This window comes from Oncorhynchus mykiss, chromosome 1 (assembly GCF_013265735.2).
Source record: "Oncorhynchus mykiss isolate Arlee chromosome 1, USDA_OmykA_1.1, whole genome shotgun sequence".
Classification (NCBI taxonomy): Eukaryota; Metazoa; Chordata; class Actinopteri; order Salmoniformes; family Salmonidae; genus Oncorhynchus; species Oncorhynchus mykiss.
This window is the reverse complement of record NC_048565.1, coordinates 84,856,117-84,928,205: the sequence shown is the minus strand read 5'-3', so window position 1 is coordinate 84,928,205 and position 72,089 is coordinate 84,856,117. Positions and strand designations below refer to the sequence as shown.

The window sequence follows — 72,089 nt, the reverse complement described above, 5'->3', positions numbered from 1 at the left end:
GTTATCTGCACGAACCCTGGCTAACAATTTGAATCAGCCATACAAAATTGGGTTTAATTATTTATTTACTAAATACCTAACTTATCAAACAGAATTACATATACACATTATTAAATCATAACTTGATTACAAATTACGTCATAAAGGAAAATGTCCCTGGCGGGTGGAACAGATATGACAGCTTGTTACACAAAGGAAAAGGGCTGGGTTTGAGTGAAAGAGCGGGAAGACTGAGGAACAAAGGGCGAAGCTGTGCTATCGTAAATACAGTATCTTATGCATTCTAAATTACCGCCCATTTGGAAAAGGAAAATGCAATAAATATTTACTCTGAGCTGCGCTTCGGTAGGTTGGTGGTAGATGGAAGGCCGTGTTGCCAAACCGAGTCCTTTGAAGAATGTCTCTGGTGGTCAATTGGATACGTTGTAGTAATGTCGTTGGGTGATAGACGGGATACTCTGTCTGCTCCTTCCTAACCCTCGTTCCATCTGCTGTTGCTAACTCAATGGCTAGGAGGTATCACTTCTGTAGTGAATAAGAGTTCAAAGTTCATACTAGAGGTCGACCGATTATGATTTTTCAACGCTGATACCAATACCGATTATTGGAAGACCAAAAAAATATTTTTTAAATATTTTTTATAGGTAATAATGACAATTACAACAATACTGAATTAACACTTATTTTAACTTAATATAAAACATCATTAAAATCAATTTAGCCTCAAATAATTAATGAAACATGTTCAATTTGGTTTAAATAATGCAAAAACAAAGTGTTGGAGACGAAAGTAATATGTGCCATGTAAAAATGTGTGCCGTGTAGAATATGTGCCATGTAAAAAAGCTAACGTTTAAGTTCCTTGCTCAGAACATGAGAACATATGAAAGTTGGTGGTTCCTTTTAACATGACACTTCAATATTCCAAGGTAAGAGGTTTTAGGTTGTAGTTAATATAGTATTTATAGGACTATTTCTCTCTATACCATTTGTATTTCATATACCTTTGACTATTGGATGTTCTTATAGGCACTATAGTATTGCCAGTGTAACAGTATAGCTTCCATCCCCCTCCTTGCCTCTACCTGGGCTCAAACCAGGAACACATAGACAACAGCCACACTCGAAGCATCGTGATGCATCGCTCCACAAAAGCCGCAGCCCTTGCAGCGCAAGGGGAATAACTACTCCAAATCTAAAAGTGAATGACGTTTGAAACAGTATTAGCGCACACCCAGCTAACTAGCTAGCCATTTCACATTGGTTACACCAGCCATTAGGCTGATAGGCTTGAAGTCATAAACATCGCTGTGCTTGCGAAGAGCTGCTGGCAAAACGCACGAAAGTGCTGTTTGAATGAATGATTACGGGCCTGCTAATGCTCAGTCAGACTGCTCTATCAAATCAGACTTAATTATAACATAATAACACACAGAAATACGAGCCTTTGGTCATTAATATGATCGAATCCGGAAACTATCATTTCGAAAACAAAACGTTTATTATTTCAGTGAAATACGGAACCGTTCGGTATTTTATCTAGCAGGTGGCATCCATAACTCACACCAGGGTCCCGTTCAGGACAGGAGAGGGCAACGTATTGAAAGTAAAGCTGACATGATTCCTATTTACTTTACATCTCTTTAGCCATCTCCAAGATCGCATAGCAGTTCAGACGTCTTTTGTCCTCGTCTTGTCGTGTCCTGTATATATATATATTTACAACTTTTTTCACATACATTTTATTTTTATTTTCCATCAACTCATCTTCTAAACACTCTCCTGCAACCAGCCTCACCAATTTATATTTATAAAAAAGTATTATTTACCTCAGATCTGCAATCCTTCAGGAAGCTAGCCAGAAACTCCAGGAGGCTGGCCAGAAACTAGCCAGAAGCTAGCCAGGAGCTAGCCCAGAAGCTAATCAGAAGCTAACCACGGTTTGTGGTCATCGGCTGTCCTTTAGTTCGAAAATCTATCGAAAATCTATCACCAGTTTTGTACGGCGCAGCGCGGCTCGGAACGGAACATACCGGACCAATTTTTCTCTCCATGTCCCTGGATTTCAACTGCTCTCTGGACATTCATACCCGGATCTCACAGCTAGCTAGCTGCTATCCGTGTGACAGTCGGCTTTCGTCGATTCCGGAGCAAACATCGATTGTTCCGGTGCTAGCCAGCTCCGTCAATCACGCCTGAGTTCCATCATTCACTCCTGGGCTGCAGTCACCTATCCGGACCCGTTTCACTGCCTACGCGGAGCCCCACCGGGCCTTCACAACCGGACTGCCGACGTTATCTACCTGAAGGAGATCCGGCTGGCTCCTCTGTCGCGACGTTACCGGAACGCCCATCTGCGGCCCGCTAACCGTTAGCTGTCTTTCCGGCTGCTATCTGAATAGACAATCGGACAATTTATTTATTTGAATTATTATGTTTTCTTCTCGGGCCTCTATAACTATATCTATTGTTCTTATTTTTGTTGTTGTTGTGTGATTTGGATTAATCCCCTCTACCACACGGAACCCCACTAATCTACTGACCGAACGCAAGAGGTGGCTAACAACAGACTCCATCCTATGCTAGCTTGCTACCGGTTGGCTTGGCTAGCTGTCTAAATCGCCGTGACCCTAAACCAACCTCTCCACTCACTGGACCCTTTTGATCACTCGACTAAGCATGCCTCTCCTTAATGTCAATATGTCTTGTCCATTGCTGTTCTGGTTAGTGTTTATTGGCTTATTTCACTGTAGAGCCTCTAGTCCTGCTCACTATACCTTATCCAACCTATTAGTTCCACCACCCACACATGCAATGACATCTCCTGGTTTCAATGATGTTTCTAGAGACAATATCTCTCTCTTCATCACTCAATACCTAGGTTTACCTCCACTGTATTCACATCCTACCTTACCTTTGTCTGTACATTATACCTTGATGCTATTTTATCGCCCCCAGAAACCTCCTTTTACTCTCTGTTCCAGACGTTCTAGACGACCAATTCTTATTGCTTTTAGTCGCACCCTTATTCTACTCCTCCTATGTTCCTCTGGCGATGTAGAGGTGAATCCAGGCCCTGCAGTGCCTAGCTCCACTCCTATTCCCCAGGCGCTCTCTTTTGACGACTTCTGTAACCGTAATAGCCTTGGTTTCATGCATGTTAACATTAGAAGCCTCCTCCCTAAGTTTGTTCTATTCACTGCTTTAGCACACTCTGCCAACCCGGATGTTCTAGCTGTGTCTGAATCCTGGCTTAGGAAGACCACCAAAAATTCAGACATTTTAATTCCAAACTACAACATTTTCAGACAAGATAGAACTGCCAAAGGGGGCGGTGTTGCAATTTACTGCAAAGATAGCCTGCAGAGTTCTGTCCTACTATCCAGGTCTGTACCCAAACAATTTGAACTTCTACTTTTAAAAATCCACCTTTCTAAAAACAAGTCTCTCACCGTTGCCGCCTGCTATAGACCACCCTCTGCCCCCAGCTGTGCTCTGGACACCATATGTGAACTGATTGCCCCCCATCTATCTTCAGAGCTCGTGCTGCTAGGCGACCTAAACTGGAACATGCTTAACACCCCAGCCATCCTACAATCTAAACTTGATGCCCTCAATCTCACACAAATTATCAATGAACCTACCAGGTACCTCCCCAAAGCCTTAAACACGGGCACCCTCATAGATATCATCCTAACCAACTTCCCCTCTAAATACACCTCTGCTGTCTTCAACCAAGATCTCAGCGATCACTGCCTCATTGCCTGCATCCGTAATGGGTCAGCGGTCAAACGACCTCCTCTCATCACTGTAAAACGCTCCCTGAAACACTTCAGCGAGCAGGCCTTTCTAATCGACCTGGCCGGGGTATCCTGGAAGGATATTGACCTCATCCCGTCAGTAGAGGATGCCTGGATATTTTTAAAAAAAATGCCTTCCTAACCATCTTAAATAAACATGCCCCATTCAAGAAATTTAGAACCAGGAACAGATATAGCCCTTGGTTCTCCCCAGACCTGACTGCCCTTAATCAACACAAAAACGTCCTATGGCGTTCTGCATTAGCATCGAACAGCCCCCGTGATATGCAGCTGTTCAGGGAAGCTAGAAACCATTATACACAGGCAGTTAGAAAAGCCAAGGCTAGCTTTTTCAAGCAGAAATTTGCTTCTTGCAACACTAACTCAAAAAAGTTCTGGGACACTGTAAAGTCCATGGAGAATAAGAACACCTCCTCCCAGCTGCCCACTGCACTGAAGATAGGAAACACTGTCACCACTGATAAATCCACCATAATTGAAAATTTCAATAAGCATTTTTCTACTGCTGGCCATGCTTTCCACCTGGCTACTCCTACCCCTGTCAACAGCACTGCACCCCCAACAGCAACTCGCCCAAGCCTTCCCCATTTCTCCTTCTCCCAAATCCATTCAGCTGATGTTCTGAAAGAGCTGCAAAATCTGGACCCCTACAAATCAGCCGGGCTAGACAATCTGGACCCTTTCTTTCTAAAATTATCTGCCGAAATTGTTGCCACCCCTATTACTAGCCTGTTCAACCTCTCTTTCGTGTCGTCTGAGATTCCCAAAGATTGGAAAGCAGCTGCGGTCATCCCCCTCTTCAAAGGGGGGGACACTCTTGACCCAAACTGCTACAGACCTATATCTATCCTACCATGCCTTTCTAAGGTCTTCGAAAGCCAAGTCAACAAACAGATTACCGACCATTTTGAATCTCACCATACCTTCTCTGCTATGCAATCTGGTTTCAGAGCTGGTCATGGGTGCACCTCAGCCACGCTCAAGGTCCTAAACGATATCTTAACCGCCATCGATAAGAAACATTACTGTGCAGCCGTATTCATTGATTTGGCCAAGGCTTTCGACTCTGTCAATCACCACATCCTCATCGGCAGACTCAACAGCCTTGGTTTCTCAAATGATTGCCTCGCCTGGTTCACCAACTACTTCTCTGATAGAGTTCAGTGTGTCAAATCGGAGGGTCTGTTGTCCGGACCTCTGGCAGTCTCTATGGGGGTGCCACAGGGTTCAATTCTTGGACCGACTCTCTTCTCTGTATACATCAATGAGGTCGCTCTTGCTGCTGGTGAGTCTCTGATCCACCTCTACGCAGACGACACCATTCTGTATACTTCCGGCCCTTCTTTGGACACTGTGTTAACAACCCTCCAGGCAAGCTTCAATGCCATACAACTCTCCTTCCGTGGCCTCCAACTGCTCTTAAATACAAGTAAAACTAAATGCATGCTCTTCAACCGATCACTACCTGCACCTACCCGCCTGTCCAACATCACTACTCTGGACGGCTCTGACTTAGAATACGTGGACAACTACAAATACTTAGGTGTCTGGTTAGACTGTAAACTCTCCTTCCAGACCCATATCAAACATCTCCAATCCAAAGTTAAATCTAGAATTGGCTTCCTATTTCGCAACAAAGCATCCTTCACTCATGCTGCCAAACATACCCTTGTAAAACTGACCATCCTACCAATCCTCGACTTTGGCGATGTAATTTACAAAATAGCCTCCAATACCCTACTCAACAAACTGGATGCAGTCTATCACAGTGCAATCCGTTTTGTCACCAAAGCCCCATATACTACCCACCATTGCGACCTGTACGCTCTCGTTGGCTGGCCCTCGCTTCATACTCGTCGCCAAACCCACTGGCTCCATGTCATCTACAAGACCCTGCTAGGTAAAGTCCCCCCTTATCTCAGCTCGCTGGTCACCATAGCATCTCCCACCTGTAGCACACGCTCCAGCAGGTATATCTCTCTTGTCACCCCCAAAACCAATTCTTTCTTTGGCCGCCTCTCTTTCCAGTTCTCTGCTGCCAATGACTGGAACGAACTACAAAAATCTCTGAAACTGGAAACACTTATCTCCCTCACTAGCTTTAAGCACCAACTGTCAGAGCAGCTCACAGATTACTGCACCTGTACATAGCCCACATATAATTTAGCCCTATCAACTACCTCTTTCCCAACTGTATTTAATTTATTTATTTATTTTGCTCCTTTGCACCCCATTATTTTTATTTCTACTTTGCACATTCTTCCATTGCAAAACTATCATTCCAGTGTTTTACTTGCTATATTGTATTTACCTTGCCACCAAGGCCTTTTTTTTGCCTTTACCTCCCTTCTCACCTCATTTGCTCACATTGTATATAGACTTGTTTATACTTTATTATTGACTGTATGTTTGTTTTACTCCATGTGTAACTCTGTGTTGTTGTATCTGTCGAACTGCTTTGCTTTATCTTGGCCAGGTCGCAATTGTAAATGAGAACTTGTTCTCAACTTGCCTACCTGGTTAAATAAAGGTAAAATTAAAATAAATAAATAAATAAATAAGTCTAAATATTCTTGTTACATTGCACAACCTTCAATGTATGTCAAAATTACGTACAATTCTGGCAAATTAGTTCGCAATGAGCCAGGCAGCCCAAACTGTTGCATATACCCTGACTCTGCGTGCAATGAACGCAAGAGAAATGACACAATTTCTCCTGGTTAATATTGCCTGCTAAACTGGATCAGTAGTTATAACTAGTGATTATGATTGATTGTTTTTTATAAGATAAGTTTAATGCTAGCTAGCAATTTACCTTGGCTTCTACTACATTCGCATAACAAGCAGACTACTCGTGGAGTGCAATGGTTAGAGCTTTGGACTAGTTAACTGTGCGTTTGCAAGATTGGAACCCCTGGGCTGACACAATGAAAATTTGTCGTTCTGCCCCTGAACAAGGCACTTAACCCACAGTTCCTAGGCAGTCATTGAAAATAAGAATGTGTTCTTAACTGACTAGTTAAATAAAAAAAATAAAAAAATAAAAAATGTAAATAAAAAAATAATCGGACATCGGCGCCCAAAAATACCTATTTCCGATTGTTATGAAAACTTGAAATCAGCCTTAATCAGCCATTCCGATTAATCGGTCGACCTCTAGTTCATACCATTCGCAACCCAAAGGTCACGCTGATGTTGGCTTCGTTCTGTAGTTATTATCTGAACCATTCTGACATAGAACCGTCGTCCTCACATCCTCGGAACAGGAGGTTATATTGTCGACAAGGCTTATATAGGAAGGGAGAGGAGGGCGTGTTTGAAAAGTTTTATAGCTCATGTGCCTTCGCAGGGGCGGGCCACTGATTGAGCAGAGCCCTGTCTTATGAAAGCGCAAATCTCACATTTTAGAAGATAAAATCACATTTCATCCCATCACAAATAATTTCATATTCAAACATTTAAATTGAACAACAATTCCATGTGAATCCGATAACTCTGATGTGTAGACTTTCCACTGTAGAGTTTATGTCATCTTATCATTGATGAGAATGTCTCAGATGACAACCGAACTGACATCATATTCATTAAGTACCATCGCATATGTTCAATTGGTCGGATTACCAGAATATAGTTCATTTCCCCCTACCTTCTGATGTTCCCAGAATCTCTATGTTAACCAAGGGGTTTGCAAATGTAACCTCAGTAGGGTAGAGAGAGGCAAAAGGGGGGAAGAGGTATTTATGACTGTCATAAACCTATCCCCCCAGGCCAACGTCATGACAACTGCCTGAGACAGAGACAGTACAAAGTCTTCAGCTCCTAGACAGGACTGTAGTACTCAATGAGACAGAGACAGTAGAAAGTCTTCAGCTCCTAGACAGGACTGTAGTACTCAAGGAGACAGAGACAGTAGAAAGTCTTCAGGTCCTATACAGGACTGTAGTACTCAAGGAAACAGCGACAGTAGAACGTCTTCAGGTCCTAGACAGGACTGTAGTACTCAAGGAGACAGAGACAGTAGAAAGTATTCAGCTCCTAGACAGGACTGTAGTACTCAAGGAGACAGAGACAGTAGAAAGTCTTCAGCTCCTAGACAGGACTGTAGTACTCAATGAGACAGTAGAAAGTCTTCAGGTCCTAGACAGGACTGTAGTACTCAAGGAGACAGAGACAGTAGAAAGTATTCAGCTCCTAGACAGGACTGTAGTACTCAATGAGACAGAGACAGTAGAAAGTCTTCAGCTCCTAGACAGGACTGTAGTACTCAAGGAGACAGAGACAGTAGAAAGTCTTCAGCTCCTAGACAGGACTGTAGTACTCAAGGAAACAGCGACAGTAGAAAGTCTTCAGCTCCTAGACAGGACTGTAGTACTCAAGGAGACAGAGACAGTAGAAAGTCTTCAGCTCCTAGACAGGACTGTAGTACTCAATGAGACAGAGACAGTAGAAAGTCTTCAGCTCCTAGACAGGACTGTAGTACTCAATGAGACAGAGACAGTAGAAAGTCTTCAGCTCCTAGACAGGACTGGTGTACTCCCCTGTAGCCTGGGGAACCACTGAGTCTTTCTATCCAACAATCCCCATGTTACCCTCCCTCAGGGCACAGGATCTCCAAAGCCACACACACACACACGCACGCACGCACGCACGCACGCACGCACGCACGCACGCACGCACACACACACACACACACACACACACACACACACACACACACACACACACACACACACACACACACACACACACACACGTAGGCTTGCAGGGAGAGAGATGGAGAAGGAGAAGGGACATTTCTGAGTAAAGGAGGGAGGAGAGGAAAAGGGAAAGATGGAGAGATGGTGAGATAGAGAGAGAGAGGAGAGAGGAGAGAGAGAGAGAGATGAGCGGGAGGAATGTTAATCTCAATGATGTGTCTGAGCTCCAGTTTGATTAAACTAGTTTAATATCAGCCGTGACCAGCCACACAGGTCACATTTGAATAAATGAGTTTAATTAGTGCCATGACCAGCCACACAGGTCACACTGCAGGGGGAACGAGAGGATGGAGAGCAGAGATCACGCCTGTGTTATTTAACTACCACATCTCTTTAACCTGTGTTTTTCTGACAGGGGCCTGATCTGTATATGTGCCAAATATTTGAATCATACTGGAGCTGGGGTTTCATGTGGTCAAAGCTTAGTGCTCTTGAATGCAATACAAACACCTGTAAAATAATAAATAAATGAAGAATTGAACTAAACCCCATTCCTCTGCTTCATAGCAGACCAAGTGACACGGCTGTTTATTGAAAAACATATCTATGTGTCTTTAATTTAAATGACCATCTTCATTGAGATCCTTCACCGATGTGTGGCCACCTTGATGTTGCCTATAAAAGATATGGCTTTGACACCGCTGGCCTAAGACACCAGGCTCGGACCATCCTGAGGTCAGCTGAGGTTCCTGAGGTCAGCTGAGGTTCCTGAGGTCAGAATGCTGACTGATCTCTCAGAGCGTGTCGTTGTTGTGTAAATTAGTTTATATTTATTCTGCCGGGGAGAGAAGTCTGTAAATGTATTTTTCTAGATGTTTAAATTGAACTGCCAAGAAGGAGCTGGCTGTGAAGTGATGGACAGTTAGGTGTTAGTTTGACAGTGTGAGGCTGTCTGTTCTTGATCCTGACGGTTATATGCGAGGCAGTCTGGTACGTGTTGAGTGGTGTGAAATTAGTTTGTCAAAGGAAGCAGGTAGATTTGTTGACACGTCCCTGTACTCACAAGCCTGCTAGAGGCTTCAGAGGTTATGTTGGTCTGGATCGTAGAGGCGCCAGGACACAGGACCAACTCCACACATCAGGACTCTGCCTAGCCAAATTATAGCCCAATCACATATTCTCTGTTACTTGTTAAATTCCAATGGATAAACAGCAGAAAGGATGTTGACGAGCAGATTTAGAAAGGCTTGGATAAACAGCAGGAAGGATGTTGAAGAGCAGATTTAGAAAGGCTTGGATAAACAGCAGGAAGGATGTTGAAGAGCAGATTTAGAAAGGCTTGGATAAACAGCAGGAAGGATGTTGAAGAGCAGATTTAGAAAGGCTTGGATAAACAGCAGGAAGGATGTTGAAGAGCAGATTTAGAAAGGCTTGGATAAACAGCAGGAAGGATGTTGAAGAGCAGATTTAGAAAGGCTTGGATAAACAGCAGGAAGGATGTTGAAGAGCAGATTTAGAAAGGCTTGGATAAACAGCAGGAAGGATGTTGAAGAGCAGATTTAGAAAGGCTTGGATAAACAGCAGGAAGGATGTTGAAGAGCAGATTTAGAAAGGCTTGGATAAACAGCAGAATGGATGTTGAAGAGCAGATTTAGAAAGGCTTGGATAAACAGCAGGAAGGATGTTGAAGAGCAGATTTAGAAAGGCTTGGATAAACAGCAGGAAGGATGTTGAAGAGCAGATTTAGAAAGGCTTGGATAAACAGCAGGAAGGATGTTGAAGAGCAGATTTAGAAAGGCTTGGATAAACAGCAGGAAGGATGTTGAAGAGCAGATTTAGAAAGGCTTGGATAAACAGCAGGAAGGATGTTGAAGAGCAGATTTAGAAAGGCTTGGTTGTAGTCGACTGAACAAATGCAAATACTGCAAAAGGAAACCACAAAAATGTTCTGCTAGAAAGGCTGGTGAATCCATCGTATTAAAGCATGTGCAGATGTTTGTTTGTAGTTTAGATCTTAGATCCTATTCAACAGAGACAGTATGACAATATGTCAGACGTGATGCAATGCAAACATCACTGGGCTACTCTGTAGTCCATCTCGTACAGATGTAGGATCTTCATTTGAGCCAGTTTGCTGCAGCAGGAAAATAATCCTGCAGCGATAGCAAATGTGAAATGTTTTGTGGATTGTAATTAATGAACATTTTTGTAGGGGTTGATACATTTTTCGTAAGGGAAAATCAAGTGTGACATTTCTAAGTGGAAATTACAAACTGCAGAAGCCTTTTTAAACATCGAATGCACTACAAGATGAACATTTATCCTGTAACAGAGTGATACAATTAAGATCCTTCATCTGCATCTCTCCTCTGATGTTCTTAGTTTATTGATATCCTGTTATATCACACAATGAACCCTTACAAAAAAACACCAGGAAAAAGGGTGTGAAGAAAACATGTGCTTTTCATACATGTGTGAACAAATCACAGGATTATTGTTATTATTTTATTCACACAAGTCAGATGTGGTTTTTGGACAAAATGTGTTGCCAAGTTTCACATGTACCTTTTTCACGTGTTTTCCCCTCGAGAATTCTTTCCCCTTGGCATTTTTTTCACATGTTTATTTTTCACCACTCATGCTACATCTGGTCTCCCATTAAGGGACTGACCAGGACCGGCCCGAGCTTCAGAGACAAACCAGCAATGGGATGCAGGGTGCCATGTTGCTGGAAGGAATGTACCAAAACTTGCAAATGGAAAAAAGGCAGCGACAGCAAAGGCCAGGGTAACATAACCAAAGAACCAGGGTAACATAACCAAAGGCCAGGGTAACACAACTAAAGGCCAGGGTAACACAACTAAAGGCCAGGGTAACATAACCAAAGGACCAGGGTAACATAAAGGACCAGGGTAACATAACCAAAGGCCAGGGTAACACAACCAAAGGCCAGGGTAACACAACCAAAGGACCAGGGTAACACAACCAAAGGCTAGGGTAACATAACCAAAGAACCAGGGTAACACAACCAAAGGCCAGGGTAACACAACCAAAGGCCAGGGTAACACAACCAAAGGACCAGGGTAACATAACCAAAGGCCAGGGTAACATAACCAAAGAACCAGGGTAACATAACCAAAGGTCCAGGGTAACATAATCAAAGAACCAGGGTAACATAACCAAAGAACCAGGGTAACATAACCAAAGGACCAGGGTAACATAACCAAAGAACCAGGGTAACATAACCAAACGACATAACCAAAGGCCAGGGTAACATAACCAAAGGACCAGGGTAACATAACCAAGGACCAGGGTAACATAACCAAGAACCCGGGTAACATAACCAAGGACCAGGGTAGCATAACCAAAGGACCAGGGTAACATAACCAACGGACCAGTGTAACATAACCAAAGGACCAGGGTAACATAACCAAAGGACCAGGGTAACACAACTAAAGGCCAGGGTAACATAACCAAAGGACCAGGGTAACATATAGGACCAGGGTAACATAACCAAAGGCCAGGGTAACACAACTAAAGGCCAGGGTAACATAACCAAAGGACCAGGGAAACATAACCAAAGGCCAGGGTAACACAACCAACGGCCAGGGTAACATAACCAAAGGCCAGGGTATAGTAATTTATTTGTAATTTATAGTAATTGATTTGAATTTGGCGCTCTGCATTTTCGGACGCTAGCGTCCCACATATCCCAAAGAGGATTTATTAACGTCATAGTACCCTCCAAACTCGTCATTAGGCTTGAGAACCTGGGTTTTGACCCTGCCCTGTGCAACTGGGTCCTGGACTTTCTGACGGGCCGCCCCCAGATGGTAAAGGTAGGAAACAACATCTCCACCCTGCTGATCCTCAACACTGGGGACCCACAAGGTTGCGTTCTCAGCCCTCTCCTGTACTCCCTGTTCACACATGACTGCGTGGCCATGCACACCTCCATCTCAATCATGAAGTTTGCACACGACACTACAGTAGTAGGCTTGATTACCAACAATGATGAGACGGCCTACAGGGAGGAGGTGAGGGCCCTCGGAGTGTGGTGTCAGGAAAATAACCTCTCACTCAACATCAACAAAACAAAGGAGATGATCTTGGACTTCAGGAAACAGCAGAGGGAGCAGCCCCCTATCCACATCGACGGGACAGTAGTGGAGAAGGTGGAACGTTTTAAGTTCCTCAGTGGACACATCACGGACAAGCTGAAATGGTCCACCCACACAAACAGTGTGGTGAAGAGGGTGCAACAGCACCTCTTCAACCTCAGGAGACTGAAGAAATTTGGCTTGTCACCTAAAAAACTCACAAACTTTTACAGATGCACACTTGAGAGCATCCTATCAGCTGTATCACCACCTGGTACGGCAAATGCACCTCCCTCAATCACAAGGCTCTCCAGAGTGTAGTGCAGCCTGCGCAATGCATCACCGGGGGCAAATTACCTGCCCTCCAGGACACCTACAGAACGCAATGCCACAGGAAGGCCAAAAAGATCATCAAGGACAACAACCACCCGAGCCACTGCCTGTTCACCCCGCTATCATCCAGAAGGCGAGGTCAGTACAGGTGCATCAAAGCAGGGACCGAGAGACTGAAAAGCAGCTTCTATCTCAAGGCCATCAGACTGTTAAACAGCCATCATTTTTCTTTTTACAAACATTCAGTGGTTTAGTGGTGGCTGGAGAAGTGGGTATAATCTAATTTAGAAAAAATTATAAAATCAAAACAGCCCGACCGGTGAAGGAAAGAGGCCCTGTGAACATCTATGAGAAACAGTGACATACATTCTGAATGACCTACAATTGTAAATCCCATATTGGTCTTTCACAGTCAGGCCAACCCAAGCTGTTCTGTGCAAGAAGGCCTACTGAAGGCCCATTGAAACAGATAAATGAGTCTGTAAACTGAGTCAGGAATTCACAGATTCTTTTCCATTTGTTTTTGGTTTTCGCTCTCAATGTCAGACATTTTTTTAAATAGACAAACAACTCAATTGGATGTTCTAAGTCCATAACAATTCTTAAACCACATCAGGAGACCACTTTTGAGGTCTGGGAAAAATCTAAGAAATGTATTTTTTTTGTGTGTAGTTATCCTTTAGTTATCCTTGAACCACTGTTGTTAGCAATGGATTCTTTAGCACATGAGATTGATTTTGCTAAACAAATGGACACTGGATTGATTCAAATAATCATGATATCATTCGCCAGTGGTGGAAAAAGTACCCAATTTTCGTACTTGAGTGGAAGTATAGATTCCTTAATAGAAAGTTACTCAAGTAAAAGTGAAAGTCACCCAGTAAACTACTTGAGTAAAAGTCTAAAAGTATTTGGTTCTAAATATACTTAAGTATCAAAAGTAAAAGTATAAATCATTTGAAATTCCTTATTTAAGCAAAGCAGATGGCACCATTTTCTTGTTTTTAAAATGTATAGATATCCTGGGGCAAGCTCCAACATCCAGCAATAATTTACAAAAGATGCATTTGTGTTTAGTGAGTGATCAGAGACAGAAGGGATGACCATGTGTGGTCTTGATAAGTGTGTGAATTGGACCATTTTCCTGCCCTGCTAAGAATTCAAAATGTAAGGAGTACTTTGGGTGTCAGGGAAAATGTTTGGAGTAAAAAGTACATTATTTTCTTTAGGAATGTAGTGAAGTAAAAGTAAAGGTTGTCAAGAATATAAATAGTAAAGTAATGTACAGATACCCCAAAAAACTACTGAAGTAGTAGTTTAAAGTATTTTTGCATTCTGACTGGTAGTCATGGGCTACTTGTAGCTAATTAACATTTAATAGAGTTTTATGGAAACGCCTTTCCGTCTATCAGAAGATGAGGTCTATCATTAGCATTGCTATATTTTTCCTGTTCCTTAATTGTTTGAAACCTGGGTAATTTAACTTCATCTTGTGAGGCATGTCTTACATTGCTTCAAAGTAGCCTATAGCCAAAATCCCACCATAATAAAGCATGGAGGCATGGAGGCAATTATTACGACTTCCTCAAATGCATTTTCTCTTCAATTGATTTTCTTTTCAACTTAATTGTATTGGCTAGCAGCCAAAGGCATTATCCTAGTTATATTAGCATCCCATGATAGTTGTACATCTCCCCTCTTTCTAAGTTTGGATATGTCCATCTCTGTCCTTAGAACAGTGTTTTCCCATAAATTGCATTTTGAAACTGTGATGGAAAATGTTATGTTGGTGCTTTTCTATTTACTATGAAAATAAAGAAAGTCACACACTCCATATACTAACTCCCAGTAATGTATTAGGTAAATCACCAACGTTTCAGCATCACTGTGCCTTCTTCTCTTTATTTTTATAGTTTATATTTGATTTGCTGTTAGTCACACAAAATCATTCTCCTGGGTGTGCTCCAGCTCATGGTTTTTTTATGGTGCTTTTCTATTCACCAATTTCTATGTTCTATGTTTGTCTGTAATTCTAAAGGTTATAACGCTCGTCTGAAGAAGAGGACCAAAGCCCAGCGTGGTACGTGTTCATGATTATTTATTCAAACTGAACACCCAAACAAAATAACAAAGTGGAACAAAACGAAACAGTTCTGTCTGGTACAAACACGAAAACAACTACCCACAAAACACAGGTGGGAAAAAGCTGCCTACGTATGATGCTCAATCAGAAACAACGAAAGACAGCTGCCTCTGATTGAGAACTACATCCGGCCAAACACAAAGAAATAGAGAACATAGAAATAAATAAACTAGAATGTCCACCCTAGTCACACCCTGGCCTAACCAAAATAGAGAATAAAAACCTCTCTATGGCCAGGGCGTGACAGTACACCCCCCCCCTCCAAAGGTGCGGACTCCGGCCGCAAAACCTGACTCTAAAGGGGAAAGTCCGGGTGGGCCTCCTTTACGGTGGCGGCTCTGGTGCGGGACATAGACCCCCCCTCTGCCTCTGGTGCAGGGACCCTCATAGCGGGCCCCGGACTGGGGACCTTTGTTGCTGGAGGCTCCGGACTGGGGACCCTCGTTGCTGGAGGCTCCGGACTGGGGACCCTCGTTGCTGGAGGCTCCGGACTGGGGACCCTCGTTGCTGGAGGCTCCGGACTGGAGACCCTCGTTGCTGGAGGCTCCGGACTGGAGACCCTCGTTGCTGGAGGCTCCGGACTGGAGACCCTCGTTGCTGGAGGCTCCGGACTGGAGACCGTCGCTGGAGGCTCCGGACTGGAGACCCTCGTTGCTGGAGGCTCCGGACTGGAGACCGTCGCTGGAGGCTCCGGACTGGAGACCGTCGCTGGAGGCTCCGGACTGGAGACCGTCGCTGGAGGCTCCGGACTGGAGACCGTCGCTGGAGGCTCCGGACTGGAGACCGTCGCTGGAGGCTCCGGACTGGAGACCGTCGCTGGAGGCTCCGGACTGGAGACCGTCGCTGGAGGCTCCGGATTGGAGTCCGTCGTTGGAGGCTTCGTGCCATGACTACTCACTGGAGGCTTCTTGCCATGGATCATCACTGGAGGCTTCTTGCCATGGATCATCACTGGAGGCTTCATGCCATAGATCATCACTGGAGGCTTCTTGCCATGGATCATCACTGGAGGCTTCGTGCCATGGATCATCACTGGAGGCTTCTTGCCATGGATCATCACTTGAGGCTTCTTGCGATGGATCATCACTGAAGCGAGGAGACGTATGGGCAGTCAGGTACGTGGAGCTGCTACAGGGCTACCAGGCTGGGGAGACATGCAAGAGGATTAGTTCTGGGCGCAGGCCTCACCAGGCTGGAGAGACATACAGGAGGCCCTGTCCTTGGCAGAGACACCGGATACACTGGGCCGTGGAGGTGCACTGGAGGTCTCGAGCTAAGAGCCTGCACAACCTGTCCTGGCTGGATGGTGACTTTGGCCCGGCACGTGATCTTTTCCTGCTAGGATATCCTCCCACGTGTAGGATCCTTTGCCATCCAGGATGTCCTCCCATGTCCAGTCCTCCTTACCACGCTGCTTGGTCCTTTGGTGGTGGGTAGTTCTGTAACGCTCGTCTGAAGAAGAGGACCAAAGCCCAGCGTGATACGTGTTCATGATTATTTATTCAAACTGAACACCGAAACAAAATAACAAAGTGGAACAAAACGAAACAGTTCTGTCTGGTGCAAACACGAAAACAGAAAAAAACTACCCACAAAACACAGGTGGGAAAAAGCTGCCTACGTATGATGCTCAATTAGAAACAACGATAGACAGCTGCCTCTGATTGAGAACCACACCTGGCCAAACACAAAGAAATAGAGAACATAGAAATAAATAAACTAGAATGCCCACCCTAGTCACACCCTGGCCTAACCAAAATAGAAAATAAAACCTCTCTATGGCCAGGGTGTGACAAATGTGTTTTGGATACACTGTTAAGAGAGCCAATAGAATGTAGCTTGGGCTAACCTTGCTCCAATCTCATTCTTATCAAGGTTGGTATGAAACTGTTAACATGTGTTCTCTCTTTTCCCTGTGAAAGTCAATATGGTTTCTAGGTGGTATGGAACATGAGAATTTAAGGTCGTTTTTTGTTTGTTTGACAAGTTAAACAACATGTTTTGTGTTTTGACGAGTCTCAGGGACAGTCCCTGCAACCCAAATGTGGTTAGAGGTACAATGGTTGAACATTTAGAGATTTAGTCACCTCTGAGTCTATAGATCCCTTGTACAGTAGATGTGTGTTTTAGATTGTAAAACCCAGAATGAAGGGTTGAAATGATGAAATGTCTGGTTTTATGTGTTATTTTATCCTTACTTTAATAGAAGCTAAATCTAAATGTTTACAGTAAAAATGTATTTGTATTATCACACAAGGGATAAGAGGATGGAATGTGATGCAATTGTTATACTTGTGCTTTTCTAATGACTAATTTATGTGTTCTATTTATGTGGTGTTCGAATAACCAATTTACGTGTTCATGCAAGTGACTGATTGAACAAATCCTCACTTATCAGTAACTGCAATTTGGCAGTACACGCAGACCTTGTTTTGAGAATGAAAGATCTCTCAGTTTCAAGGTCTCAGCTTAGCGAGAAGAAGCCTTGTGATGTATTGGTCACATGTGTGACCCAGTATTGGTCGGTCACATGAATGAAGCAAACGTTAATGATTAATCAATTATGAATAAGCTAAATCATGCAAACATGACTTGCCAGTATATAAGGGAACTAACGGGACTGCCCCGTTAGAGCTCCTGACAGACGTTCAATCTGGTGCATCAAGTTTGTTGGAACCTCACCAGCACGCTGACAATAAACAATGATTCCTTTATGATTGATTTTGAGTGTCCTCAGTGGTAATTTCCACAACATGGTGCAGAATTTCCACGACAGAACATTCTCCGTGTGCACATTGCTGCGCCTAAAATGTGAAGAAATAATAGTTTGTCAACATTTTTAGGTAAACATTTTGATCTGTTCCATCAGCCTTATTAATTGATATGACTATACTACTTTGATACATATCAGTGGGGATTAAGAAGTACGTGATGCCCACAAAATATGTGATGCCCACAAAAAAAGTGGGTATATGGTGTATGCCCTCCACTACACCACTGCAAACATTGTATAATCATCTGCATGACTGGACAGTTTTTGTTTAATGAGAACATTTGCCGCAACCTAACAAATGTTCTAGGAACATTCACAGAAGCAATTAAGGTTTGCTGCGTTGGCTTTGGAACATTCTCAGGACATTTAAAACACTTTTGAAAAAAATATATTTTGTTGGTATTTCATTACTTTAACAAAAAGGTTCCTAAAAGTTCAAACATGGTTACATTTCATTTCAATGTTGGTAATATTCTAGGAATATTCTCCAACTCGTTTGACATTGGGAATGTTCTCAAATAGTTCCAAGAACGTTAATAAGAAACAACATTCTTCTGTGGGAACTTCAGTACTTCAGCTAATGTTTCCTAAAGGTTTCCTCATGCTTCAATTTAAAGTAATGTTCTCAAATTGTTCAGTGAACAATAAGAAGCAACGTTCTTCTGTGTTCATTTCAGTGCTTCCACAAAACATTCCACACAAGTTCCTGTGTTCTATTTAATGGCATATGTGTGAATTAAGCATGGTTCTCGTTTATGTCAGTTCTTTGCAATATTCTTGGAATGTTCAAAAAATTACAATTAGACACATTAACATAAATTTGCTATAAATTCCCTTCTCAGAACATGAAGAAAAATGTCCATAAAAATAACAAGAAATCTTTAGTAACCTTCAGAAACGTAAGAATGTAATTTAAAAGCATATACATTCCATTCTCAGCATCATCAAAACTCTCTCTATCCTGTATCTTGTTAAGTGTGTTCAAGTGTGCTGGCTGCACCCACTAATTGGCCACACCTGAGGATAATGAGCGATTGATTCCTTTGAAATTAGTTCTGTAGGGACTGAAATTAACAGCTTTGTAGGTGTAAAAATATATGGCCTGCTAGCTCCATCCTTCTGGCGCAGTGGACTAATTCTAGGGATAGAGAACAGAAGATCATCGGTTAGAATCTCACTGATGTCACAATAATAATAATAATAAGAAAAATGTAATGCCTAAGCAAATTAATTTGTCCTAATGTATCTGTGCTTGGCGATCAAAAACATTAACCCCAAATAAGATAGCAGTGTTATTAAAAGTCTCAAGGAAGTGAATCATAAACCTCCAAATAACCTTTACATTTTGTTTCGATTGTTAAGAAAATGTTCAATAGTTTCAAAACATTTAGAGAATGTTCTCAGAATGTTATTTAATTACCTTCAAGTGACCTATAATTTCCGTTCTCAGAACGTTAATAAAACCTCCCAGGAAAACTTTCAAGGAACCAGAGTAAAACGTTCTCAGAATCTTCTTGCATCCTAAAAATGTACGTTACCAGAACAGGTGAAAAATTTACTTCGGTTTTCAGAATGTTTAACAACATTTAGTTGTACCGGTCAGGAAATGTATGGTTTCGGTCCCAAAAACAAAGTGAATCCAAAAACATACATTCTCACAACTTCCAATGAACGAAATGTACTAGCTGGGGGAATTTTCAGTCGACGGTTATGTCTTCTGATCATGCACACACACATTGCACACACACACAAATCCTCCCCACCGACACACACACCACCACCAAACCCCAGGGACGTTGGGGAACACACCCAGTGGCCACAGAGTAATCAGCAGTGGAACATTAATACATAACGTGTAGAGTGGAAGGCCCCATGTCTTCAGAGGCCAGGGAGCATCTGTTGAGTCAATCAGTCCTGCTGGTCCTCTACAGAACAAACACATCAGACAGGAGATTTACACCGGCATGGAGACACACACACACAGACACACACAAACACAGATGGCCTGAAAACACACTAACATGGAGACGGATGCACACAGACACAAACCAGGGAGATTGCTCAAGAGTGACTTCTAAATTGGATGTCTATCCATGTCCTGGAGATATCGGGAAATACCTTCAAAACCGGCCACTAGTGGCAACAGCAAGCGCTATTATCATGAAGTCGACTTGGCTTTTGCTAGGGTGATGTGGATAGGGATGGATAGGATAATCCCATGACTCTAAGGATGTGTGTTCATTTTATATTTATTTTTCCTGTCCCAAACCTTAACCATTAACAATGAGTGCCTAAAGTTAATCTTTTAAACCTACCAAACGCTTAACTCTTCACCTTTTAAATTTGGATGTCTGGAGCAACATTGAAATTGAACGTTTTGAGAAACGGAATGAAACTGAGCAGGAGGAGTCAACCCAGTGTGTCAAAAACACTTTGACGTTTTCCATTTGGAGCAATGTGGATGAACGTTTAATTATGCAGGGAGACTGTGCGAGATTGTTGCAGCTTGTTACACACCCCACACACAAGAACATTGACACATGCCCTCTCTCTCTCTCTTTCTCTCAATTAAATTCAAGTGACTTTATTAGGAAACATATGTTTACATTGCCAAAGCAAGTGAACAGTAAACATTATACTCACAAAAGTTTCAAAAGAATAAAGACATATAAATGTTACGTTATGGCTATGTGAGTGTTGTGACAATGTGCAAAAGCTGAAGTACAAAGGGGAAAATAAATAAACATAAAAATGGGTTGTATTTACAATGGTATTTGTTCTTCACTGGTGCCTTTTTCTTGTGGCAACAGGTCACACGTTTTGCTGCTGTGATGGCACACTGTGGTTTTTCACCCAATAGATATGGGAGTTAATCAAAATGTGATTTGTCTCACATTTTTTGTGAGTCTGTGTAATCTGAGGGAAATATGTGTCTCTAAAATGGTCATACATTTGGCAGGAGATTAGGAAGTGCTGCTCAGTTGCCACCTAATGTTGTGGGCAGTGTGCACATAGCCCTAACCCTAACCCTTTCTCAATAGCAAGGCTATGCTCACTGAGTCTGTTTATAGTCAAAGCTTCCTTAATTTTGGTTAATTCACAGCGGTCAGGCGTTCTGTCATCGTTCTGTCATGTCACTCTCTGTTTAGGGCCAAATAACATTCCAGTTTGCTCTGTTTTTTGGTTGATTCTTTTCAATGTGTCAAATAGTTACTAATTTATTAATTAGACAACAATACATCACACAAAACAGCCACAACTGTCAGTAAGAGTGTCCATGATTTAGTCTTTGAATTAAGAGATTGAGATGAAACTGTCCAGTTTGAGTGTTTGTTGCAGCTCGTTCCAGTCACTAGCTGCAGCGAACTGAAAAGAGGAGCGACCCAGGGATGTGTGCTTAGGGGGCCTTTAACAGAATGTGACTGGCAGAACGGGTGTTGTATGTGGAGGATGAGAGTTGCAGTAGATATCTCAGATAGGGGGGAGTGAGGCCTAAGAGGGTTTTATAAATAAGCATCAACCAGTGGGCCTTGTGATGGGTTTACAGAGAGGACCAGTTTACAGAGGAGTGTAGTGATGTGTCCTATAAGGAGCATTGGTGGCAAATCTGATGTCCGAATGGTAAAGAACATTTAGCCGCTCGAGAGCACTCTTACCTGCCAATCTATAAATTATGTCTCCATAATCTAGCATGGGTAGGATGTTCATCTGAATCAGGGTTAGTTTGGCAGCTGGGGTGAAAGAGGAGCGATTACAATAGAGGAAACCAAGTCTAGATTTAACTTTAGCCTGCAGTTTTGATATGTGCTGAGAGAAGGACAGTGTACCGTCTAGCCATTGCTCCCAAGTACTTGTATAAGGTGACTACCTCAAGCTCTAAACCCTTAGGAAGTAATCACACCTGTGGGGAGAGGGGCAATCTTCTTACCAAACCACATGACCTTTGTTTTGGAGGTGTTCAGAACAAGGTTAAGGGTAGAGAAAAGTTGTTGGACACTAAGAAAGCTTTAATGGAGAGCATTTAACACAAAATCTGGGGAGTGGCCAGCTGAGTATACGACTGTATCATCTGCATATAAATGGATGAGAAGGCTTTCTACTGCCAGAGCTACGTTGATGTACGTTGAGAAGAGCGTGGGGCCTAGGATTCGAGCCTTGGGGTACTCCCTTGGTGACAGACAGACAGACAGCAGATTTTCTGACTTTATACACTGCACTCTTTGTGAGAGGTAGTTAGCAAACTAGGCCAAAGACCCCTCAGAGACACCAATACTCCTTAGCCGGCCCACAAGAAATAGAATGGTCTACCATATCAAAAGCTTTGGCCAAGTCAATAAAAATAGCAGCACAACATTGCTTAGAATCAAGAGTAATGGTGACATCACTGAGGACCTTTAAGGTTGCAGTGACACATCCATAACCTGAGCAGAAACCAGATTGCACACCCAAGAGAATACTATAGACATCAAGAAAGCCAGTCAGTTGATTATTGACAAGTTTTTCCAACACTTTTGATAAACATGGCAGAATAGAAATAGGCCTATAACAGTTAGGATCAGCTTGATCTCCCCCTTTAAACCGTGGCTGCCTTCCAAGCAATGGGAACCTCCCCAGAATGGAGAGACAGGTTAAAAAGTTTGGAGATAGGATTGACGATGATAGGGGCAGCAACCTTAAAGAAGAAAGGGTCTCAACCATCTGACCCAGATGTTTTTTGGGGGTCAAGTTTAAGGAGCTCCTTTAGCACCTCAAACTCAGGGACAGCCTGCAGGGAGAAACTTTGTAGAGGGAGAAGCATCGGGGTAGTTGCAGTAGAAGGGGTGGGCGATGAGGAAATGTTGGATGGGCAAGGAGGCATGGCTGAGTCAAATAGGAATCCTGACTTAATAAAGTGGTGATTAAAACCTCTTAAAGATCTGCACTTTATATAAATATTCGCCTAAAATGACTTACCCAAATCGAACTGCCTGTAGCTCAGGCCCTGAAGCAAGGATATGTGTATTCTTCGTACCATTTGAAAGGAAACACTTTTAAGTTTATGGAAATGTGAAAGGAATGTAGTAGAATGTAACACAATAGATCTGGTCAAAGATAATACAAAGAAAAAACCATCCATTCGTTTGTATTTTTTTGTAAAATCATCTTTGAAATGCAAGAGAAAATCTGTAACGTATTATTCCAGCCCAGGTGCAATTGAGATTTTGGCCACTGTATGGCAGCAGTGCATGTGCAAAGTTTTAGGCTGATCCAATGAACCATTCCATTTCTGTTGTATGAAGGCTGCCCAAACGTGCCTAATTTCTTTATTAATAACTTTTCATGTTCAAAACTGTGCACTCTCCTCAAACAATATTATGGTATTCTTTGAAAAAAATAGGTTTATTTTAGCTTTATTCAACTAGGCATGTCAGTTAAGAACAACTTCTTATTTTCAATGCTGGCCAAGAAACAGTCGGTTTACTGTGTTGTTCAGGGGCAGAAGAACAGATTTTTACCTTGCCAGCTCAGGGATTCGATTTTGCAACCTTTTGGTTACAAGTCCAATGCTCTATCCACTAGGCTACCTGCCGCCCCCTTCACAGTAATAGCTACTGTAAATTGGACAGTGCAGTTAAATTAACAAGAATTGAAGTTTTCTGCCAATTTCAGATATGTCTCTCTACTGGGACATTTTCCTGTTACTTATAAACTCATGCTAATTGCATTCGCCTACGTTAGCTCAACCATCCCGTGGAAGGGAAACCGATTCCGAATAAGTTTTAAAGAGCTCAGCCATGTGCTTCTTGTCAGTAATTACCACATCATCAACATTAAAGGACATGGGCAGCTGAGGATGATGATAATGAGTTTAAGTATAGCCAATTGGAATATGTGGTCTGTATATTTTATCATTTCATTGAGGATACCATCAACACCAACGGCCTTTTGGGTTGGAGGGATTGTATGTTGTCCTATTCTCTCTCTCTCTCTCTCTCCGTCTCTCTCTCTCTCTCTCTCTCTCTCTCTCTCTCTCTCTCTGTCTCTGTCTCTGTCTCTCTCTCTCTCTCTCCTGTCTCTCTCTCTCTGTCTCTCTCTCTCTCTCTCTGTCTCTCTCTCTCTCTGTCTCTCTCTCTCTCTCTCTCTGTCTCTGTCTCTCTCTCTCTCTGTCTCTGTCTCTCTCTCTCTCCTGTCTCTCTCTCTGTCTCTCTCTCTCTGTCTCTCTCTCTCTCTCTGTCTCTCTCTCATGTCTCTCTCTCTTTGTCTCTCTCTCTCTCTCTCTCTCTCTCTCTCTCTCTCTCTCTCTCTCTCTCTCCATCCCCATTGACTAGGGACTGAAAGGACCTGACAGGACAGAGTATATCCCTCTAGTAATTTAATAGGGTCTCTATGGGAGAGTACAGGGATTACCTCAATTAGTGTTGTCACAGTGACAAAACCCCCCCTTTGCTCGCTTGGGCTCAAAGGTCAAAGTTGACGACAGACATGGAGGCTTAACCACCGGTGTCACTCTTAATGACCTCCCACTGTCTATCTGTCTGTCTATCTGTTTGTATCTCTCTTCGTCTCTGGAGACCTTTCCATCTCCTCTCCCTCTCTCTCTCCCTACCTACCTTTACATATGTGTGTGTGTGATCATGTGTTTGTTTGCATCTTGCAGAGAGAGAGAGAGAGAGAGAGAGAGAGAGAGAGAGAGAGAGAGAGAGAGAGAGAGAGAGAGAGAGAGAGAGAGAGAGAGAGAGAGAGAGAGAGAGAGACAGTACCAGTCAAACGTTTGGACACACCTACTCATTCAAGGGTTTTTCTTAATGTTTTATATGTTGTACATTGTACAATAATAGTGAAGAAATACAAAATGAAATATTTTAGATTTTAGATTCTTCAAATTAGCCTCCCTTTACCTTGACATCAGCTTTGCACACTCTTGGCATTCTCTCAACCAGCTTCACCTGGAATGCTTTTCCAACAGTCTTGAAGGTGTTCTCACATTAGCTGAGCACTTGTTGACTGCTTTACTTTCACACTGCAGTCCAACTCATCCCAAACCATCTCAATTGGGTTGAGTTTGGGTGATTGTGGAGGCGACGACATCTGATGCAGCACTTCATCACTCTCCTTCTTGGTCAAATAGCCCTTACAGAGCCTGGAGGTGTGTTGGGTCATTGTCCTGTTGAAAAACAAATAGTCCCACAGCTCAAACTAGATGGGATGGCATATCGCTGTAGAATGCTTGAATTGTGGCTTGAATTCTAAATAAATCACAGACAGTGTCACCAGCAAAGCACCCCCACACCATCACTCCTCCATGCTTCACGATGGGAACCACACATGCGGAGATCATCCGTTCACCTACTCTTCGTCACACAAAGGCACAGTGGTTTAAACCAAAAATCTCAAATTTGGACTCATAAGACCAAAGGACACATTTCCACCGGTCTAATGTCCATTGCTCGTGTTTCTTGGCCCAAGCAAGTATCTTCTTCTTATTGGTGTCCTTTAGTAGTGGTTTCTTTGCAGCAATTTAACCATGAAGGCCTGATTCAAATAGTAAGTAAAGTACAGATACCCCAAAAACTATTTAAGTACTTTACACCGCTAGTCGTACAATACCTTAGCTTTTCTTCACTTTGACATACACACTGAGCCGGTCTCGTTTATCTTGGTTCTACATGGTCTGCAGGACGAAATACAAATACTGTCATCTCTCTGTAGTTGTTAAACAACTGTGTTCTTCGTGTTCTGTGTGTGTGTGTGTTTGTGCATGCATGCGTGTGTGTGTGTGTGTGTTTTTGTGTGCATGCATGTGTGCGTGCATGTGTGTGTGTGTGTGTGTACGTTTGTGTGTGTATGTGTTTGTAGACAGAGGTGACAAGCAGACAGACAGGCTCTAATCAACTGTGAAAAAGGTTCCCCTTATCACCGCACAGCAATAAAGGCACACAAAGGACCCATTCTAATGCAGTGTGTGTGTGTGCAGGGGGAAAGCAGGGGGGGAAACAGGGTGAGAACAGGGGGAGAGCATGGGAGAACAGGGGGAGAGCAGGGGGAGAACAGGGGGAAAGCAGAGGGAGAACAGGGGGAGAGCAGGGGGAGAACAGGGGGAGAACAGGGGGAGAGCAGGGGAGAACAGTGGGAGAGCAGGGGAGAACACGGGGAGAGCAGGGGAGAACAGGGGGAGAGCAGAGGGAGAACAGGGGGAGAGCAGGGGGAGAGCAGGGGGAGAACAGGGGGAGAGCAGGGGAGAACAGGAGGAGAGCAGAGGGAGAACAGGGGGAGAGCAGGGGGAGAGCAGGGGGAGAACAGGGGGAGAACAGGGGGAGAGCAGGGGAGAACAGGGGGAGAGCAGGGGAGAACAGGGGGAGAGCAGGGGAGAACAGGGGGAGAGCAGGGGAGAACAGGGGGAGAGCAGGGGAGAACAGGGGGAGAGCAGGGGGAGAACAGGGGGAGAGCAGGGGGAGAACAGGGGGAGAGCAGGGGAGAACATGGGGAGAGCAGAGGGAGAACAGGGGGAGAGCAGGGGGAGTACAGGGGGAGAACAGGAGGAGAGCAGGGGGAGAACAGGGGGAGAGCAGGGGAGAACAGGGGGAGAGCAGGGGGAGAGCAGGGGGAGAGCAGGGGGGAACAGGGGGAGAGCAGGGGGAGAGCAGGGGGAGAACAGGGGGAGAACAGGGGGAGAGCAGGGGAGAACAGGGGGAGAGCAGGGGGAGAACAGGGGGAGAGCAGGGGGAGAGCAGGGGGAGAACAGGGGGAGAACAGGGGGAGAGCAGGGGAGAACAAGGGGAGAGCAGGGGGAGAACAGGGGGAGAGCAGGGGGAGAACATGGGGAGAACAGGGGGAGAGCAGGGGAGAACAGGGGGAGAACAGGGGGAGAGCAGGGGAGAACAGGGGGAGAGCAGGGGGAGAACAGGGGGAGAGCAGGGGAGAACAGGGGGAGAGCAGGGGGAGAACAGGGGGAGAGCATGGGAGAACAGGTGGAGAGCAGGGGGAGAGCAGGGGGAGATCGATGGATACAGAGGGAGAGCAGAGGTAGAACAGGGAGAGAGCACGGGGTGAGCAGGTGGAGATTGATGGAAACAGTGGAAGGACAATAGCCAGACTCAACAGTGTGTGTGTGTGTGTGGTGTGTGCGTGCGTGCGTGTATGTGTGTAAGTGTGTGTGGATTTGCATCCTTGTGTGTGTGTGTGTGTGTGTGCGTGTGTGTGTGTGTGTGTGTGTGTGTGTGTGTGTGTGTGTGTGTTTGTAAAGGGGACCAGAGGACAGAGCTGGCTCCTGTCTGTATCCAGGGTCCCTCCTCAGAACCTCATTAGTCACACTAAGTGACCTTTGAGGAGGTGAAGATAGACGGGGGATGGGACACAGCCAGAAAGCATATCTCACTTTCCATCTCCCTCTTTTCCCTCTCGCTCTTTTCTCTGTCCTGTCATTTTTCTGCTGTCTCTCTCTCTATCTCTCGCCCCTTTTCTCTCTCCTCCATCACTCTCTCACCCTCCTGGGTGGTTCAGTGGTTGAAGAGTTGAGTGAGCCCATACTGTTCAACAGGTTTTTATATATCATACACTACAGTACAGCATTGTCTAAGAATATATTTAGAGAAAGTGTGTGCACTATATCAGAACTGTCAATGTATTTTGCTTCCTTTTAACAGGTTTTGGCAACCCTGTTATATAAATCCCAGATCCCACAGTAGAGTGTGTGTTATTGAATGGGTGTGTGTGTCCCTTTCAGTGTGTCAGATATGCAGACGTTGTCTGTTTAAATCATCTCTCAACCACTCTCTCTCTCTCTCCCTCTCCCCTCTCTCTCTCTCTCCCTCTCTCCTCTCTCTCTCCCTCTCTCTCTCTCTCTCCTCTCTCTCTCTCTCTCTCTCTGTCTCTCTCTCTCTCTCTCTCTTTCTCTCTCTCTCTCTCTCTTTCTCTCTCTCTCTCTCGCTCTCTCACACACTTTCTCTCCCTCTCTCTTTCACTTTTTATCTCTCTTTCTCTCTCCCTTTTCCCTGGGTAGTAGCTTCAGCCCAGGGAGACTGGTCTTTGTGTGTAGCCTGATTAGAGGCAGTGTGGGCTGGGGAGAGCTGTCTGCTGTGTTGGACTGTCTGGAACTCCTCCAGACATACAGTCAGACGTGCTACTGAAGAGACAGGCTGGAATGTGGGAGGAAACACACACACACACACAATTACCGGAGAAGGAAGGAGGACACACACACACGCTAATGCTGCCTGGAGGGAAGGCACAAGGTGACTTAGCCCTCTGAGACAGATGCTTGTGTGCGTGTGTGAATTTGTGTGTGTGGTTGTCTGTATGTGTGTGTCTTGTTTTGCTACCTTATCCCATAGATTTGAGTTAGTATTACAAATGTGTAAAGTGGAGAAGCTGTGTTTGTATTAATGTATATACGGTGGGGAGAACAAGTATTTGATACACTGCCGATTTTGCAGGTTTTCCTACTTACAAAACAAAAATCCAGAAAATCACATTGTATGATTTTTTTGTAATTAATTTGCATTTTATTGCATGACATAAGTATTTGATCACCTACCAACCAGTAAGAATTCCGGGCTCTCACAGACCTGTTCGTTTTTCTTTAAGAATCCCTCCTGTTCTCCACTCATTACCTGTATTAACTGCACCTGTTTGAACTTGTTACCTGTATAAAAGACACCTGTCCACACACTCAATCAAACAGACTCCAACCTCTCCACAATGGCCAAGACCTGAGAGCTGTGTAAGGACATCAGGTATAAGATTGTAGATCTGCACAAGGCTGGGATGGGCTACAGGACATAACTGTTGGCGCAAATATTAGAAAATGAAAGAAGTTCAAGATGACGATCAATCACCCTCGGTCTGGGGCTCCATGCAAGATCTCACCTCGTGGGGCATCAATGATCATGAGGAAGGTGAGGGATCAGCCCAGAACTACTCGGCAGGACCTGGTCAATGACCTGAAGAGAGCTGGGACCACAGTCTCAAAGAAAACCATTAGTAACACACTACGCCGTCATGGATTAAAATCCTTGCAGCGAACGCAAGGTCCCCCTGCTCAAGCCAGCGCATGTCCAGGCTCATCTGAAGTTTGCCAATGACCATCTGGATGATCCAGATGAGGAATGGGAGAAGGTCATGTGGTCTGATGAGACAAAAATATAGCTTTTTGGTCTAAACTCCACTTACCGTGTTTGGAGGAAGAAGAAGGATGAGTACAACCCTAAGAATACCATCCCAACTGTGAAGCATGGAGGTGGAAACATCATTCTTTGGGGATGCTTTTCTGCAAAGGGGACAGGACGACTGCACCGTATTGAGGGGAGGATGAATGGGGCCATGTATCGCGAGATCTTGACCAACAACCTCCTTCCCTCAGTAAGAGCATTGAAGACGGGTCATGGCTGGGTCCTTCAGCATGACAACGACCCGAAACACACAGCCAGGCAACTAAGAAGTGGCTCCGTGAGAAGCATCTCAAGGTCTCAAGGTCAAGGTCCTAGCCAGTCTCCAGACCTGAACCCAATGGAAAATCTTTGGAGGGAGCTGAAAGTCCGTATTGCCCAGCGACAGCCCCGAAACCTGAAGGATCTGGAGAAGGTCTGTATGGAGGAGTGGGCCAAAATCCCTGCTGCAGTGTGTGCAAACCTTGTCAATAACTACAGGAAACGTATGATCTCTGTAATTGCAAACAAAGGTTTCTGTACCAAATATTAAGTTCTGCTTTTCTGATGTATCAAATACTTATGTCATGCAATAAAATGCAAATGAATTACTCAAAAATCATACAATGTGATTTTCTGGATTTTTGTTTTAGATTCCGTCTCTCACAGTTGAAGTGTACCTCTAATAAAAATTACAGACCTCTGCATGCTTTGTAAGTAGGAAAACCTGCAAAATCGGCAGTGTATCAAATACAAAAATCTCCCCACTGTACATGTTGTACAGTATCTTATCATGTCAGTAAGTGTTTTACAAAGAGAAACAAACAAAAATGCCTTGGAGTTCCATAGAGTAAACAATCTTAGATAGTGAATGCCAAAATCCCATATGTATTTTGGTTTGAAAATACAGTGCCTTGCGAAAGTATTCGGCCCCCTTGAATTTTGCGACCTTTTGCCACATTTCAGGCTTCAATCATGAAGATATAAAACTGTATTTTTTTGTGAAGAATCAACAACAAGTGGGACACAATCATGAAGTGGAACGACATTTATTGGATATTTCAAACTGTTTTAACAAATCAAAAACTGAAAAATTGGGCGTGCAAAATTATTCAGCCCCTTTACTTTCAGTGCAGCCAACTCTCTCCAGAAGTTCAGTGAGGATCTCTGAATGATCCAATGTTGACCTAAATGACTAATGATGATAAATACAATCCACCTGTGTGTAATCAAGTCTCCGTATAAATGCACCTGCACTGTGATAGTCTCAGAGGTCTGCTAAAAGCGCAGAGAGCATCATGAAGAACAAGGAACACACCAGGCAGGTCCGAGATACTGTTGTGAAGAAGTTTAAAGCCGGATTTGGATACAAAAAGATTTCCCAAGCTTTAAACATCCCAAGGAGCACTGTGCAAGCGATAATATTGAAGTGGAAGGAGTATCAGACCACTGCAAATCTACCAAGACCTGGCCGTCCCTCTAAACTTTCAGCTCATACAAGGAGAAGACTGATCAGAGATGCAGCCAAGAGGCCCATGATCACTCTGGATGAACTGCAGAGATCTACAGCTGAGGTGGGAGACTCTGTCCATAGGACAACAATCAGTCGTATATTGCACAAATCTGGCCTTTATGGAAGAGTGGCAAGAAGAAAGCTATTTCTTAAAGATATCCATAAAAAGTGTCGTTTAAAGTTTGCCACAAGCCACCTGGGAGACACACCAAACATGTGGAAGAAGGTGCTCTGGTCAGATGAAACCAAAATTGAACTTTGTGGCAACAATGCAAAACGTTATGTTTGGCGTATAAGCAACACCCTGAACACACCATCCCCACTGTCAAACATGGTGGTGGCAGCATCATGGTTTGGGCATGCTTTTCTTCAGCAGGGACAGGGAAGATGGTTAAAATTGATGGGAAGATGGATGGAGCCAAATACAGGACCATTCTGGAAGAAAACCTGATGGAGTCTGCAAAAGACCTGAGACTGGGACGGAGATTTGTCTTCCAACAAGACAATGATCCAAAACATAAAGAAAAATCTACAATGGAATGGTTCAAAAATAAACATATCCAGGTGTTAGAATGGCCAAGTCAAAGTCCAGACCTGAATCCAATCGAGAATCTGTGGAAAGAACTGAAAACTGCTGTTCACAAATGCTCTCCATCCAACCTCACTGAGCTCGAGCTGTTTAGCAAGGAGGAATGGGAAAAAATGTCAGTCTCTCGATGTGCAAAACTGATATAGACATACCCCAATCGCAGCAAAAGGTGGCGCTACAAAGTATTAACTTAAGGGGGCTGAATAATTTTGCACGGCCAATTTTTCAGTTTTTGATTTGTTAAAAAAGTTTTAAATATCCAATAAATGTCGTTCCACTTCATGATTGTGTCCCACTTGTTGTTGATTCTTCACAAAAAAATACAGTTTTATATCTTTATGTTTGAAGCCTGAAATGTGGCAAAAGGTCGCAAAATTCAAGGGGGCCGAATACTTTCGCAAGGCACTGTAAATGGCACCAATAAGATACTTATTTTAATATACATTTCTAGTATATTTTATTTATTTATTTTTTGCAAAACAATAAAAACAGAACTACTTATAGTTGTATTGGTTAAAAACATAACTGCAGAAGTAAAAAAAATGAATGTTTTTCTGATTAAAGGAAAAGTGAGTTAATGTGCTCTGTCTGCATGTACGATTCTTGGTGTATCATATCATACCATAAAGTATAATTGAAGCAAATTATAACAAATAAAACCTTTTCCTTTTTAAAATGGAACATTTTTTCACTACAGCCATTTTACCACCATTATTTTGTTAAATTATGTTAGATTTGAATACATAAGTAAATACCTGGTAACTAGGGAACCGTACTAAAAAGAGACATATTTCTAAGTGATAGTGAGAACCAGAGATTTTACCACCCGACGGGTAGTTTAGTCCATAGTGTGAGTCTCTCTCTCTGGCTGTTGTTGCGTCCTCGAAGTCCTTTTCCTTCTTGCTTTTCTAAGATGTAGTTTCCTTCTCTCTCTGTTTCTGGTTTTGAGCAGTAGGCTTATTGTCCCAATGCAGGCTGCGCTGTACCACAGTCAGTGGCAGCATCAATCCATCCATAAACATCTTCTTTCAATTCATCCATGTCTTCTTTTTTTATATATTTTTCATATCAACAACCTATTTTTTTCCACAATGATTAACAAATGTCCCCTTTAATCTACACAAAATAAGACGCATGAAAAGGCCATGGTAAAGACCATGAAAAGACCATGGTAAAGACCATGAAAAGACCATGGTAAAGACCATGGTAAAGACCATGGTAAAGACCATGAAAAGACCATGGTAAAGACCATGAAAAGACCATGGTAAAGACCATGAAAAGACCAGCGTCAGGTGTCTTTTGAATATTCCATAACGTTCCTGTGTAGGCTTGCAAAATTCTAGTAGGGCGATTCCATGCCAAGATTTTTGTTATCTCAGATTCTTCTGCCAATTCTCACATAGAAACATCAATTCTCACATAGAAACATCATTTCTCACATAGAAACATCATTTCTCACATAGAAACATCATTGGGAAAATGGATGCTTCACAAGCTTTTCACATTTGTATCACCATTTATTTTTAGGCCATTAAAAAAAATATACCTGCCTGTAATCTGTGAACCTTACATGGTCTTTGTGTCATTATACTCCTTGTGTCTAAAACATAAAAATATACCTGCCTGTAATCTGTGAACCTTACATGGTCTTTGTGTCATTATACTCCTTGTGTCTAAAACATAAAAATATACCTGCCTGTAATCTGTGAACCTTACATGGTCTTTGTGTCATTATACTCCTTGTGTCTAAAACATAAAAATATACCTGCCTGTAATCTGTGAACCTTACATGGTCTTTGTGTCATTATACTCCTTGTGTCTAAAACATAAAAATATACCTGCCTGTAATCTGTGAACCTTACATGGTCTTTGTGTCATTATACTCCTTGTGTCTAAAACATAAAAATATACCTGCCTGTAATCTGTGAACCTTACATGGTCTTTGTGTCGTTATACTCCTTGTGTCTAAAACATAAAAATATACCTGCCTGTAATCTGTGAACCTTACATGGTCTTTGTGTCGTTATACTCCTTGTGTCTAAAACATAAAAATATACCTGCCTGTAATCTGTGAACCTTACATGGTCTTTGTGTCATTATACTCCTTGTGTGCTCTAAAACATAAAAATATACATGTTCATATCTCAAAAGTTCATATATTTTTATTTAAATTATTTTTTGCCATATAGTTTGGAACAATATACTTTTCAAACACGTGACATTTCCAGAGTGGCTCTCTGGTACTTTTGAAGATATGACCCATTTTATATATAGAATTTGACATCATAGGTCATTAACCAATCACAGCCCTTCTTTAGGATTGCACATTCAGCAAATCACCAGAATACATTTTCCCATTCACTGTGTTGTTGATGCTCATAAAATATAGCAGAACTTAAACATTTGCAGAGAGCCCACTCTGGAAATGTGATGTACTTGTAGAGTATATTGTTCCAAACAATATGTCTTAAAATAAACAAAATCTAAAAGGATATTCATATGTTTAATGTTGAATAAATGAATGTGACAAATTGTATTTCAGAATCTAGACAACCTCTATATGCTACAGCACACTATGAGGAGTATGATGACACCAAGGTGTTGTCTGCATCGAGTGCGTTTCACAGGTCACAGGTCACAGGTCATAGGGTCTTACAGGAGGCATGAAGGTCTAAAAAGTTATTCAAATTATAAAAGCATGTCAAACATCCTCCCTCCAATTAAGTTTTTATTTGAGAATTGCAAGAACAATCTGAGAAGCCCAAAATATTTTTGGTCTATCCTGGCGTGAAATCTCCCAGTAACTCCCTAAATTCCCAGCATTTCTGGAAATCCTGGTAGGAAGATTCCTGGGATCAGAAGAAATTTGTGAATCCTCCGCTCAGTATTTCTAGAAAACCTGAGATTATTGGGAAAGTTACAATTATTTTGCAACCTCTGTGTTTTCAGAAAATACCTGATCTAGCTCAGTCATGATTATGAGCAGAATGACAAACTGTTTTCTATATACACTCTGGACAGACAGAGTTTTCGATTTCAGTGTCTCCTGAACTTACAACCTTTTTTACACATGCTGTGTGGAAAATTTTATCTTACCCCCTTTTCTCACAATCATTCATTTATCACATCTTGAAGCTTGCTCTACTCTAATGGCCGCATTCTCTCGAAGATTTACAAAACTATTCAAACCACCACACTGCAAGCACTACTGCCATCTGTACGAAGTCATGCCATCACTTTTACTATGTTCCTCTGCTATCGTCATAATGATAAATTGATTGCTGTAAAATATACATGTGATTGTTTTATTTATAGGATATAAGAATTGAATAGTGTCTTGGAGGATCCTGTCGCATCGTGTGTGATACACGCTGAGCACAATATGGCAGGGCAGTAACATCAGCACCCCTGTATCCAAAATCTGTAGTAACCATCTCAAAAACAGGAAAGAAAATTAATAGAAAAATGTCAGCGAGTTATCTGTTATAAATTCTGAGATTCTTTGGGGCTCTCAGGGCAGGTATAACAGACAGAGAAGGTGCTACTGTAGGGTAGGGTTAGCTAGTGAGTTAGTGAGTTAACAGAATAGGCTACAGGGGGGTGGGGTGGGGGTTAGCAGGAAAGATATTGGGCCAAAGAAAGGTTCAATGTTTGTGCTAGGAAGCAAGCTGAGAGGTCTGGAGGGTGTTTGCTAGAACATGGTGGGATATGTGGAAAACTGGGGTAGGACTGGGGGAGACTTGGGAGAGAGACTGGGGGAGACTTGGGAGAGAGACTGGGGGAGACTTGGGAGAGAGACTGGGGAAAACTTGGGAGAGAGACTGGGGGAGACTTGGGAGAGAGACTGGGGAAAACTTGGGAGAGAGACTGGGGGAGACTTGGGAGAGAGACTGGGGGAGACTTGGGAGAGAGACTGGGGGAGACTTGGGAGAGAGACTGGGGGAGACTTGGGAGAGAGACTGGGGGAGACTTGGGAGAGAGACTGGGGAAGACTTGGGAGAGAGACTAGGGAAAACTTGGGAGAGAGACTGGGGGAGACTTGGGAGAGAGACTGGGGGAGACTTGGGAGAGAGACTGGGGGAGACTTGGGAGAGAGACTGGGGGAGACTTGGGAGAGAGACTGGGGAAGACTTGGGAGAGACACTGGGGAAAACTTGGGAGAGAGACTGGGGGAGACTTGGTAGAGAGACTGGGGAAGACTTGGGAGAGAGACTGGGGGAGACTTGGGAGAGAGACTGGGGGAGACTTGGGAGAGAGACTGGGGGAGACTTGGGAGAGAGACTGGGGAAGACTTGGGAGAGAGACTGGGGGAGACTTGGGTGAGACTGGGATAGATAGACAGGTGGGAAGTAGCCTGACTGCCAGTCTGTTTGTGTTATCATGCCCAGCTCCCTGTGTGGCTTGAACAGCAATGGAGCACAGACATATCTGGGAGCAGGCTAGATGGGAAGGCCAATCTGATACAAATAGGATACAAGTGACATTTGTGAGATATGAAGGATACATCTCCACAATGTCACTGGAAAACAGTATGATAGGTAGGAAACTGGAAGGACATCTGGGAGAGGGGGAAGCATCTGGGGAAGACAGGGAGGATAGAGGGGAGAGGGGGAAGCATCTTTCTGGAAGGATAGAGGGGAGAGGGGGAGACAACTGACTGGAGGGATAGAGGGGAGAGGGGGAAGCATCTGGGGAAGACAGGAAGGATAGACGGGAGAGAGGGAAGCATCTGGGGAAGACAGGAAGGATAGACGGGAGAGGGGGAAGCATCTGGGGAAGACAGGAAGGATAGACGGGAGAGGGGGAAGCATCTGGGGAAGACAGGAAGGATAGACGGGAGAGGGGGAAGCATCTGGGGAAGACAGGAAGGAGAGACAACTGAGGGATAGAGGGGAGAGGGAGAGACAACTGACTGGAGGGATAGAGGGGAGACAACTGACTGGAGGGATAGAGGAGAGGGAGAGACAACTGACTGGAGGGATAGAGGGGAGACAACTGACTGGAGGGATAGAGGGGAGGGGGAGAGACAACTGACTGGAAGGATAGAGGGGAGAGGGAGAGACAACTGACTGGAGGGATAGAGGGGAGACAACTGACTGGAGGGATAGAGGGGAGGGAGAGACAACTGACTGGAGGGATAGAGGGGAGAGGGAGAGACATCTTTCTGGAGGGATAGACGGGAGAGGGAGAGACAACTGACTGGAGGGATAGAGGGGAGAGGGAGAGACAAATGACTGGAGGGATAGAGGGGAGACAACTGACTGGAGGGATAGAGGGGAGACAACTGACTGGAGGGATAGAGGGGAGGGAGAGACAACTGACTGGAGGGATAGAGGGGAGACAACTGACTGGAGGGATAGAGGGGAGGGAGAGACAACTGACTGGAGGGATAGAGGGGAGAGGGAGAGACAACTGACTGGAAGGATAGAGGGGAGAGGGAGAGACAACTGACTGGAGGGATAGAGGGGAGACAACTGACTGGAGGGATAAAGGGGAGAGGGAGAGACAACTGACTGGAGGGATAGAGGGGAGACAACTGACTGGAGGGATAGAGGGGAGGGAGAGACAACTGACTGGAGGGATAGAGGGGAGAGGGAGAGACAACTGACTGGAGGGATAGAGGGGAGAGGGAGAGACAACTGACTGGAAGGATAGAGGGGAGAGGGAGAGACAACTGACTGGAGGGATAGAGGGGAGAGGGAGAGACAACTGACTGGAGGGATAGAGGGGAGGGGGGGAGACATTTGGGGAAGACTGGGGTTGTGATAGTTGTATCAGTAAGGTCACTGGAAGACGGTATGATAGGTGGGACACTGCTGACTCTTCATGTACTTGATGGCGAACTTCAACTCTGTACTCTTCTTCTCCCATTTGTGGATGGACATAAGCAGCAGCTGCTGGTCCACTTTCCGGCCCATGATGAGGAAGTTACTGCCAAGGTTGTCCAGCTGAGCACAGGGGCAGTTGGCTCCATTCTTTATGTACAGCGTCAGCTTCTTCAAGTCCTTTTTACGCAGGACACCCATCTTGAGCACCTTCTTCTTCTTCTGAGCGGCGATGAGTTTACGGTCGCCATTCTCTTTCTTCACTTCTTTGATCTTCATCTTGATAGCTATGGGAGAAGGGAGAGAGAGAGGAAGGAGAGAGTGAGAAAGGAGAGAGGAGGAGAGAGTGGGAGGAGAAAGTGATTGAGAGAGCGAGATGGAGAGACAGATTGAGATAAACATTTGGATCAGTGACTTGCATTTTAATCTCAAATAAACCTCCTATGGCAGTTTTGCCTTTAAGATGGAATCTATGGCAGAGTAAACAAACATAACTTAAATCCATGCCCTAAACAACAACAAAACTCAGAAAAACATGCAACCCATCCCTTTAGCAAATGGAATCAGCCACAACATTGGACAAAAACATTCAAAAACTATATGAAAGCTACTCATGTGTTTTGTGTTGGGACCTGGACATGCCTCGATGGCACACGCACACATACACACACGCACACACGTACACACAAACACGCAAGCACGCAAGCACGCATTCACACACACACACACACACACACACACGCACACACACACGCACACACAAACATGCATGCACGCATTCACACACACACACACACACAAACATGCATGCATGCACACACACACACACACACACACACACACACACACACACACACACACACACACACACACACACACACACACACACACACACACACACACACACATTTTTTATTTCACCTTTATTTAACCTGGTAGGCCAGTTGAGAACAAGTTCTCATTTACAACTGCGACCTGGCCAAGATAAAGCAAAGCAGTGGTACACAAACAACAACACAGCGTTACACACAAACAAACGTACAGTCAATAACACAATAGAAAAATCTGTATTCATTGTGTGCAAATGAAGTAAGGAGGTAAGGCAATAAATAGGCCGTAGTGGCAAAGTAATGACAATTTATCAATTAACACGGGAGTGATAGATGTGCAGATGAGGATGTGCAAGTAGAAATACTGGTGTGCAAAAGAGCAGAAAAACAAAACAAATATGGGGATGAGGTAGGTAGTTGGTTGGGTGGGCTATTTACAGATGGGCTGTGTACAGCTGCAGCGATCGGTAAGCTGCTCTGACAGCTGATGCTTAAAGTTAGTGAGGGAGATATAAGTCTCCAACTTCAGTGATTTTTGCAATTTGTTCCAGTCACTGGAAGGAAAGGTGGCCAAAAGAAGTGTTGGCTTTGGGGATGACCAGTGAGATATACCTGCTGGAGCACGTGCTACTGGTGGGTGTTGCCATGGTGACCAGTAGGCTGAGATAAGGCGGAGCTTTACCTAGCAAAGACATATAGATGACCTGGAGCGAGTGGGTTTGGCGACGAATATGTAGCGAGGACCAGCCAACGAGAGAGCATACAGGACGCAGTGGTGGGTAGTATATGGGGCTTTGTTGACAAAACGGGTGGCACTGTGATAGACTACATCCAATTTGCTTAGAGTGTTGGAGGCCATTTTGTAAATGACATCGCCGCAGTCAAGGATCGGTAGGATAGTCAGTTTTATGAGGGTAAGTTTGGCAGCATGAGTGAAGGAGGATTTGTTGCGAAAAAGGAAGCCTATTCTAGGTTTGATTTTGGATTGGAGATATGAGTCTGGAGGGAAGGTTTACAGTCTAACCAGACACCTAGGTATTTATAGTTGTGGATCAGAGCATCACCAGCAGCTAGAGCGACATCATTGATATATACAGAGAAAAGAGTCGGCCCGAGAATTGAACCCTGTGGCACCCCCAGAGAGACTGCCACACACACATACACACACGCACACACTCACTCACGCACGCACACACACACATACACAAACACGGGTAGACCCCGCCCCAAGCACAGGGGTACTTTACACCTCTCCAGAGGGTCATCATTTACCCTTACACAACTAATCACTATTACCTTGGGACTGCCACAAGACCACGTCCTCTGTGTCTGTGTGTTTATGTGTGTCTGTGTTTGTTTCAGAGAGGAATTCTCCATGTAAGCACACCCTGACAGACCAAAAAGAATCATGTTGAGGATGAAGGACCAACGTTGGTATCAAACATAGTTATGTTCCCAACCACCTGGAACATTGACATGTTACTTCTGGCCTCCTTTCCTCCTGTTTTCTAATGTTTCTTACACACAGACACACACGGGGTCTTAATATGTTCAGGGGGGTATTTGTGTGGTGTGTGTGGGTCCCACCAGCCAGTATTTGACCTGAGACATTGTACAAAATAATGCAAGTAACAGAAAATAAAATTGGAATTGAAAGAGTTGTCTGACAGTTTTCAGAAAGGAAACAGCAGTTTGGATGACTTGGTGGACCTAGTACACGCACACACACACACGCACACACGCACGCACGCACGCACGCACGCACGCACGCACGCACGCACGCACACACACACACACACACACACACACACACACACACACACACACACACACACAAAACCTCAGCTGTAGGTAAAAGTATTTGCCCTTGCCCTGTGTGCCCCCAGGGCACCATTGAGGAAGATAAGTTACTGAGTACCAGAGAGCCTAGAGATGCCTTTCTATCCAAGGTGAAACCCTTCCCATATTGGTCAAATATGTCTCCTCCTTACAGTGACAGGAAAGGAATTGAGTAAGAAACAGTAACAGAGACCCAGTCAATAACAGAGACCCAGTCAGTAACAGAGACCCAGTGATATTCAGGGAGTGGATGGAAGTGAAAGGAGAGGAAAAGAGGAGGACACACAGACAGACAGAGGCCAATAAAGAGAGAGAGAGAGAGAGAGAGAGAGAGAGAGAGAGAGAGAGAGAGAGAGCCTGTCATTTTGAGCAGAAACAGCCCTTCCTGGGGTGAGCGCTTGTCAGCCTCACTAACATGCAGGTGTTGGGTATATAGATTTACACCCAGCAGGTTTACAGCCAGGCCTCTGCAAACAAGTCTCAGGCAAGGATAAGGATATTCATCTCATTTATGTTCAGATGATATTTTCAAGCCAAGTCATTTATAAATAGGTACAAATTAATTTAAATGTTGAGGCGTTACCAGAAGTTGACACCAAGTGTGAAAATCTTGTATAATAATGCTGTCATTGCTGCTGAATATTTGCGTCATTCTTGGCTCAATCAAACAATCCAAGTCTCTAAAATCTTTACCTCTGTAATCATCTCTGGATTTCACTCAACTAACTACTAGACACTCAGCTAAAAGAGTTCATGCTTTGAAGTGAACAATGCTCTCCTATGCTTGTCGGTGTGTGTGTGTGCTTTGATTGGCTATCTGCCTTCATACGCAGTCAAATTGCATTCTGAGATAGTTATTGTGTCATGTTATTTCATGCTGTTTTCCACAACTATCCTATTTTATTCTCCTTGGACTATACAGCAGACTATTATTCAATCTCCCAATTAAACAGATGGATAAAAATCTAGATTACTATTGTCTTACCTCATGTTAGATGAAAAGGGAGTGTGTGTGTGTGTGTGTGTGTGTGTGTGTATGACCAAGAACTGTGTGGCTGGCTGTTAGTCAGTGTTGGCTGCTTCTCTGAGTGTGAAACAGAATAAAGACACTAGATGTGTCCCAAATGTCACCCTATTAACAATTTGAAACACTCGTTTTGACCAGGACCTATAGGGTAGTGCACCTATGGGTGACGTAGTGCACTGTGCAGGGAATAGGGTTCCATTTGGGTCACGTGGCTTGTATTGTATTGCTCTTGGATTTGAATAATGCCAGTTCCATCATTTTTCAAGCAGAAGTACATTCTCAGTAATATCAGTTCTGGCTGGTATCATGTTAACGTAATATCAGTTCTGGCTGGTATCATGTTCACTTCTCAGTAATATCAGTTCTGGCTGCTATCATGTTCACTTCTCAGTAATATCAGTTATGGCTGGTATCATGTTCACTTCTCAGTAATATCAGTTCTGGCTGGTATCATGTTCACTTCTCAGTAATATCAGTTCTGGCTGGTATCATGTTCACTTCTCAGTAATATCAGTTCTGGCTGGTATCATGTTCACTTCTCAGTATTATCAGTTATGGCTGCTCTCATGTTCACTGGTGATAAAAGGTCATCAAATATATATTGGATATATACAGTATTGGATAATATCTTACATTTGGGGCGGCAGGATAGCCTAGTGGTTAGAGCGTTGGACTAGTAACCGGAAGGTTGCAAGTTCAAACACCCGAGCTGACAAGGTACAAATCTGGCGTTCTGCCCCTGAACAGGCAGTTAACCCACTGTTCCTAGGCCGTCATTGAAAATAAGAATTTGTTCTTAACTGACTTGCCTAGTTAAATAAAGGTAAAAAAAAAAAAAGAAGTTTGACTGTGTTTGAACCTCTATTCTATGTGATCAAATGTACCAAAAAAGGAAAGACTGGTTGAATTGTGTTGCTACACTATGCTATTTTGAAAAATGTTTGCCACTAGGGATGTGGACAGCCTGGTCAGTATCCATGATTATCATAATAATTCAATGGAGAGTTTTACTCAATCCTCCAAAGACTGGCTGAGGCTTTTCTCTAAACTTACACCCACACAACAGGATTTCTACACACTACAGCCAATCCAGAACATGATCAACTCTGAAGACTCTGGCAACGTTCGAGGGAGTGTTAAATGTAGACGCTTTTCAGAGTTATAGTCTTACAGGGACCAGCTAAAAGACTTGGCGAACAGAGGACATTCAACTCAGTGTGTCCTGCTGGGACCATAATTACATTCAGGGAACGAGAGACGGAGACGTTACCTCAATGTTGTATGGACCTTATCATTGGGACATTGCCTGAACTGTAACATTCAAAACACGACATGGCACAAAATGAGTAAATAATTACATTGAATTGTTCCAAAATGCACTTAAACTGAGCTTGAACACAGCCTGCTAACTGGACTTCCTAACACAGGACATACTGTTGTCATTCTATCAGAGTTATTGTATGTATCCCACATTGTAATGGATTCATTATCATGGTTCTCCTCACCAGTTACATGTGGTGGTGATGTGGCGGTTAGCTGATGTAGTCCTTAACAATTTCTGCTTGTCTATGCGTGAGGGAGTTTGCATATCTGTGTGTGTTTGTGTCGTCTCTGTGCATGCTTGCATGCATGCGTGTGAGAGTTTGTGTGTGTGTCTGAGAGAGTGTGTGATGGAAAGTTTGTGTGTGTGTGTGAGGAGTACTGTTGTATTGTGGCTGTGAGCCCTCAACATTGTGTTTCTCATTACTGTCATCGTCTCTGGAGTGAGATTTGTGTGTGTGTGTGTGTGTCTGTTTGTGTGTGTGTGTGTGTGTGTGTGTGTGTGTGTGTGTGTGTGTGTGTGTGTGTGTGTGTGTGTGTGTGTGTGTGTGTGTGTGTGTGTGTGTGTGTGTGTGTGTGTGTGTGCGTGTGTGTGTGCGTGTGTGTTAGTGTGTGAGAAGACAATCTACTGTACGGAGTCAAACTAGAACCATGGTCTCATTTAACTACACACATCACAAGGCTGCTCCTAGAAACTGACTAGCTCTGTCACATGTTTGAGTGTGTGTGTGTGTGTGTGTGTGTGTGTGTGTGTGTGTGTGTATAGCTCTTACCAAAGTCGCTGGCACAGTAATGCTCCATGATGTTGTCAGCTTTCAGTTGGTTATCACATGGAGGACAGACTTTAGATGCTGGGGAGAAAAGAGAGAGAGAGGAGAATGATTGATATTGTAGCAAAGTCAGAGTGCAGTACCACCTGGGGTTTGAGCCTTGGACCTTCGGACCGTCAACCCAACACCTCAGCTGTTACACCAAGAGATCCGAAGCTCTTGACAATGACGGTAGGTGTTGGGTTTAGGAGCCTACAATACATGTCATAATTGTAGCTAGGTTAGACTACAGGTACAGTAGAGGATAATTAGATGGTTCATATAATCAGCAGCAAGAAGGGAGTAGAGTAGAGTAGAGTAGTGTATAGAGCAGAGTATAGTAGAGTATAGAGCAGAGAAAAGTAACATATAGAGAGTAGAGCATAGAACAGACTAGAGCAGAGTATAGAGTAGAGTAGAGCATAGAGCTGAGTATAGTAGAGTATAGGGCATAGAATTGTTGTGTTTTGAGTGGGGTAGAGCACAGAACAGTGTAGTAGAGTACAGTGCAGAGTATAGTAGAGTAGAAAGCAGAGTATAGTAGAGTATAGAGCAGAGTATAGGGCATGTAATTGTAGTGTATCGGGCGGAGTAGAGCATAGAACAGAGTAGAGCAGAGTATAGAGTAGAGTAGAGCATAGAGCTGAGTATAGTAGAGTACAGAGCAGAGTAGAGTATAGAGAATAGCAGAGTTTAGAGCGGAACAGAGTAGAGTAAAGTACAGTATAGAGTAGAGCAGAGTATAGAAAAGAGTACAGCATAGTATAGAGCAGAGTAGAGTCAAGTAGAGCAGAGTATAGAGCAGAGCAGAGCAGAGTAGAGCTGAGTATAGAGCAGAGTAGAGCAGAGCAGAGTAGAGTGGAATAGAGCATAGAAAAAGAGTACAGCGGAGTATAAAGTAGAGTAGAGCAGAGTAGAATATAGAGCAGAGTAGAGTAGAGCTGAGTACAGAGTAGAGTATTTTGCCGAGTATAGAGCTGAGTAGAGCAGAGTAGAGTCGAGAAGTGCAGATTAGAACAGAGTAGAGTATAGAGCAGAGTAGAAGCAGAGTAGAGTCGAGTACAGCAGAGTAGAGTAGAGATTCAAGCAGAGCAGAGCAGAGTAGAGTAGAGCAGAGTATAGAGTAGAGCAGAGCAGAGTATAGTGTAGATTTTAGAGCAGAGAATAGTAAAGGAAAGTAGAGTAGCGCAGAGTATAGAGCAGAGTAGACAAGAGTATTATGCAGAACAGAGTAGAGCAGAATAGAGCAGAGAATAGAGCAGAGTAGAGTTGAGTAGAGAAGAGTATTTTGGAGTATAGCGCAGAGTAAAGCAGAGTATAGAGCAGAGGAGAGCAGAGTATAGGGCATACTAGAGTAGAGTGGAGCAGAGCAGAGTAGAGTATAGAGCAGATTAGAGCAGAGTAGAGTATAGTATAGAGAAGATTAGAGCAGAGTATAGGGCAGACAACAGTAGAGTGGAGCAGAGCAGAGTAGAGCATAGAGCAGAGTAGACTAGCATAGAGTATAGAGCAGAGTAGAGCAGAGTATATTGCAAAGCATATAGCAGAGTATAGCAATAGGGTATAGTTAGGTAGAGTAAAAGAGAGTATAGAACAGAGTAGAGCACAGTATAGGGCTAATTAGAGTAGTCTAGAGCAGAGTAGAGCATAGAGCAGAGTATAGAGCAGAGTAGAGCGGACAGCAGTAGAGCATAGAGCAGAGTAGAGTTGAGTAGAGCATAGAGCAGAGTAGAGCATAGAGCAGAGTAGATGATAGAGAAAATTATAGAGTAAAGGAGAGAAGAGTAGAGCAGAGTATAGAACAGAGTAGCGCCGAGTATGGTATAGTATAGAGCAGAGCATAGAGCAGATTAGAGCAGAGTATAGAGCAGTAAAGTGGCAATAGAGCAGAACAGGATAGTAGAGTAGAGTAGAGCAGAGTAGAGTAGAGTAGAGTAGAGTAGTGTAGAGTAGAGTAGAGCAGAGGGGAGGTGAGTATAGGAGAGTAGAGTAGAGTAGAGCAGAGCAGAGTAGAGTAGCGAGCAGAGTAGGGTAGTAGAATTGAGTATAGACACGAGTAGAGTGGAGGGGAATATAGAGCAGAATGGGGTAGTAGAGTAGATTAGAGTAGAGTAGAGTAGAGTAGAGTAGAGAAGAGTAGAGTAGAGTAGAGTATAGAGCAGATTTGGGTAGAAGAGTAGAGAACAGTATAGAGCAAGCTAGGGTAGTAAAGTAGAGTAGAGTAGAGCAGAGTAGAGCAGAGTATAGCACAGAGTGGAGAGCAGTTAAGGGTAATAGAGTAGAGTAGAGCAGTGCAGAGTAGAGCAGAGCAGAGTATAGTATAGAGCAGAGTAGAGCAGAATGCAGAGCAGAGTAGAGTAGAGTTTTGAACAGACTGGAGTAGAGTAGAGCAGAGTATAGGGCAGAGTAGAGTAGAGCAGAGTGTAGGGCAGAGTAGAGTAGAAAAAGCAGAGTAGAACAGGGCAGAGTAGAAAAGAGCAGAGCAGAATAGAGTAGAGCCATGCAGAGCAGAGCAGAGCATAGAGTAGATAGTAGAGTAGAGCATAGAGTAGAGTAGAGTAGAGTATAGAGCAGAGCAGAGCAGAGTGTGGAGTAGAGCAGACTAGAGTAGAGTAGAGCAGAGTACAGAGCAGAGCAGAGTAGAGTAGAGTAGAGTAGAGTAGAGTGGAGTAGAGCAGAGTGGAGTAGATTAGAGTAGAGCAGAGTATAGGTGCAGAGTGGAAAGCAGAGTAGGGTAATAGAGTAGAGTAGAGAGCAGAACAGGATAGTAGAGTAGAGTAGACTGTAGAGCAGAGTAGGGTAGTATAGTAGAGTACAGTATAAAGTAAGCCAGGGTAGTAGAGTAGAGTAGAGTCGAGTAGAGTCGAGTAGAGTATAGAGCAGAGTGGATGAGAGTATAGGAGAGTAGAGTAGAGCAGAATAGACTAGAGTAGAGCATAGTAGAGTAGAGAGCAGAGTAGGGTAGTAAAGTTGAGTATAGACAATAGTAGAGTAGAGTAGAGTAGAGTAGAGTAGAGTATAGAGCAAATTTGGGTAGTAGAGTAGAGAACAGTATAGAGCAAGCTAGGGTAGTAGAGTAGAGTAGAGCAGAGTATAGCACAGAGTGGAGAGCAGTTAAGGGTAATAGAGTAGAGTAGAGCAGAGTGCAGAGTAGAGTAGAGTATAGAACAGACTAGAGTAAAGTAGAGCAGAGCAGAGTATAGGGCAGAGTAGAGCAAGCAGAGTAAAACAGGGCAGAGTAGAAAAGAGCAGAGTAGAGTAGAGTAGAGTAGAGCAGAGTATAGCGCAGAGTGGAGAGCAGAGTAGGGTAATAGAGTAGAGTAGAGTATAGAGCAGAGCAGGGTAGTAGAATAGAGTACTGTATAGAGCAAGCCAGGTTAGTGGAATAGAGCAGAGTAACTCTACTCTGGGTGTAGGGTAGGGTAGAGCAGAGTAGCAGAGTATAGAGCAGAATGGGAGAGTAGAGTGGAGTAGAGTAGTGTACACAGCAGAGTAGGATAGTAGAGTTGAGTAGAGAACAATATTGAGCAAACTAGGGTAGTAGAGTATATCACAGAGTAGAGAGCAGATTAGGGTAGTAGAGTAGAGTATAATATAGAGCAGAGCAGAGCAGAGCAGAGTAGAGTAGAGTAGAGTAGAGTATAGCGCAGAGTAGAGAGCAGAGTAGGGTAGTAGAGTAGAGTATAATATAGAGCAGAGTATGATCGTTGAGTAGAGTATAATATAGAGCAGAGTGGAGTATAGCGCAGAGTAGAGAGTAGAGTAGGGTAGCAGAGTAGAGTATAATATACATCAGAGTAGAGTATAGGAGAGCAGAATGGGGTAGTAGAGTACAGTAGAGTATAGACCAGAGTAGGGCAGCAGAGTAGAGTACAGTATAGAGCAAGCTAGGGTAGTAGAGTAGAGTAGAGTAGAGTAGAGTAGAGTGGAGTAGAGTAGAGTAGAGCAGAGCAGAGTATAGTGCAGAGTAGAGTAGAGTATAGGAGCGCAGAGTAGAGTAGAGTAGAGTGGAGCAGAGTCTAGCATAGAGTAGAGAGCAGCGAAGGGTAATATAGTAGAGTAGAGAGCAGAACAGGATAGTAGAGTATAGAGCGGGGATATGGTGGTAGAGTAGAGTATAGAGCAGAGTAGGGTAGTAGAGTAGAGTATAGCGCAGAATAGAGTAGTGGAGTAGAGTAGAGTAGAGTATAGAGCAGAATAGGGTAGTAGAGTAGAGTATAGGAGAGCAGAATGGGGTAGTAGAGTACAGTAGAGTATAGACCAGAGTATAGGGCAGCAGAGTAGAGTACAGTATAGAGCAAGCTAGGGTAGTAGAGTAGAGTATAGAGCAGAATAGAGTAATAGAGTAGAGTAGAGTATAGAGCAGAATAGGGTAGTAGAGTAGAGTATAGCGCAGAATAGAGTAGTGGAGTAGAGTAGAGTAGAGTATAGAGCAGAATAGAGTAGTAGAGTAGAGTAGAGTATAGCGCAGAGTAGAGTATAGGAGAGCAGAATGGGGTAGTAGAGTACAGTAGAGTATAGAGCAGAATAGAGTAGTAGAGTAGAGTAGAGTATAGAGCAGAATAGGGTAGTAGAGTAGAGTATAGCGCAGAATAGAGTAGTGGAGTAGAGTAGAGTAGAGTATAGAGCAGAATAGGGTAGTAGAGTAGAGTATAGCGCAGAATAGAGTAGTGGAGTAGACTAGAGTAGAGTATAGAGCAGAATAGAGTAGTAGAGTAGAGTAGAGTATAGAGCAGAGTCGGGTAGTAGAGTAGAGTATAGAGCAGAATAGGGTAGTAGAGTAGAGTATAGAGCAGAATAGAGTAGTAGAGTAGAGTAGAGTATAGAGCAGAATAGGGTAGTAGAGTAGAGTATAGAGCAGAATAGGGTAGTAGAGTAGAGTATAGAGCAGAATAGAGTAGTAGAGTAGAGTAGAGTATAGAGCAGAATAGGGTAGTAGAGTAGAGTAGAGTATAGAGCAGAGTCTGGTAGTAGAGTAGAGTATAGAGCAGAATAGGGTAGTAGAGTAGCGTATAGCGCAGAATAGAGTAGTGGAGTAGAGTAGAGTAGAGTATAGAGCAGAATAGGGTAGTAGAGTAGAGTATAGCTCAGAATAGGGTAGTAGAGTAGAGTATAGCACAGAATATAGTGGTGGAGTAGAGTATAGTAGAGTATAGAGCAGAATAGGGTAGTAGAGTAGAGTATAGAGCAGAATAGGGTAGTAGAGTAGAGTATAGAGCAGAATAGGGTAGTATAGTAGAGTAGAGTATAGAGCAGAGTAGGGTAGTAGAGTAGAGTACAGTATAGCGCAGAATAGGGTAGTAGAGTAGAGTAGAGTATAGAGCAGAATAGGGTAGTAGAGTAGAGTAGAGTATAGCGCAGAATAGGGTAGTAGAGTAGAGTAGAGTAGAGTATAGAGCAGAATAGAGTAGTAGAGTAGAGTAGAGTATAGCGCAAAGTAGAGTAGAGTATAGAGCAGAATAGGGTAGTAGAGTAGAGTATAGGAGAGCAGAATGGGGTAGTATAGTACAGTAGAGTATAGACCAGAGTAGGGCAGCAGAGTAGAGTACAGTATAGAGCAAGCTAGGGTAGTAGAGTAGAGCAGAGTAGAGTAGAGTAGAGTAGAGTGTAGTAGAGTAGAGTAGAGCAGAGCAGAGTATAGTGCAGAGTAGAGTAGAGTATAGGAGCGCAGAGTAGAGTAGAGTAGAGTGGAGCAGAGTCTAGCATAGAGTAGAGAGCAGCGAAGGGTAATATAGTAGAGTAGAGAGCAGAACAGGATAGTAGAGTATAGAGCGGGGATATGGTGGTAGAGTAGAGTATAGAGCAGAGTAGGGTAGTAGAGTAGAGTATAGCGCAGAATAGAGTAGTGGAGTAGAGTAGAGTAGAGTATAGAGCAGAATAGGGTAGTAGAGTAGAGTATAGGAGAGCAGAATGGGGTAGTAGAGTACAGTAGAGTATAGACCAGAGTATAGGGCAGCAGAGTAGAGTACAGTATAGAGCAAGCTAGGGTAGTAGAGTAGAGTATAGAGCAGAATAGAGTAATAGAGTAGAGTAGAGTATAGAGCAGAATAGGGTAGTAGAGTAGAGTATAGCGCAGAATAGAGTAGTGGAGTAGAGTAGAGTAGAGTATAGAGCAGAATAGAGTAGTAGAGTAGAGTAGAGTATAGCGCAGAGTAGAGTATAGGAGAGCAGAAAGGGGTAGTAGAGTACAGTAGAGTATAGAGCAGAATAGAGTAGTAGAGTAGAGTAGAGTATAGAGCAGAATAGGGTAGTAGAGTAGAGTATAGCGCAGAATAGAGTAGTGGAGTAGAGTAGAGTAGAGTATAGAGCAGAATAGGGTAGTAGAGTAGAGTATAGCGCAGAATAGAGTAGTGGAGTAGAGTAGAGTAGAGTATAGAGCAGAATAGAGTAGTAGAGTAGAGCAGAGTATAGAGCAGAGTCGGGTAGTAGAGTAGAGTATAGAGCAGAATAGGGTAGTAGAGTAGAGTATAGTGCAGAATAGAGTAGTAGAGTAGAGTAGAGTATAGAGCAGAATAGGGTAGTAGAGTAGAGTATAGCGCAGAATAGAGTAGTGGAGTAGAGTAGAGTATAGAGCAGAATATGGTAGTAGAGTAGATTATAGCGCAGAATAGAGTAGTGGAGTAGAGTAGAGTAGAGTATAGAGCAGAATAGAGTAGTAGAGTAGAGTAGAGTATAGAGCAGAGTCGGGTAGTAGAGTAGAGTATAGAGCAGAATAGGGTAGTAGAGTAGAGTATAGTGCAGAATAGAGTAGTAGAGTAGAGTAGAGTATAGAGCAGAATAGGGTAATAGAGTAGAGTATAGCGCAGAATAGAGTAGTGGAGTAGAGTAGAGTAGAGTATAGAGCATAATAGGGTAGTAGAGTAGAGTATAGCTCAGAATAGGGTAGTATAGTAGAATATAGCGCAGAATAGAGTAGTGGAGTAGAGTATAGTAGAGTATAGAGCAGAATAGGGTAGTAGAGTAGAGTATAGAGCAGAATAGGGTAGTAGAGTAGAGTATAGAGCAGAATAGGGTAGTATAGTAGAGTAGAGTATAGCGCAGAATAGGGTAGTGGAGTAGAGTAGAGTAGAGTATAGAGCAGAATAGGGTAGTAGAGTAGAGTATAGAGCAGAATAGGGTAGTATAGTAGAGTAGAGTATAGAGCAGAGTAGGGTAGTAGAGTAGAGTATACAGCAGAATAGGGTAGTAGAGTAGAGTATAGAGCAGAATAGGGTAGTAGAGTAGAGTATAGAGCAGAATAGGGTAGTAGAGTAGAGAATCAATTGGTTCATTCAGTATACAGGACAGCCTGTTTGAGACCCTGGTCTAGACTGTAACACTGTGCTGTTTGAATCCCTGGTCTAGACTGTAACACTGTGCTGTTTTAGTCCCTGGTCTAGACTGTAACACTGTGCTGTTTGAGTCCCTGGTCTAGACTGTAGCATTTGTTTAGAAGCAGACTGTCAGAAGTTATTTGCTGTAGAGGGAATATATAGTGCATGATCCTGATTAATGTTTGCACTGCAATTACTCTGGAGAAAATGTTTTAATTTGAGAAGTTGTATATTTTGGTTTTGAGGCATGGTGTGTCTGTTTGTGCGTGTGTGTGTGTGTCTGTGCCTATGAGCATGCCTGTGTGCATGTGCGTGTGTGTGTGTGTTTGTGTGTGTCAGTTCATTGATCTACAGAACAAAGGTTTGGGAAAGAGAGAAAGAGAGCAGGAGGGGAGACAGCAGGGGGTAAGGATGTGGTTGTAGGTACGTCTACCAGTGTAACATATAGTATGTTCTTATGTTAACGCATGGTTAGATATAGTTAGCTCATGGTTAGATATAGTTAGCTCATGGTTAGATATAGTTAGCTCATGGTTAGATATAGTTAGCTCATGGTTAGATATAGTTAGCTCATGGTTAGATATAGTTAGCTCATGGTTAGATATAGTTAGCTCATGGTTAGATATAGTTAGCTCATGGTTAGATATAGTTAGCTCATGGTTAGATATAGTTAGCTCATGGTTAGATATAGTTAGCTCATGGTTAGATATAGTAAGCTCATGGTTAGATATAGTTAGCTCATGGTTAGATATAGTTAGCTCATGGTTAGATATAGTTAGCTCATGGTTAGATATAGTTAGCTCATGGTTAGATATAGTTAGCTCATGGTTAGATATAGTTAGCTCATGGTTAGATATAGTTAGCTCATGGTTAGATATAGTTAGCTCATGGATAGATTTAGTTAGCTCATGGTTAGATATAGTTAGCTCATGGTTAGATATAGTTAGCTCATGGTTAGATATAGTTAGCTCATGGTTAGATATAGTTAGCTCATGGTTAGATATAGTTAGCTCATGGTTAGCTCTGCTGGACCTTTGCTTAAAGTTGTGGTAAATACTTTGCCATCCTCTCCCCACACAACATCCCTCAGTTGGTAACGTTGAGTTTAGACAACAGTCTTACATTTTTAAAGATAAATCTATGCGTTTGGTATATTTTATGACCTGATCGTTCATTTAAATTCAACTCTAAGAGAGCATCACAAATCAAAATGACAAAATCTTCAAATTCATGATTGCTACGGGAATATCTAAGTAAACGTAAACTTTTTCACTTCACTTACATCACAGTAAAAACATTCCATGGTATACTGTGATCCCTCATAGACACTGATTGACTCCCAAAGGGCACCCTATTCCCTACATACAGTGGTGCACTATATAGGGAATAGGGTGCCATTGGGGACGTAGTCACTTAATGCAGCCAGCCCAGTCTAATGATTTCCCCTGTTAATGACTAAACGGGACAGAGCAGAGCAGAGTGTTGGTTGTGCTGCACAGAAGGAATACATTTTCTTGACACATACCCTGGCACTGAATAAGACATAACAGCACAACACCACCCCAGTGAAACTATTACCCTACAGACTGAATAAGACATAACAGCCTTCAAGTGAATCATTCAAAACAGGCTGAGCCAAGAGGGAGAAAGAGAGAGAGTGTGTGTGTGTGTGTGTGTGTGTGTGTGTGTGTCTGAGAGAGATGAGAGAGAAAAGAGAGAGAGATATTAACTGTTGAGTTTTTCCACTGTGAGAGTTCCCATGCATTAACACAGTGAAGCCTGCTAGACAGAGAGGGTCAGGGCTTTAATTGTGTGGTGCTGACAATAAGGCATGAGCTGGACACACACACACACACACACACACACACACACACACACACACACACACACACACACACACACACACACACACACACACACACACACACACACACACACACACACACACACACACACACACACACTGAAGGTTTCTGTGTGACTAAGGGGTTCACCTCAATGCGACCCAGTGCAGTGAGGCACGTTGAACTCTGACCCCTGTCATTATCAGGCCAGACGGCTAGTTAGGACCAGGTGATAACCTTTTAACCCTGAGAGGAGAATGGACTAAGAGCCGACCCTCTCTCTAGCCCTCTCTACCCCACTCAATTCAAAGGACCCCCCTCTCTCTCTACCCATCTCTGTCTCTCTCTCTCTCTCTCTCTCTACCCCCCTCTCTCTCTCTCTACCCCTCTCTCTCTCTACCCCTCTCTCTCTCTCTACCCCTCTCTCTCTCTCTCCCTCTCTCTCTCACTCTCTCTCTCTCTCTCTCTCTCTCTGAGTACATGCATATATATCTGTACCCTGTAGTCATCCTGGATAGGGCTATGACTGGAGAAAATTATTTATGTTCTGTAGAAGACACACACACACACACACACACACACACACAAAGTGGGTATAGAAATCCTACAGATGTGAGAATCGTGTTGTGTTTTAGTGGTCCCGGGGGTCGGCACGCAGTGCGATGTTTAAGCGCTCCTCTGTCAGTGAGCATGCTGCATTTTAACAGATGTTAGCCTCGCTGACATAAATCACAAGCTGTATTTCATGTCTGTGTGTGTGTATATTTCATCCCCATTCACAGCAGCGTTTATGTCAGAAGTGTCGCTGCTCGTAAATTAAAGGGCCTAAATGAACCATGAGATTATGACCTGTGCATAGTTTCAACTAGACATTCTACACATAAAAGCCTCTGTGATGCTCAGGAGTGTGCGTGTATTTGTGCAAGCATGTGTGTGGTCGTGCATGTGTGTGGTCGTGCATGTGTGTGTGTGTGTGTGTGAGTGTGTGTGTGAGTGTGTGTGTGTGTGTGTGTGTGTGTGTGTGTGCGCGTACACGTGCGTGCGAGTTTGTGTGTGTGTGTGTGCGCGCGTGCGTGCGTGCGTGTGTGTGTGTGGTCGTGCGTGTGTAATACTATACGGATCTGACAGTAGACAGCAGCCAGTCATCTAAACACACTACACAAGTGAAATAGATAATTAACAAAAGTGAAATAAACAATAAAATGTACGTAAACATTACAATAAACATCTCTCCTCCCTTCCTGTTCTCAGCTTTCACCTCTCTCTCTCTCTCTCTCTCTCTCTCTCTCTCTCTCTCTCACTCCTTTCTCTCTTGTGTGTGTGTGCGCGTGTGTGTGTGTGTGTGTGTGTGTGTGTGTGTGTGTGTGTGTGTGTGTGTGTGCGTGTGTGTGTGTGTGTGTGTGTGTGTGTGTGTGTGTGTGTGTGTGTGTGTGTGTGTGTGTGTGTGTGTGTGTGTGTGTGTGAGTGCTTTGCTATATCATGTAATAGCAGAATAGCTGGTATCTGGTTCTTCCAGACAGAAAGGACAGAGATCCCTCTGAGTGATTCAGACCTCAGACAGACACTGCAGGGAGAGGAATGTTTTGATCTAGTAGTTTCTAAAGACCAACGATTTCATCGACTTCGATGTGATCTTAGAGCACATAATGAGGAATAAGTTCAAAATAAACTCAAACGTAAAAATAAACACGTGCTTCGGTTTGTTCCATTTAGGCCAGACCAAGCAGGGTAGGAGTGGGAAACTTCCAGGCTGGTACTCTAGCCTGTTAAACAAAATGATGACTTTACCAGTGGGCAAATACTAAACACTCTTACAGATACTTTTAGAGGAGTTTGACAGCAGTTGTGTGTTAGAAGGAGTATTATGGTCTGTTTGGAATGCCCGTGTAGTGTAGTCAGCAAAATACATTTAGAAATCTATATTATTTAATTATTGCACCCACACAACGAGCGTCTGCATTGCCAAGGGCTAAAATAGAAGTCAGTTCTATTTCTGACGCAGATCACGCTGCAAGTCCTGCCTCTCCCATCTCCTCATTGGTTTATAGAAGCAGGAACCCACGTGCCATCTCCTCATTGGTTATACCCACGTGGGTGACTGAAAGACAAACGAGGTCAGTGGCAGTAATGTACCTAAATTATGAAAGTTGCCAATCGTAATATAAAGTCAAGAGAAGAAAAAGCCTAAGAGGAAAGATGACTAGAAACGATTCGGTTGACCGTTTATGTGTGGATTAATTGTCGGAGTAGAGGAACTTGTGTATTTCAGGTAAAATAACAACTCAATGTTTATATCCCAGGACAAATTAGCTAGCAACAGCAAGCTAGCAAAATAGGACAAATAAGCTAGCAAGTGCAAGCTAGCATGCAAAATTACCATAAATGTTTGATGCTTTTCGACCTGTCCACAAATTAATGTAATTGGTTACATTTGTTTTGATATTTTAACCTGCGTGTCGTGATCACATTTGGTGTGGGGGGACAAAATACATTTATACACGATGGCGCACGAGCGCAGCCGGTTTGGGATCCATGTAAGGGTTAATATTATGGTCTGTCTGGAACACTACAGGGTTAGGGTTAATATTATGGTCTGTCTGGAACACTACAGGGTTAGAGTTAGTATTATGGTCTGTCTGGAACACTACAGGGTTAGGGTTAGTATTATGGTCTGGAACACTACAGGGTTAGAGTTAATATTATGGTCTGTCTGGAACACTACAGGGTTAGAGTTAGTATTATGGTCTGGAACACTACAGGGTTAGAGTTAATATTATGGTCTGGAACAGTACAGGGTTAGAGTTAATATTATGGTCTGGAACACTACAGGGTTAGAGTTAATATTATGGTCTGGAACACTACAGGGTTAGAGTTAGTATTATGGTCTGTCTGGAACACTACAGGGTTAGAGTTAATATTATGGTCTGGAACACTACAGGGTTAGAGTTAATATTATGGTCTGTCTGGAACACTACAGGGTTAGGGTTAGTATTATGGTCTGTCTGGAACACTACAGGGTTAGAGTTAGTATTATGGTCTGTCTGAAACACTACAGGGTTAGAGTTAATATTATGGTCTGGAACACTACAGGGTTAGAGTTAATATTATGGTCTGTCTGGAACGCTACAGGGTTAGAGTTAGTATTATGGTCTGTCTGGAACACTACAGGGTTAGAGTTAGTATTATGGTCTGTCTGGAACACTACAGGGTTAGAGTTAATATTATGGTCTGGAACACTACAGGGTTAGAGTTAATATTATGGTCTGTCTGGAACACTACAGGGTTAGGGTTAGTATTATGGTCTGTCTGGAACACTACAGGGTTAGAGTTAGTATTATGGTCTGTCTGGAACACTACAGGGTTAGAGTTAGTATTATGGTCTGGAACACTACAGGGTTAGAGTTAATATTATGGTCTGGAACACTACAGGGTTAGGGTTAGTATTATGGTCTGGAACACTACAGGGTTAGAGTTAATATTATGGTCTGGAACACTACAGGGTTAGAGTTAATATTATGGTCTGGAACACTACAGGGTTAGAGTTAATATTATGGTCTGGAACACTACAGGGTTAGAGTTAATATTATGGTCTGGAACACTACAGGGTTAGAGTTAATATTATGGTCTGGAACACTACAGGGTTAGGGTTAGTATTATGGTCTGTCTGGAACACTACAGGGTTAGAGTTAGTATTATGGTCTGGAACACTACAGGGTTAGAGTTAATATTATGGTCTGGAACACTACAGGGTTAGAGTTAATATTATGGTCTGGAACACTACAGGGTTAGAGTTAATATTATGGTCTGGAACACTACAGGGTTAGAGTTAGTATTATGGTTTGGAACACTACTGGGTTAGGGTTTGTATTATGGTCTGGAACACTACAGGGTTAGGGTTATATCAGACTAGGAGGCTCTCAGGACATCAGAGAGGTTCTGGTTCATAACAGAATGTCAGAAGCCGCTAACCTGACTGGCTTACACTGATACGGGTTCACACTCAGTTTCATACTCACACTCACATGCACACTCACACGCACAGACACGTGCACGTTTACACGGATCAGAAGTGTAAATCACAAACACTCCAGCAGGATGGAGACCCACAGGATGGTGCAAAGTTTAAACAAAAGCTTTAAACAGGTTTCCAGAAAAAGTTAACAATTACATTTTCTTTAAAAATTGACCTTGGTACCAGTGTTTTAGTAGATGTATGAATCCTAAAATAAAAGAGTAAATAATTAAAGAATACATTTATTTTAATTGTATGAATTCCACAATCTGGGAATTTCAGAATTCTGTGGTTATCATGGCACCGTTAGGTAGCCTATGCTGATGAGCTGAAATATCGGGTGTTGACCCATGGAATTGCAGGCCTGATTATGGCAGGTTGGTATTTGGCTTGGTTGGTTAGCTAGATCTGAACGATTAAACAACACCAAATCAACAACATTGTTTTTTGAGCCCCCAGACCCAGTTTCTACAGGAAGTGGACCCTGTCTGTCTGATGTCTATACCTACCTGTCTGTCTGATGTCTCTACCTCCCTGTCTGTCTGTTGTCTCTACTTCCCTGTCTGTCTGTTGTCTCTACCTCCCTGTCTGTCTGATGTCTCTACCTCTCTGATGTATCTACCACCCTGTCTGTCTGTTGTCTCTACTTCCCTGTCTGTCTGATGTCTATACCTCCCTGTCTGTCTGATGTCTCTACCTCCCTGTCTGTCTGATGTCTCTACCTCGCTGTCTGTCTGATGTCTATACCTCCCTGTCTGTCTGTTGTCTCTACTTCCCTGTCTGTCTGATGTCTATACCTCCCTGTCTGTCTGTTGTCTCTACTTCCCTGTCTGTCTGATGTCTATACCTCCCTGTCTGTCTGTTGTCTCTACTTCCCTGTCTGTCTGATGTCTATACCTCCCTGTCTGTCTGATGTCTCTACCTCCCTGTCTGTCTGATGTCTATACCTACCTGTCTGTCTGATGTCTCTACCTCCCTGTCTGTCTGTTGTCTCTACTTCCCTGTCTGTCTGATGTCTATACCTCCCTGTCTGTCTGATGTCTCTACCTCTCTGATGTATCTACCACCCTGTCTATCTGATGTATCTACCTCCCTGTCTGTCTGTTGTCTCTACCTCCCTGTCTGTCTGTTGTCTCTACCTCCCTGTCTGTCTGATGACTACCTCTCGGTTGTCTCTACCTCCCTGTCTGTCTGATGTATCTACCTCCCTGTCAGTCTGATGTATCTACCTCCCTGTCTGTCTGTTGTCTCAACCTCCCTGTCTGTCTGATGTATCTACCTCCCTGTCTGTCTGATGTCTATACCTCCCTGTCTGTCTGATGTCTATACCTCTGTAACGCCCTGACCATAGAGAGCCCTCGGTTCTCTATGGTGTTTAGGTCAGAGCGTGACTAGGGGGGAGTTCTAGTCGTTTATTTTCTATGTTGCTGGTTTGTATGGTTCCCAATTAGAGGCAGCTGGTAATCGTTGCCTCTAATTGGGGATCATATTTAGGAAGCCCTTTCTCCCACTTGCTTTGTGGGATATTGTTTGTGTTTGTTGCACCACGTAAGTCACGGTTCGTTGCTTGTTTATTGTTTTATTGATGAGTTTCACTTAATAAAAGGATGTGGAACTCAAATCACGCTGCGCTTTGATCTGTCCATTTTCACGGATGTGACAGAATATCCCACCAAAAGAGGACCAATCAGCCTGTTCATGAGGTAGAGGAGTTTTGGACATGGGAGGAGATCATGAGTGGATGCCAGACCCTTCCTTGGCGGGAGTCGCAGAGGACTCAGGAACGACAGCAACGACGCCGGGGGCCGTGGCCACAGAAACCACAAGATATTTTTTTGGGGGGGGCACGATGTGTGGCCGGCTGAGCAGCGGCGAGTGCCAGAGCCAGAATGGGAGTCGATGGAGGAATGCAATGAGGGATACCGGAGAGAAGAGTTAGCGAGGAGTATGCTGCAGTGCAGGCGTGCTGAAGAGCGGGTCATCAGTCCGGTGCCATCTGTGCCAGCTCCTCGCACTCGCCCTGAAGAGCCAGAGACCGTCAGGGAGGCGATGGAGAAGTTGGGGGAGAGAGAGAGAGAGAGGAGAGAGATGTTGTGCAGGTGTGTTCTGCTCAACATTCGACCTGAAGAGCCTGTCAGCAATCTGGTGAAGTCTGTGCCGGCTTCACGCATCTGGCCTCCAGTGCGTCTCCCCAGCCCAGTACGTCCTGTGCCAGCTCCCTGCACTCGCCCTGAAGTGCGTGTCACCAGTCCGGTGCCTCCTGTGCCGGCTCCACGCATCAGGCCTCCAGTGCGCCTCCACACGCCTCCAGGCACAGCGTCCAACCCAGCTCCACGGCCGGAGCCTTCCTCTGCGCCGGTGCCCAGTCCAGGCACGGCGGCCAACCCAGCTCTATGACCGGAGCCTTCCTCGGCGCCGGTGCCCAGTCCGGGCGCGGCTTCCAACCCAGCTCCATGGCTGGATCCGTGGTCGGGGCGGGGGCTACGACACACACCGGAGCCGCCACCGACACTAGTCACCCCCCCCCCCTACCCTCCCCATTTGGTTAGATTAGAGGCAATTGGGGATCATATTTAAGAAGCCCTTTCTCCCACCTGCTTTGTGGGATAATGTTTGTGTTTGTGCTTGTTGCACCACGTAAGTCACGTTTCGTTGCTTGTTGATTGTTTTGTCAAGTTTCACTTAAAACTTCTTGGCGCACCCATCCCGGTTAGCGGGATCATTTTCGTCAACATCCGCTGAATTACAGAGCGCCAAATTCAAATTAAATTACTAAAAAGATTTAATTTTCTTGAAATCACAAGTGCAATATAGCAAAACACAGCTTAACTTTTTTGTTAATCCACCTGGTGTGTCTTATTTAAAAAAAGCTTTACAGCAAAAGCTATCCAAGCGTTTTTGTTAGGACATCTCTCTCAGCAGACAAAACAGCAAAGTAGATTGGTCACGAAAGTCAGAAAGCAATAAAATGAATCGCTTACCTTTGATCTTCGGATGTTTGCACTCACGAGACTCCCAGTTACACAATAAATGTTCCTTTTGTTCGATAAAGATTCTCTTTATATCCAAAATACCTCCAGTTGCTTGGCGCGTTATGTTCGGAAATCCATAGGCTCGAGCGGTCACGACGGGGCAGACAAATTCCAAATAGTATCCGTAAAGTTCAGAGAAACATGTCAAACGTTTTTTTATAATCAATCCTCAGGTTGTTTTTACAATAAATAATTGATATTTTTCAACCGGACCTTAGCTTTTTCAATAGGAGAAAGAGAGAAAATGTCTGCTCCAAGCTGTTGCGCATGCAAAACTCTGCTGGCACCAGCCATCCACTGACGCGATGTGATCCTTCTCACTAATTTTTCAGAATAAAAGCCTGAAACTATGTCTAAAGACTGTTCACACCATGTGGAAGCCATAGTGAAAGGAATCTGGTTGATATCCCTTTAAATGGAGGGAAGGCATGCCATGGAACAGGGAGATTTGTTTCTCTTAGGCACTTCCTGGTTGGATTTTCCTCAGGTTTTCGCCTGCAATATCAGTTCTGTTATAATCACAGACAATATTTTGACAGTTTTGGAAGCTTTAGTGTGTTTTCTATCCCAATCAAACAATTATATGCATATTCTAGAGTCTGGGCCTGAGAAATAGGCAGTTTCATTTGGGTACGTTTTTCATCCAAACATTCAACAGTCTGTCTGATGTCTCTACCTTCCTGTCTGTCTGATGTCTGTCTGTCTGTCTGTCTGTCTGTCTGTCTGTCTGTCTGTCTGTCTGTCTGTCTGTCTGTCTGTCTGTCTGTCTGTCTGTCTACCTGTCTGTCTGTCTGTCTGTCTGATGTCTCTACCTACATGTCTGTCTGTCTGATGTCTCTACCTCCCTGTCTGTCTGATGTCTGTCTGATGTCTCTACCTACATGTCTGATGTCTCTACCTACATGTCTGATGTCTCTACCTCCCTGTCTGATGTCTCTACCTACCTCCCTGTCTGATGTCTCTACCTACCTCCTTGTCTGATGTCTCTACCTACCTCCCTGTCTGATGTCTCTACCTACCTCCCTGTCTGTCTGATGTCTTTACCTCCCTGTCTGTCTGATGTCTCTACCTCTCTGATGTCTCTGCCTACCTACCTGTCTGTCTGATGTCTCTACCTACCTACCTACCTGTCTGTCTGATGTCTCTACCTACATACCTACCTGTCTGTCTGATGTCTCTACCTCCCTGTCTGTCTGTACCATCTATGCTCCATCCTTTAAAGATCGTACCTTTCTGCCTATCATCTAAAGATGTGGAATACCGTCGCCTAAATACTGCCAGAGCCCTAGATTTGTTTTGTTAAGTAGTTTTAGGTTTATTTTGTTTTTAAAGCAACTTTGAGATTCTACTTGAAATGAAAAGTGCTATATAAAAAAATATATTATTATTATTATATCTTGTGATATCACATTTTAGGCTTGGACTTTGTAACTTTACTGTAACTATATGACCATGAACCAGTCCTGAAATCAAACGTACACTCTGCAGTGTATACCGTCATTTGAATAGACATAGTTTTCCATAAAAAAAAAAAGAAGTTTGGGTTCAATTCATTCCGTTTGCTTTCCAACGACCATGTGAAACAGTGAGTTATGGGTTATGGCTCAGCGAAGTGAACATGTCGCATAGTTGTTTCTAGTCCCATAAAAACATAACATCCATTTTCATAATGGAATATGGTCTCCATCCAAAATGGTAACCTATTCCCCAAGTAGTGCACTACATCAGCCCACATGTCTCTGGTCAAAAGTAGTGCACTACATCAGCCCACATGTCTCTGGTCAAAAGTAGTGCACTTCATCAGCCCACATGTCTCTGGTCAAAAGTAGTGCACTTCATCAGCCCACATGTCTCTGGTCAAAAGTAATGAACTACATCAGCCCACATGTCTCTGGTCAAAAGTAGTGCACTTCATCAGCCCACATGTCTCTGGTCAAAAGTAGTGCACTACATCAGCCCACATGTCTCTGGTCAAAAGTAGTGCACTTCATCAGCCCACATGTCTCTGGTCAAAAGTAGTGCACTTCATCAGCCTACATGTCTCTGGTCAAAAGTAATGAACTACATCAGCCCACATGTCTCTGGTCAAAAGTAGTGCACTTCATCAGCCCACATGTCTCTGGTCAAAAGTAGTGCACTTCATCAGCCCACATGTCTCTGGTCAAAAGTAGTGAACTTCATCAGCCCACATGTCTCTGGTCAAAAGTAGTGCACTTCATCAGCCCACATGTCTCTGGTCAAAAGTAGTGAACTTCATCAGCCCACATGTCTCTGGTCAAAAGTAGTGAACTTCATCAGCCCACATGTCTCTGGTCAAAAGTAGTGCACTACATCAGCCCACATGTCTCTGGTCAAAAGTAGTGCACTTCATCAGCCCACATGTCTCTGGTCAAAAGTAGTGCACTTCATCAGCCCACATGTCTCTGGTCAAAAGTAATGAACTACATCAGCCCACATGTCTCTGGTCAAAAGTAGTGCACTTCATCAGCCCACATGTCTCTGGTCAAAAGTAGTGCACTACATCAGCCCACATGTCTCTGGTCAAAAGTAGTGCACTTCATCAGCCCACATGTCTCTGGTCAAAAGTAGTGCACTTCATCAGCCCACATGTCTCTGGTCAAAAGTAATGAACTACATCAGCCCACATGTCTCTGGTCAAAAGTAGTGCACTTCATCAGCCCACATGTCTCTGGTCAAAAGTAGTGCACTTCATCAGCCCACATGTCTCTGGTCAAAAGTAGTGAACTTCATCAGCCCACATGTCTCTGGTCAAAAGTAGTGCACTACATCAGCCCACATGTCTCTGGTCAAAAGTAGTGAACTTCATCAGCCCACATGTCTCTGGTCAAAAGTAGTGCACTACATCAGCCCACATGTCTCTGGTCAAAAGTAGTGAACTTCATCAGCCCACATGTCTCTGGTCAAAAGTAGTGAACTTCATCAGCCCACATGTCTCTGGTCAAAAGTAGTGCACTACATCAGCCCACATGTCTCTGGTCAAAAGTAGTGCACTACATCAGCCCACATGTCTCTGGTCAAAAGTAATGAACTACATCAGCCCACATGTCTCTGGTCAAAAGTAGTGCACTTCATCAGCCCACATGTCTCTGGTCAAAAGTAGTGCACTACATCAGCCCACATGTCTCTGGTCAAAAGTAGTGAACTTCATCAGCCCACATGTCTCTGGTCAAAAGTAGTGAACTTCATCAGCCCACATGTCTCTGGTCAAAAGTAGTGCACTACATCAGCCCACATGTCTCTGGTCAAAAGTAGTGAACTTCATCAGCCCACATGTCTCTGGTCAAAAGTAATGCACTACATAGGGAATAGGGTGTCCTTTTGGACACGTCGATGCTCTACATGAGCTCAGTGTGACAGCTTCTATCCTCCTATATCATCAGCGTAGACACCGGCACACTTTCTGAATGGGCTCGCTGAGTGTGTGCGTATGTCTGAGTGTGTCTGGTGTGTGTGTGCATGCTTGTGTGTGTGTTCGTGGACACTTGTTGAATGAGTTTCCCTGAAGCGTTTGCAGACTGTTGTCGTTCAGGGTGTCTGATTAAAACAGATTAAGTCGCTCATATGTCTTCTTTCAAAAGTCACACGTAATTTTATTCAGTGTGCTTTTTTTCTTCACATAAATGTTTCATATATTTTTGTGTGATTATGGTGTGATATCCAGAACATCAGAGATGTAGGATCTCAGTGCATTTGAGGTTTTAAAACGCTTCTGCAGTTTATAATTTCCAATTTGAAATTTTACGGAAAATGTATCAACCAATACCAAAATAGCCATTGATTATAATCCATATGATAATTCATATTTCCAGGGCCTCCCGAGTGGCACAGCTGTCTAAGGCCCTCATTTCAGTGCTTGCTGTGTCACTATAGATCTTGGTGTGATCCCAGGCTGTGTCACAGCCGGCCCTGAATGGGAGACCCATGAGTCGGCGCACAATTGGCCCAGCATCGTGCGGGTTAGGAGAGGGTTTGGCCAGCAGCAATGTCCTTGTCCCATCGCGCTCTAGCGACTCCTGTAGTGGGCCGTGTGCAGTGCATGCTGACACGGTCGCCAGGTGTTTCCTCCGACACATTGGTGCGGCTGGCTTCCGGCTTAAGTGGCCATTGTGTCAAGAAGTGGTGCGGCTTGGTTGGGTTATGTTTCGGAGGACGCACGGCTCTCGACCTTCGCCTCTCCCGAGTCCGTGCAGGAGTTGCAGAGATGGGACAAGACTGTAACTACCAATTGGGTAACAAAAATGATAAATATCAAAATGTCCTTTTGCTGCAGGATTAGTGGCTGCTGTAGTGGCTCAAATTAAGATCCTACGTTTCTGCTCTTTCTTTGTCACTTTTAACATTTACTTTTGGCCCCTCCTCCTTAACACTTTACATTGTCTTCCAGTCCTTCTCAGACAAGTTTGTGTGAGTCTCTGCAGTCAGTTTCTAGACTTTGTTTTAAATAGAATGTTCAGTCTGGAGTATAAAACCAGAAGGATTCTAGAATTACAGTACATAGACAGATTCTATTCATATTGCCTGAGATGGTGCACTGTCGATGAAATCCTGGTTCTTAATCGACTAACCTGGCTAGCGAAGAGTTAAAACATATATTAAGGAATTAATTAATTCAACATTCTCTTTCCCATTCTAACTGAAACTGGAAGGGAACCAGTCTCTTCTCTTGATTTTTTCTTTCACTTTACTTCCTCACAACCTCCCCTCTCTCTGCCCCTCTCTCTTCCCCTCTCTCCCTAAACTCTCTTTCCCCTACCTCTCGACCCAGCTCTTTCATTGTCTCTCTCAAGCCCACTCGGTCTCTTCTTCTCACCCTCATTTTCTCCCCCTTCTTTTTCTCTCCCCCTAATTTTCCCTCTTACACCCCAGTCTCTCTCTTACCCCCTCTCTCTGACACCCCTCCCTCCCTCCCTACCTCCCTACCTCCCTACCTCATTTTCTCTCGTTAGACTAATTCACCCTCAGTAATTAGTCAGCTAGTTAATTGGCTGTCTAACAGGCTGATCAGACAAAAGACAGAGCAGGCCTGGACACAGCAGAGACACAGCAGAGTGTGCCCTTCACTTTCTATAGACTCTAAACTCACATTGACTCTCTCAAACACTGTCTTTCTCTCTCTCGGTAGTTGCCATGCACACACACACACACACACACTAGTTGATTTGGGAAAAGTGTGTAATCGTTCTGTCCTGCACTGGAGACCTAGCTGCCCTCCATGCATCCGATTTCTTATAGAATAGCTCTGTAAAAAAATACATCTGATTTCTTATAGAATAGCTCTGTAAAAAAATACATCTGATTTCTTATAGAATAGCTCTGTAAAAAAATACATCCGATTTCTTATAGAATAGCTCTGTAAAAAAATACATCTGATTTTGATATATCTTTGTCTTATTTGTATGGAAGCCGAGTGAAGTTTAAGGTCTGTTTTCCCTGACCTAGAATAAATCTACTCCTAGAGTTAAAATCATGCTGAATCTCTAAAAGTGTTTTGTAGTCCAGGAATAGTCGTTGTGTCTGGGAAACCAGCCCTACGGGTTTATCTGAAAAGCTGGGGTTCCTTAGATCCGTCTTATCGTACAGTCATTGTTATTTCTATTATTTAATGCACACTAGCAGTTCCACAGTCTGACAGTTGAATTGAGAATGTTTTCCTGGTCTACATTAACTTTTATTTTCATCTCTGCGATTAGAATAAATCATTGCAATATTTGACATGAAAATGTCCCCTTGGCCTTTTTTTTATGTCACACTGTTTTATAGTAGACGTTACATTGAACACATGGACATTTCACTGTGGTGGTCTATGTATTATTTACAGCTCTTTCATACACTAGGAGAAACACTGACTTTTCTAGAGAGCATGTTATCTGTGCTATGGGAATATAATGCATTCTGATATCTAACCTGGAACGTTATCTGTGCTATGGGAATATAATACATTCTGATATCTAACCTGGAACGTTATCTGTGCTATGGGAATATAATGCATTCTGATATCTAACCTGGAACGTTATCTGTGCTATGGGAATATAATACATTCTGATATCTAACCTGGAACGTTATCTGTGCTATGGGAATATAATGCATTCTGATATCTAACCTGGAACGTTATCTGTGCTATGGGAATATAATACATTCTGATATCTAACCTGGAACGTTATCTGTGCTATGGGAATATAATACATTCTGATATCTAACCTGGAACGTTATCTGTGCTATGGGAATATAATACATTCTGATATCTAACCTGGAACGTCATCTGTGCTATGGGAATATAATACATTCTGATATCTAACCTGGAACGTTATCTGTGCTATGGGAATATAATACATTCTGATATCTAACCTGGAACGTTATCTGTGCTATGGGAATATAATACATTCTGATATCTAACCTGGAACGTTATCTGTGCTATGGGAATATAATACATTCTGATATCTAACCTGGAACGTTATCTGTGCTATGGGAATATAATACATTCTGATATCTAACCTGGAACGTTATCTGTGCTATGGGAATATAATACATTCTGATATCTAACCTGGAACGTTATCTGTGCTATGGGAATATAATACATTCTGATATCTAACCTGGAACGTTATCTGTGCTATGGGAATATAATACATTCTGATATCTAACCTGGAACGTTATCTGTGCTATGGGAATATAATATATTCTGATATCTAACCTGGAACGTTATCTGTGCTATGGGAATATAATATATTCTGATATCTAACCTGGAACGTTATCTGTGCTATGGGAATATAATACATTCTGATATCTAACCTGGAACGTTATCTGTGCTATGGGAATATAATACATTCTGATATCTAACCTGGAACGTTATCTGTGCTATGGGAATATAATGCATTCTGATATCTAACCTGGAATGTTCCCATCTTTTCTTCTCCAGATATATCTTATGGCAGTTGCATGGACTTAAAATGTTTATATTTGTATCTATAACTCTCAAAAATAGTTTGAGTGGTTTGTTCTTTCCTATCCAAAAGTTATACACACCTATAACAAAAATGTTACGGAAATCTTGTTCTAGAATATCTTCTGTTCCAAGGTCTGGAGCAGGAGTAAGACTGAGTTGTTCCAAGGTCTGGAGCAGGAGTAAGACTGAGTTGTTCCAAGGTCTGGAGCAGGAATAAGACTGAGTTGTTCCAAGGTCTGGGACAGGAGTAAGACTGAGTTGTTCCAAGGTCTGGGGCAGGAATAAGACGGAGTTGTTCCAAGCTCTGGGGCAGGAATAAGACTGAGTTGTTCCAAGCTCTGGAGCAGGAGTAAGACTGAGTTGTTCCAAGCTCTGGGGCAGGAATAAGACTGAGTTGTTCCAAGCTCTGGAGCAGGAGAAAGACTGAGTTGTTCCAAGCTCTGGGGCAGGAATAAGACTGAGTTGTTCCAAGCTCTGGAGCAGGAGTAAGACTGAGTTGTTCCAAGGTCTGGAGCAGGAGTAAGACTGAGTTGTTCCAAGGTCTGGAGCAGGAGTAAGACTGAGTTGTTCCAAGCTCTGGGGCAGGAATAAGACTGAGTTGTTCCAAGCTCTGGAGCAGGAGTAAGACTGAGTTGTTCCAAGCTCTGGAGCAGGAGAAAGACTGAGTTGTTCCAAGGTCTGGAGCAGGAGTAAGACTGAGTTGTTCCAAGGTCTGGAGCAGGAGTAAGACTGAGTTGTTCCAAGCTCTGGGGCAGGAATAAGACTGAGTTGTTCCAAGCTCTGGAGCAGGAGTAAGACTGAGTTGTTCCAAGCTCTGGGGCAGGAATAAGACTGAGTTGTTCCAAGCTCTGGAGCAGGAGTAAGACTGAGTTGTTCCAAGCTCTGGAGCAGGAGAAAGACTGAGTTGTTCCAAGCTCTGGAGCAGGAATAAGACTGAGTTGTTCCAAGCTCTGGAGCAGGAGTAAGACTGAGTTGTTCCAAGCTCTGGAGCAGGAGTAAGACTGAGTTGTTCCAAGCTCTGGAGCAGGAGTAAGACTGAGTTTCCTGCATGGGGGCTGGAGCTCTCTCGTCTACAACCAGTGTGGTGTGAAGGCACCGACCATATTCAACCTGACGCTCAACTAAACTAGTTGCAGGGACCGTTATCATGTCATATAGTGGCCCTCTTTCACAGTTAGTATACGGTCTCAGAATAGGGTTGTGAATACATGTGTGTGTGGTCTTACCTGGCGCTGGGGTGGCCTGGTTCCCAGCAAACTGTATGGGGATACACAGATCATTATCAATAGGAAACTTATCGCAGGTCAACATCTCCGGCCAGGGAAACCCGTATGTCTCCATAACGGGGGCACAGCTGTCCCTCACGGCCTCACACAGCGAGCGACACGGGTAGATGGGCCTGTCCAGACACACAGGGGCAAACAGGGAACACAGGAACACCTGTGTATCCGCATGGCATCGCTTGGCGAGGAGCGGCACCCAGCTACCCGCCTGCTGTTTGACCTCGGGCATGGTCTCGTGGTCCAGCAGGTTGGGCAGGCGCATCTTCTTGTAGCCCACGTTGTGGCAGAGGCGTAAATCGGCAGGGATGTCCACGCACTGCGGCTCCTTGGTGTAGAAGCGACCGTTGTGGAAGTTGTCCGACTGCCAGCTGTAGTAGTCGTATTCATCAGCGGCCGAGGCGGGGGAGGTGAGAAGGAGGAGGAGGAGGGACAGTGAGAGGGATAGTGCCACGGTGGAGAAGGGGTTAGTGAGTAGTGGTCCCCTCCGCTGCTGCCTGCTGTGGCTGTGGTTCTTTTGTCCCTGTGCCATGTTGCTCTGAGCTCTCAGAGGGAGAAAGAAAGGAGGCCCAACGTGACTCAGGACTTCTGGAGGATAAAGGAAAAGTCTTTGTGCTGAAGAAACAAACTGGAATCCTTTTTTCCTGTCCAAGAACGAGAGTAGAAGCGGAGACAGAAAACAAAAAGAAAGTGTGTATTCCTGTCTTCTTTCAGCAGAGAGAAAATGAGTGTGTGTTAGTGTGTGTCCAGTCCTCTCCCCCCTGCGCTGGTAGAGCTGTGTGTCTCTGCCTCAGGTGGTCGTAAGAAGGGAGACAAGGGTCGAGGGTAAGACGAGGGGTGAGTGGAAGGGGAGTGCTGTGTGTGCCTCTTTTCCGTCTCTCTAACTCTCTGTCAAACTCTATCTCTCTATTGCTTTATCCTTGCAGTTCTGTGTATCTCACTCCACAGCTGTCTCTTCCTCTGTCTCTACCTCTACCTCTCTCCTGCTCTCTCTGTCTGTGTCTAGCAGTGTGTGTGGAGCAGCTACAGTATATCAGCTAGAGGGATAGTTTTTCCCTGTCTGCTGTCAGGCCTCCTAGTAGACTGCCTTCCACTGGCCCCACACAGCTCTACCTCATCCAATCCGAGACCAGGGGGAGGTCCAGAGAGGGGGGAAGAGAACCCCCCCTCCACCTCACCATCTCTGGTAGACACTCCCTGAGGCAGAGAGAGGCAGGCTGAGAAGGAGAGAGAGAGAGAGAGAGAGAGAGGGACATATCCTCCAAACCCAAAAGGCCTGTGGTGTTGATGGTATAATAAACAAAATGATAAAATATACAAATAAAATTCCTCTACAGTATCATTAATAGCAGACTCCAACATTTCTTCAGTGGCAATATACACACAGATTTCTTTCCTCAGGGCCGCAGAGTGAGCGACATGCAGCTTGAGCCCCACCCTCTTCAACATTTATATCAATGAATTGGCGAGGGCACTAAAACAGTCTGCAGCAGCCGGCCTCACCCTACTCGACTCGGGAAATCAAATGTCTGCTGTTTGCTGATGATCTAGGTGCTTCTGTCACCAACCAAGGAGGGCCTACAGCAGCACCTGGATAATCTGCACAGATTCTGTCAGACCTGGGCCCTGAGAGTAAATCTCAGTAAGACCAAAGTAAAGGTGTTCCAAAAAAGGTCCACTTGCCAGGACATCACATTCTATTGCGACACTGTGGCCCTAAAGCACACTAAGAGTTATACCTACTTCGGCCTAAACCTCAACACCACAGGTAACTTCCACAAAGCTGAGAGAGAGAGAGAGAGAGAGAGAGAGAGGTGTGTAATGTTTACTGTTCATTTGTATTGTTTTTTTTAATCTACTTCACTTGCTTTGGCAATGTTAACATATGTTTCCCATGCCAATAAAGCCCCTAAATTGAATTGAAGGCAAAGCACAATGTGTTTTCTCCCTGTTCGTTCTACCTCTCTGCTCCTTTTTGTCACACAACTCTCTCTCTCTCTCTAACACACACAAACACACACAAACACACACACACACACACACACACACACACACACACAACAGGAGGCTGCTGAGTGGAGGACGGTTTATAATAATGTCTGGACCGGAGCGAATGGAATGGCATCGAAATTGATTAATTTGATACAATACCACTCATTGCACTCCAGCCATTACCACGTGTCCGTCTTCCTCGATGAAGGTGCCACCAACTCAATGTAGCGCACAAACCTTTCACTGCCACCACGCTCTGTCTGTGTGTGGGGGGGTCCTGTGGTTGAGTCAAGCAGGCTATAGCAGCTACAGGTGGCTAGGTTGTTTAGTGACCCTCTGTGAGATATGCTAATGTCTATGGTGGTGTTGAATAGAGGCGTACTGCTTGTCTGTCTCTTTCCATCAGTAACACTGAACCACACAGACACACAGAGGGGCCCAGACATAGCATCAAAATGAATCAAATTCTCATTCAATGCTCATTCATTCGCATTCAAAGCACTGCGACTTAGTGAGTGGACTGGTGGCCACAACCATTCACTTGGATGTATCACATGGATGGTCACAGTTAGGTGTTTCCTCAGTGTTCTAAACATGCAGCCGATTCTGTTGTGTCACCATATTGGGTGGACAAACAAAGTACTAATAGATTTAGGAGCCATTTCCTCTCTAATTAGAGGAGGTGGGGGTCAAACACACACATCGTTCAGCCCACTGACCATGCAGCTTTGCTGAAACCCATGGACGTACACCACTATCCAGACATTCACATCAGTACCACAAGATAGCAGGGTTTTTTTTTTTTTTTTTTTTTTTTTTTTTTTTTTCCTTTATTTAACCAGGCAAGTCAGTTAAGAACAAATTCTTATTTTCAATGACGGCCTGGGAACAGTGGGTTAACTGCCTGTTCAGGGGCAGAACGACAGATTTGTACCTTGTCAGCTCGGGGGTTTGAACTCACAACCTTCCGGTTACTAGTCCAACGCTCTAACCAGGCTAGGCTACCCTGCCGCCCCGGTTAGAGATTGGGAATTTGGCAAATGATTTACTTGACTTATTCATTTAAGCTATTAGTCGAGCAAAGACACCCTCAATCCGACAAGGTTTTGTGGAATTGTTTTGGTATGTTTTCTTTCATGCTAAAGCAGGTGGAAACATTATAATTAGGATGTATAATTAGGATGAGCATTTTACAGCATTTGTCTGGTATGACTTCCACTATGAACAAATCAACATGTCTCCCTTTTCAAGGAGAGATTAAACAAGAATCCATTTGATGATGTGATGGTCATATCAATATGTGATGATCACAGGGGAAATTGACTAAGACTACTGTCACCCTCTGCACTGTTCTCCCCACAGACAAAAACGATCAAACAGGGCAATCTAGATGGTTTTTCCCACCTTTCTTTTAGCAGAGAGTCCCATTGAGACAAATGCCTCTTTTCCAAGGGAGCCCTGCATGGACACAATTGATAAAAATGTCCATATATACAATACTACAAGCAAACACATTCATCAACAATGAGCTCCTTCATGAACAACTTGAGCTGCCCTGGAGGCACCAGAGCATCAAGGTGCAGAGAGCTCTGCAGATCATTCCACAAACAATCTGAATGCAGATTGACCTAATTCTGTAGAGATCAACTGGACCTCTAGAGTTAACCATGCATGTGATCGGGTATGGTGACTCATATGTCGGTAATTTAACAATGAAGTAAGGTATGGAGGAAGTTTGCAGCAACCCTGTATGATTGTTGATGTGTGACAGATATTATAATTGAGCATTATTATTGTTGTAATATTGCCGGAGTAGATTGTAAGAATAGAAGTGGCCGGACGGCACTGACTTGATGGAATCTCATGATGGGGTCATAGTGCAGTGGCTTGATGGAATCTCATGATTATAGTGCAGTGTCTTGCGTAAGTTTTCACCCCCCTTGGCAATTTTCCTATTTTGTTGCCTTACAACCTGGAATTAAAATAGATTTTGGGGGGGATTTATAATTTGATTTACAAAACATGCCTACCACTTTGAAGATGCAAAATAATTTTTATTGTGAAACAAACAAGAAATAAGACAAAAAAACTGAACTTGAGCAAGCATAACTATTCACGCCTAAGTCAATACTTTGTAGAGCTACCTTTGGCAGCAATTACAGCTGCAAGTCTCTTGGGGTATGTCTCTATAAGCTTGGCACATCTAGCCACTGGGACTTTTGTCCATTCTTCAAGGAAAAACTCCTTCAAGTATGGATGAGTTCCGCTGGTGTACAGCAATCTTTAAGTCATTCCACAGATTCTCAATTGGATTGAGGTATGGGCTTTGACTAAGCCATTCCAAGACATTTAAATGTTTTCCCTTAAACCACTCAAGTGTTGCTTTAGCAGTATGCTTCGGGTCATTGTCCTGCTGGAAGATGAACCTCCGTCCCAGTAGCAAATGTATTGAAGACTGACACAGGTTTCTCTCAAGAATTTGCCCATATTTAGCGCCATCCATCATTCCTTCAAGTCTGACCGGTTTCCCAGTCCCTGCCGATGAAAGACATCCCCACAGCATGATGCTGCCACCACCATGCTTCACTGTGGGGATGGACATCTCGGTGTGGTGAGAAATGTATTTTTTTTGGCCACTCTTCCATAAAGACCAGCTCTGTGGAGTGTACGGCTTAAAGTTGTCCTATGGACAGATACTCCAATTTCTGCTGTGGAGCTTTGCAGATCCTTCAGGGTTATCTTTGGTGTCTTTGTTGCCTCTCTGATTAATACCCTCCTTGCATGGTCCATGCGTTTTGGTGGGTGGCACTCTCTTGGCAGGTTGTTGTGGTGCTATATTCTTTCCATTTTTTAAATAATGGATTTAATGGTGCTTCGTGGGATGTTTAAAGTTTCAGATATTTTTTTATAACC

The 72,089-nt window shown here is 43.7% G+C and overlaps 1 protein-coding gene and 1 long non-coding RNA gene across 2 annotated transcripts; both read right to left on the bottom strand.

The window, feature by feature from the left end:
- Nucleotides 1–31,524: 31,524 nt before the first annotated feature.
- On the bottom strand, nucleotides 31,525–34,928 carry LOC118966016. Its single transcript, XR_005053203.1, has 2 exons — nucleotides 32,712–34,928; nucleotides 31,525–32,638 (listed from the first exon to the last, which is right to left on the bottom strand). It is a non-coding gene; the product is annotated as an uncharacterized LOC118966016 (long non-coding RNA).
- Nucleotides 34,929–36,720: 1,792 nt separating this feature from the next.
- On the bottom strand, nucleotides 36,721–68,269 carry LOC110531225 (secreted frizzled-related protein 5). Its single transcript, XM_021614446.2, has 3 exons — nucleotides 67,131–68,269; nucleotides 42,707–42,784; nucleotides 36,721–37,204 (listed from the first exon to the last, which is right to left on the bottom strand). The coding sequence occupies exons 1-3, from the start codon at nucleotides 67,714–67,716 to the stop codon at nucleotides 36,876–36,878; spliced, it is 993 nt and encodes a 330-aa protein (XP_021470121.1). The 5' UTR covers nucleotides 67,717–68,269; the 3' UTR covers nucleotides 36,721–36,875.
- Nucleotides 68,270–72,089: the final 3,820 nt, after the last annotated feature.

Excerpts from the sequence above, each read along its gene's own strand:
- LOC110531225 (XM_021614446.2), bottom strand. The coding sequence starts at position 67,716 with ATGGCACAGGGACAAAAGAACCACAGCCACAGCAGGCAGCAGCGGAGG. Across the intron at positions 42,785-67,130 it reads CCAGGCCACCCCAGCGCCAG|CATCTAAAGTCTGTCCTCCA; the intron begins GTAAGACCACAC and ends TTTTCTCCCCAG. Across the intron at positions 37,205-42,706 it reads TTACTGTGCCAGCGACTTTG|CTATCAAGATGAAGATCAAA; the intron begins GTAAGAGCTATA and ends CTTCTCCCATAG.